This window comes from Peromyscus californicus, unplaced genomic scaffold (genome assembly GCF_007827085.1).
Source record: "Peromyscus californicus insignis strain IS unplaced genomic scaffold, ASM782708v3 Scaffold_10__1_contigs__length_136768540, whole genome shotgun sequence".
Lineage (NCBI taxonomy): Eukaryota > Metazoa > Chordata > Mammalia > Rodentia > Cricetidae > Peromyscus > Peromyscus californicus.
In genome coordinates, this window is record NW_026294391.1 from 81,098,168 (window position 1) to 81,170,256 (window position 72,089).

The following is a 72,089-nucleotide window of genomic DNA, read 5'->3' on the forward strand; positions in this document are numbered from 1 at the left end:
TTGGTGAGACTTTATAGATGTGGCTTCTGACATTACTAGGAGACACAATCTCTCCTTTAATAACTTGAATATTAACAATTATTTTCTATGTTTGAGAAATAGATAAAATATTCTTAAATGACTGCTTCATTCCTTTCAATAGATATAAAAGTACTATTGTTAAAGATGTGAAATTACATAATTCACATTTGACAAGCTTGCTACAAGTTAGCATCATTCATCTCATCCTCTTGTGGGTATAATTAGTTGTCTATTGCTGCTGCCACAAATTACAACAAACTTAGAATGTTCTATAAATCAGACATATAAAATAGGTTTCACTGAGCTAAAATCAAGAAGGCACAGTTAAATTTCTTTTCAAAGAGCTGAAAGAGAATCTATTTTTTCTTCACTATTTGCAGCTTGTCTATATTGTCTATATTCCTTAGCTCATGATTTCTCCCCACTCCATTGCTTCTTTCAACTTCTTTTCCCTCAAAGACAGGGTCTCACTACATAGTCCTTGATGGCCTCAAACTCTCAGAGATCTGCCTGCCTCTCCCTCCCAAGTGCTGGCATCAAAGGTGTACACCACCATGCCCAGCTTTGCTTCTTTGTCTTCTAAAAACATTTGCAGAAGCTGAACTTAAGGCCCTGGGTTTGTTCTTTGAGCTTAGTATATATGAAGCATGGTAGGGCAAGCCTGTAATCTTAGCCCTTGGAGGCTGGATGCATGACAATCAGACGTTCAAGTTATCCCTCCCTACATTGTAAGCTCAAGTTCAAGGTCAGCCTTGCCTACATGAGACCCTATTTCAAAAATCTAACAAATATGTAGGTTGCTCATGCTCCAGTGGGTGCTCCATACCCATGAATATATTTGAAGAATTAAGTGGACTCAGTGACTTTATAAAAAGAGCACATTGAAGTTGGATTTGGAAGCAAAATGGTAGTGGTAGGTATGGCAGAAGTTAAAGGAGAGGGAGTGAGAGGTGGATTTGAACAAAACACATTGTATAATCTAGGAAATTTTTAAACAAGAAAGAAAAAAATATTTTAAATTTTTTACCAATCAACAAATAAAACCTTTGTGATTGCATTAGAGCCACATTCATCTCACATAACTTCCTTTGCAAAATCTTAACGTTAATCACACTTCCAAAGCCACCTTTGCCATGGAAGCTAGTGCAAGTGCAGGTTCAGATACTTAAGATGTCCACATATTTGAAGATCATATTTCTACAAATGGTAACACGTAGGGATATCTGGACCCATGCTCACTACTCATAATTCTTTTTTAGTTCTTCAAGACAGTGTTTCTCTGTGTATCGCTAGCTGTACTGGAATTTACTCTGTAGACCAGGCTGATACCTCTGCCTCCTAAGCACTGGGACTAAAGACATGCATTAGCATGCCTAGCTACTAGTCAGAATCATAATGTTTGCAACAGTATCACATATTTAAGATAGAAGCTCCCACATTACTTTCCAGGTCTTCACTCTCTAGTAAACCTGAGTGAAAAACAATCTTACATTTGATGCCGTAGTTGAGGACTGTAGTCAACATGAGGTTTATACTACAGTATACTATTTTGACCCTTTCTTAGGGTTAATGAAAAGAACTTAAGGATGTTAGGGAGGGTGTATGTTTTAGCTGCCAGAAGGATTAGCTAGATCCATTCTACTTATTCAAGTACAAAAGGTCATAGGCTAGGGAAGAAGTGGTTATAACATAAAACTTTAAGCTTTTATAGGGTCGTTAGAATATGCAAATCTAGTAATTGAATAAATGGGGTTATCAAACTTAGAAGGTTAAGGAAATAGACTCAAATGAGCTATAATGTCAACAAATTCATAACTCCTGCATTTAGAAGAGTACCACTTGTCCTTTGAAATGCTTATTTTTCTGAGAAATTGAGCTGACTATTTCTGTTTTGATGTAATTGCAAGAAGATTCTGTGAATTCAAATAAACTACAAATCATGGTCCCCATTCTTGTGGAGATTGCAGCAGGGCCATTAACACCAAAACAAAACAAATGAATCAGTAGAGGGAAAGTAAATGAAATTCCTGTGTGGTAATATCAACATGAGTAATTGGTTCAGAGAAGAGATAGAAGATCTTGTTGTGGAGTGTCTCCAAAAGGCACCATGGAGGAAGGACTGAATCTGACTTTGGAGTCAGTCATACAAGCTTCAAAAACATTAGCAGCCTTAGACTCAGTAAATCAACTAATAAAAATATACCCAAAGCAATTTGAAAAGTAGGAAGTTATATTATGGTGCACTTTATAACAATGACAAACAAACAGTGAATGTTTCCCAAATAGCAAAAGGTTAAGGAAATTATGATAGTAGGCCATAGTGTATGAATAGTATAAAGTTATTGGAATTCTGTTTTGGAAGAATTCCTCATGGTTGAAAAATGCTTATGTTATATTGTTAAGCCAATAAAAAATGCTGCAGAATTATTTATGCTGCATCATAAAGATTTGATATTTCAATTGTGAATCTTCTTTATATGTCAATAAAATGCATTATTTTTCTAGTAGAGAAAGTGTGAAAACAGACACTTACATCAGACACTAGCAAGTCACAAGGAGTTTGTCTTGTGCCCCTCCTCCTCTCCAAGGAATCAAGTTTAGCAGTAGCTGGCTATCCCAGCTCCTTCATAGTTTCCCTAGGAATCATTGTATTTACGAAGGAAAGTACTGTAGGGGGGAGTCTTGTAACTTCATACTGCAGGGGATGCCAGACTCCATTTCTCTGGGATAAAATGTGCTAACGTAGGTAACATCAAAGGAAAGAAAATACAGCTGACTCTGAAATGAGTGTAACACATGAGATTCTAGAGCCGTGATGACTCTTGTTGCTACTAGAGTGAATGTCTAGAGCTAGTGACCTCCCAACTCTAACAAGCTTGGTCATTCATTTTCTTTTCTTTTATAAATAGTATTTTTATTTATTCCTTAAGAGTGAAGGGGTATTGGAGAGGCGGGAAAGACAGAGGAGCAAAGTGGGTTTTTGTTGTTGTTGTTGTTTGTTTATTTTGTTTTGTTTTTAATTTTCAAATAATTTTCTTGGTAGGGATGCTGCAAAGGTGAAGGGCAGATATGGAGGGACTGGGAAATGAGCAGAATTGGGGCACACCATGTGAAATTCCCAAAGAGCCAATAAAGAAATTATGTTAAAAAAAGAATTTCACACAATATATTTTGATCGTGTTCTTTCCCTCCAGTAACTTCTCCCATATCCTCTCTTTGACTTCCCTACCCATCCAGCTTCATGTTCTTTCTCTCTTAAAAGAAAAACAAACAAACAAGAGGCCAACTACTCTAGAGCATAGGGCTTGCCCTGGATCATGATTGATAAACCCCTTTAAAGAAACCTGATCTTCTTTCTCCTAGCAGGTATCAATTGCAAATAGCTTCTGGGCTAGGGGTGGGCCTTTATGCCCACTTTCTGTCCTGCTTGCTGGAAATGTGTCTGGCTTTAGTTTGGGCAGGCCTTGTGCGTGTTGTCATAGTGTCTGAGTTTGTATGTACATCTGCTCTGTTGTGTCTGGGAAACACTGTTTGCTTGATAACATCCACCACTACTGGCTCTTACAATTGTTCTGCTTCCTCTTCTGTATACATCTCTGAGCTTTAAGAGAAGGGGTGTGAGATAGAAATCCCATTTAAGGTAGAGTACACTGAAGTTTCTTCTCTGCACAATTACTAGTTATGGGTTGGGCTTCTATATTAATTAACACTTACTGTAAGAATTTTTTGATAAGAACAATATATCATTATGAGTCATTTTTTTTAGCTATGTTCTGAATAATAGTAATAGATTTTCCTCTAGGACCAGTGATCTATCTAGCGTCAGTTTTTTTGTCTTATTGATAATATCAAGGAAAGGTTCTATCTCAGGGATGGGTCTTAAATCCAACCAAAAGGTGGTTGTTAGGCACCTGTTTGCAGTAAGCCAATTAATGGAGCCAAGTTAATACAGACAACAAGACAAAGAGATTTAATCAACATAGGCACATTGGGAAGAAGGACAAACAAGTCCATCTTCCTGGTCCTACCTTGAGTGTAAGGTTTAAATAGAAAGTAAGAGATATGCATAACTAAGCAATCTGACCAAAATATAGTTCCATCCCCCAACCCATCCCACATGTGCACCATTGTCTCAGATCCATTCTCTTGAAAAACAAACAAACAAACCTGTAAATCTTTCTGGAGAAGTCAAGTTCTTCTGGATACTCTCAGGCTTCTCAGCCTTATTCTTTTCCCAGCATGAGGTTCCTGGGGGTTTCTGGGATCTGTTGTTTTAAAAATATAATAGCCAAAGGGATAGCCACAGTACCTCTGAGAATATCTGCCAGGGTGGTTCTATTGCTTGTATAGAGGAAGGTTGTTGAGAGGAAACAGACAGGTGGAAGGGGCCTAGATGCTTGATCTTGACACAAGAAAATAAGGTTTCCCTGAGAGTGACAGAGCTTTCCTAGCCCCAAATATACTTGAACTCAGGAATTAGGTGAGAGATGCTCATAGTCATACAGCCTGTGGCTTCTGGAATCTTGTTTTGTGGATTCAATGAGTGAAATTTGGGGCTGGAGAGTTGGCTCAGCAGTTACAAAGGACCAGTATTTAATTCCCAGCTGCACGTGGCAGCTCACAACCATCTATAAGTCCAGTCCCAGGGAACCTGATGCCCTCTTCTGACCTCTGAAGGCACGAAAAACACAGAGGGTGCACAAACATACATGTAAGCAAAACTGTAGAAGGCTTTTTCTTGGACTGCCAGCCCCCAAATCATGACACTGAGACTTATTATTAATTATGAAAGATCAGCCTTAGCTTAGGCTTTTTCCTAACTAGTTCTTATAACTTAAATTAACCCATATTTTTAAATCTCTGTTCATGTACATGGCTCAGTTACCTTTATTCTGTACTGCCCATCTTGCTTCCTGTGTCTGGCTGGAAACTCTCCTTTCTTCTTCCCAGAGCTCTCTGTGTCCAGAAGTCTCACCTATACTTCCTGCCTAGCTATTGGCAATTTAGCTTTTTATTAAACTAATCATAGTGACACATCTTCACACAGTATAAAGAAATATTCCACAATACAAAACATTCATATACATAAACCAATAAAATAAATAAAACTAAAAAAGAATTCATATACAATGGGAGGACAAGTTTAAAAAGGAGTATTATTATAGAGTCATAGATGGCCACTTACAAGAGAGAAGGAAGAGGTATTGTAATGAAGCTGTGGATTCCAAGAAGTGAGATATTGTTGTGAGTCCTCACCCTGGAGTTAATAAGGCTTTACTAGTTGGAGGCATGGAGAGGGAGTGATGAACTGCTTAGTGGATTTTGTCCACTCACATGGTGGTATTTCCAGGTAACTCTCTGTTCCATGGAAATCCTCAGGGAAGGGTGCTCATTTAGGGGAAGAAAGATAATGAGAAACCAGACTGCCCCTGTGGTATCCCTGGTCTCTGGCCAGGAAACAACCAAAGACATTTTGGCTTAAACACTTTGGGCATCAAAATTTTTGCGCATCAATTGCCATTATTCATACTAACCAGAAAGTAGGAAAAATGTTCATAAAATTTTGAATGGATAAACACAATGCTATATATTCATAAAATGGAATATTATTCAGCAATAAAAAGAAATGATGGCATATGGCATTGTATGAATAAATCTTTAAAATATGATAAATGAAAGAAGGCAGAAACAAAAGGCTTCATGAAATTCCACCCATAAGAAATGTATATAAATCCACTGATCTCTCGAGGCAGAAAATTCTTGCTTAAGGCTAGGGATGCAGCAGTGGTGATAAACTGGTATCAGGAATAGGGAATGATTGTTTATAAGAATATAGGCACTTGAGGTGTTAAAATATATGAATATGAGACAGGGGATGTTTATATAACTCTACTTTTATAAAATCTTTGAATTACATGCTTAAAATTAGTGAATATTTGGTACATAAATTATAACTTCACAACTTATAAAAAGGAAACACAATTTATTAGAACTTCTCTTTGGGTCTGCATGATAAGACATGACTGTATGCCTTCCTGGTTGTCAACAACAGCAACAGAATTTCAGTCCTGATACTTGTTTTTTTTTTTTTAATGTGAAGTTGAATATACAATCCTCTTAATTCCAGATAGCCTTAGAGCACAAGAGTACCCTTGATGTGTACACCTCCATTTATTTCAGTTACTTTTCTAGTGATAATGATAAAATATCTGTCAGAAGCAAGAAAGAAAGAAAGAAAGAAAGAAAGAAAGAAAGAAAGAAAGAAAGAAAGAAAGAAAGAAAGAAAGAAAGAAAGAAAAAGAAAGAAAGAGGGTGGGAGGGAGGGAGGAAGAAATAAATGTTCTTTTTGGCTCCCAGTTTCAGAGTTTTGTTTTGTTTTTTGGGTTTTTTTTTTGTTTTTTGTTTTTTGTTTTTTTGCCAGAACAGAAACGGTGTGGTGAAACAGTTCCACAGGATTAAAAATATATTGTGGAGATTTCTCATGTCTTGGTGGGCTAAGAAGCAAAGAAATTAGTCTATTACCACTAAGACAGTTATAACTTAAGTAGAACTACCCTTAGTTACCTACTTCCACCAGCTGTTTCCTATTTCCTAAAGGCTCTACAGCCTTCAAAATTGGACCACAAACTTTGAAACAGGTTTTCAAAATACAAACCTGTAGCTAAAGTTTTCCTGTCTGGCCCATGGTTAGGGCAAATCTCTCACCTGCCAGTCCCACAGCCACTCAGACCCAACCAAGCAAACACAGAAACTTATATTGCTTACAAACTGTATGGCGTGGCAGGCTTCTTGCTAACTGTTCTTACAGCTTAAATTAATCCATTTCCATTAATCTATACCTTGCCACATGGCTCGTGGCTTACCGGCATCTTCACATGCTGTTTGTCATCGTGGTGGCTGGCAGTGTCTCTCTGACTCAGCCTTCCACTTCCCTGCTTTATTCTCCTCCTTGTCCCGCCTATACTTCCTGCCTGGCCACTGGCCAATCAGTGATTTATTTATTGACCAATCAGAGCAACACATTTGCCATACAGAACATCTCACAGCACAAACCTTTGGGTTATGTTTCATATTCTAACTGTAACAACCATCTAATCTGTGTATGCAATGAAGCAGAAGTGTGCTATGTTTTATGAGTGATATAGATTAGCCCTGGCCTGCTTCTGGCATCACATATTTAAGTCAGAATATCTATAGAAGGCAACCTCATCCCAAGTCAAATGTCATAGTGAAAGACTAGGACTATATAAGTTGGCAATAGGTGTCCTAGTTTGCTTTCAATTGCTGTGATAGACAACATGACCAAGAACAGTTTGGAGAGGAAAAGGTTTATTTTAGCTTATAATTGTAATCTATCATGAAGGGAAGCCAGAACAGGCACTAAAGGAAGAAACTAAAGTAGAGGACATGGAGCAAAACTGCTGACTGGTTTTCTCCCTATGGCTTCCTCAGCTTACTTTCTTATAGCATCCAGGACTACCTTCCCAGGAGTGGTACTACTCACAGTGGCCTGGGAACTCCCACTTCAATCATTAATGGAGAAAATGGCCCATAGACTTGCTTATAGTCCAATATGATAGAGGTGTTTTCTTTTTCTTTCCCCTTTAATATATATTAAAATTTCAACATATATATGTATATTTATTTAGATATATTTTTTGAGATAGTTTTTTTTCTGTGTAGCTATGGCTGTCCTGGAACTCACTCTGCAGACCAAGCTGGCCTTGAACTCAGAGATCTGCCTGCCTCTGCCTCCCAAGTGCTGTGACTAAAGGCATGACCACCATGCCTGGCTTAATTTATATGTTTTTATTGTTTTTTTTTATATAATATGTTCTGGTACTGGTTTCCTCTCCCCAAACTCCTCCCGGGTCTTTCCTTCCTACCAATCTACCCAACTCCATTCTGTCTTTCTCTCTAGAAAACAAACAGACATACCAAAATGAGACAAAAGTCTTTAAAAATACCATTGAATTTGCTTTGAGTTGGCCGTGTACTGCTGGGCATAGAGCCTACACTTGAGCATGGTTAAAATAGTAAGACTCCATCGGAGAAAACTAATTTTTCCTTTGTAAGTGCATGTCAGTTGGAGATAGCCTCCCTGTTAGGGATGGAAGCTAATGACCACTTCGCTCTCTCAGCACTGGGACCTCAACTGGCATTTTCTTAATTGAGGTTCCCTCTTCCCAGATGACCCTAGTTTGTATCAAGTTGACAAAGAAACCACCACCATGATAGGATATTTATCTATTATGTGAGAATTGTTTGATTCAGTTTCTGGTATAAACAGTTATAAAGAAATAAGTAACACAAGCAAGGAAAGGAGATGTAATGACTTCGTGCTTTGAAGTTACAAATAGTTTATTACTTGGACAGATTGTCCCAAGAAAGTTACTATTAGTATGGCTCTTTCTAAAGTTAGCTCTGGCTGAGTTTTATGTACTTGCTTGCATTTTAAGAATGATATCAGGAAGTAATGTGGTGCTAAGGCTGGTTCGTTCTATCTTCCAATAATTTATCAAGACCAATTCTCCTTAACTCTTGTTTGGGGGAGCTATAAACTCAGATACAGTTGATAGCCAGTTAAAAGTCTTTATTCTAGTGAGCTAGGACTACACTCAGGTATTTGGGACTCAAGTATGGTGCTGAGTGTTTAAAGTTAGAGGTTTTTGAATGAAAAAACTATGTCCTGGCATCTCACTTGGCAGCTACAGTGGGTGGGGGTGGGGCAGTGGAGGACTTCATACAGGCAAGCAGTTTAACAGAAGCTAAAATAAGCTGTTTACTGTTAACTGGAGGGGGAGTTCTGCACTAGCAGGGCATTTAACAGAAGGTAAGGTACATGGTTATCTAGGGGAGAGAGAGGTTCTGCACAAGCAGGAAGTTTAACAGAAGCTAAGATAAGCTAGTTGGGGGATCTTGGCCTCAGGTTCCTAGAACAGAGTTGGGTAATTTTCCATGGGGTTTCCCATCAAGGACAAAAATTCTAGTCAAACATAAAATGACCTCAGCAAGAATGCAGGACAGAGGAAACTCTACACCTTCTTGCCTTGATACACTCTGTGTTAAGTGGCATCCCAAGTAGTTTAAAATCAACTACAGTAAGAGTATTTACACCATGGAAATTGGTAAGTGCAAGACTTTTGATTTTAGACAGTCACTTGTTACTGAAGAACTAAAGAAAACTATGCATGTTTCATGAATGTTCATGTTTTAATGGTCTTCCATTTTATCCTGGCTTTGAGGGTTATGATGTCTCTGGTTTTAAAACTGTTCATTTATCCATTAAATGTATTGAAAATGTAGGTAAAGAAAGGCCATTCACCCATACCATCTTTAAAGTTCTCACTCTGAAGTTAAAGAGCATGATATTAGCTAGCAGGTTGGATGAAGTATAAGACTAGGAAGCTAATCCTGCATTTTTCTACTGTTCACAAGCCAGAGCCAGTGGAAGAAAGTTATTTCAGTGCTCTAATTTCCCTGAATGGCTTTTCTGGAGACACTCTATATCAGTTTGATGAAGAGGCATATTGGAATTCCATTGATTAGTGGCTATAGATAAAACAAGGAGTGTTGTTTGTTAGGATGGGGCATGGAATGCAGAAAGAATGATATCAGTTAAAAGAAGAAGATACCATATTGGAAGTAGCTGAGTTTCTGAAATGAAGGTCCAAAGCAAGGGAAAAATCTTCACTAAGTAGCCATTGACAAAACAGGAGTTGATAACCAAGGAGCAATAGGTAGAAAAATGCTGTGGGATAATCCTCTTTTACACTGTGAAGGTTTGTCACTCAAATTGGTTTAATCAAATGCTGATTGACCAGTAACCAGGCAGAAAGTATGGATGGGGTGACCTAACTCAGGATGATGGTAAGGAGAAGGGCGGAGTCAGGAGTCGACAGCCAGATGCAGAGGATGCAAGATGAGAATGCCATACTAAGAAAAGCTACCAAGCCATGTGGTTAAACATAGATAAGAGTTATGGGTTAATTTAAGTGTAAGAGTTAATTATAATAGTTAGTAATAAGCATGAGTTACCTGCCAAGTATTTATAAGTAATATTAAGCCTCTGAGTCAATTATTTGGGAAGTGCCTGGTGGGTATTTGAGAGTTGCTGGTGGGACAGAAACTTCTGCTTATAGAAAATACCCCCAAATTTCATTAACCACTAACATTGTTAAAAGAGTTTCTAGAAATTTAGCTAAATTATATAATTGACTTTTATTTGCAGTTTATGAATTGAGAAGTATCACTTCTGAAACTACACAAGTACCATGCCAGGCACAGCAGAACAGCTAGTTTTGATGTAGTAGCTTGAATGAAAATAAGGAAACAACATAATGAAAAATCATGTTTGCAAACAGGTTATTTCCACTACTTTCCTTGTTAAGATTTTAAGTGGGAGCCTTTCCTTACTAGCAAATATGGCTGTTTTGGCATTTGGCAATATTGTTTCTGATTTCTCAGGAGGTCATGCTTGGTCAAGTTCAGCAGGAGCTGACTCCACTTCAGCTTGGTCTGTTGAGGTCCTGTTGATGTGCAGGAGTTCGGTGCACATCAATGACTTCCCATGAATTTCTCCCCCTCCATACACGCACCCTTTCTCTCTGTGTGTGCGCGCGCGCGTGTGTTTGTACAGTTGTTTTGTTTTGTTTGTTTGTTTGTTTCCGATTACTGGGGATGAAACCTATGGCTTCCCGTATGCTCTGCAAGCAATCTTTCTATCATTGAGCTACAAGCCCAGCCCCTCCCATGTATTTTAACAACTAATTCAGTGATTTTCTTCCTCTAATTATAGTAGTGTTACTGGTTGTTTTTAGATTGCTTTCTATTGTTATGATGAACACTAAGACCAATAGCAAAATTGGAGGAAAGAAGGATTTATTTGCTTAGACTTCTACTTCACAGTCTGATGAAGGAACATCAGAGCTGGAATTCAAGGTAGGAATCTGGAGGCAGGAACTAATGCAGAGGCTATGGAGAAACCAATTATTGTATTGCCTCCATGGCTTGCTCACAATGTCTTAGCTAGGGTTTCTGTTGCTATGAAGAGACACCATGACAACAGCAACTCTTATAAGGAAACATTTATTTGGATCTGGCTTACAGTTCAGAGGTTTCATCCGTTATCAACATGGTGAGAAGCATGGCAGCATACAGTCAGAAACTGTGCTGTAGAAGTAGCTAAGATTTCTACATCCAGATTGCCAGACAGCAGGAAGTGAGTGAGGCACTGGGCCTGGCTTGAGCATCTGAGAACTCAAAGCCACTCCCAGTAACACACTTCCTCCAACAAGGCCACCCTACCTAATAGTGCCACTCCCTGTGGGCCTAGGGAGGCTGTGGTAGTTTGAAGTAATTGGTCACCATGAGCTCATAGAGAATGGCACTATTAGGAAATGTGGCCTTGTTGAAGTAGGTGTAGCCTTGTTGAAGGAAGTGTGTCACTTTAGGGGTGGGATTTGAGGTCTCTTTTGTTCAAGCTTCCCCCAGTGTGACTTTCAGACCATTACCTGTTACCTGCAAAATATAGGACTCTCAGCTCCTTCTTCAATACCATGTTTGCCTGCACATTGCTATCCTCCCATGATCAGAATAGATTGAACCTCCGAATTGTAAGTGAGCCACCCCAATTAAATGTTTTCCTTTATAAGAATTACCATGGTCATGGTGTCTCTACACAACAATAGAAACCCTAACTAAGATAGGGGCCATTTTCATTCAAACCATCACACTTATCCTGGTTTTTTATACGACTCAGGACCATCTGCTCCAGGGGTGGCACCACTCCCTCCACCCCATGGGCGGGCCTGCCTGCATCCATCATTAATCAAAAAAAAAAAAAATGCCTTACCAGCAATCTGATAGAGGCATTTTCTCAATTGAGGTTCCTTCTTCCCAGATGGCAGTAGTGGACCAAGTTGAAAATAAAACTAACCAGTACACTGATGATTTTCATTCTATTCTATATATTTTTCTGTATTTCAAAAAATTCTCAAATGAAATCTTCCAAATTATTTAATTTATAATCAAATTAGGTTAATCTAAAATAAGATTTAAAAAAAAAGAAAAACAATTTATGTATTCGAGTCTGGTGCCTCAGTGTGGGTGTATAATGAATGAGTGTGTGTGTGTGTACTTACACACATTGTTTGCATCTGTTTGTGGCACCTTAGAGGCCTGTGTCAGGATTCTTCTCTATGATTATTTGCCTGCTACTCTGAGGCTCAGTCTCTCACTGAACTTGGAGCTGGTGTTTTCCTGTTTTCTGTGCCAGCTGGAAGCCAGTCAGCCCCTAGAATCCTCCTGTCCTCTCTCTTCCTGGGGCAGGGTTACAGGCGGGTGTAGAGTACCCAGATTCTTTTGTGCATGTTGGAGCTTGAAAAGCCGATCCTGCTAATGGCTTAGAAAGTGCTCTTAGCTGCTGAGCCATCTCTCCAGTCCCTAAAATGACACATTTTGCTTAAATTGGAAAATAAGAAAGAAGCCATGATAAAGCCAGTGAAGAATAGGAGGTAAATGACATTCAGAAGAAGCATGTATTTGGACTTATGGCAGTAAATATGTATTAGACAATTATATTCTTCAGCAGTGAGGAAAACATACTTCAGTGGATTTCTATGCATTGTTTAGAGATCTCAGTTCCAGGTTATCTATTGTCAATCTTTTGATGCCTTTCAGCCATTCTACATCTTTGTATATTATAAGAAACTGATAGCATAATGTAAATGATTATTATCTATGGACATGGAAGTGAGTCCTGTGTAGAGGAGGAAGGACTCCAGCCCAAATGAAGGCAGGTTGCTTCCACTTGCAAGTTCATTTCAATACTCTGAGTGTCACCTGAAAGCAAGCTTCACTAGTGTGTGCTGTGGGATGACAGAAAAGAAGGCACACTGAACACTTAAAGAGAATATAGGCAAAAGATAAAATGATGTAAGTGATTCCAGGGGGTGGGGTAATCTAAATTCAATGAAGAACAATAGCAAGCTGCTTTCATTTGCTATGTGGCTGCTGTGACCTTTCTGTTACTTTAGTGAATGTTGGTTTTTTTCTATTATGTTTTTCTAAATTACTAAACTAAGATAGAAACAAATCTGTTAGACAGGAATTCAATCTTCCTTTCTTGCTCAGGGCATTTTGTGTTTGAATGTGATAGGATCCAAATATTAATGAATGTTCTTTCAATTATCTATGTTGATGTAGGGGCGTGTCAGTGCAAGAAAGGCCACACCTACTCCAACAAGGCCACACCTCCTAATAGTGCCACTCCCTGTGAGCTTATGGGGGCAATTGCATTAAAACTACCACAGGAATATGTTAACTTAACAAAACCTTATTCTCTACCAAAGGGCCAGTAGTGCTAAGAAGCCCAGGGCTTTCTCTCCCAGGACCACATTATGGATATGGATCTAGGAGGCCTAAACCAAGATGTCCCAAATGTCTGTTCATGGACCATGCCTGATATGCCTGGAAGAAAATCAGATGCTCAGAGCACCACTCTACAAATTCTGACTACAGTGTGAAAGAAAATTCCTAGAAAGAAGCTGTGTGTTCTCCACCAAAGGGCCAGTAGTGCTATCAGCTAGCATCAGAGGCATATCTGCCTGGCTCTAATCTGCTTTGTGAACATGGAGCCTGGGATGGATCTAGCTCTATATTCCTGGCCTTTGGTCATTCGGATTTGGCTCCTGAGTAAACTCTATCTTATTCCATTTGACAGCTTGTGTGTGTGTGTGTGTGTGTGTGTGTGTGTGTGTGTGTGTGTGTGTGTGTATCTTAGTGTTCCCAACCTATTATTAAAAAGCTACCACAAGGCCGGGCGGTGGTGGCGCACGCCTTTAATCCCAGCACTCGGGAGGCAGAGCCAGGCGGATCTCTGTGAGTTCGAGGCCAGCCTGGACTACCAAGTGAGTCCCAGGAAAGGCGCAAAGCTACACAGAGAAACCCTGTCTCAAAAAACCAAAAAAAAAAAAAAAAAAAAAAAAAAGCTACCACAAAAGTCTCATGCCAAACCTAGATTTGAAATAGTGTGGGTAATGGTCATTTCAAAGAGACCTTTCCTTGATGGCTATCTCTTAGGAACCTTTTAAAAATGCTTTCTATTATTTTCCACAGAGACAAGATCTTGCTAGAAAGGGAAACACATGCCTGTTAATAGAGAATGAAGGAAAGCAAGGATTTCCAACCAGGCTATTACTAGTAAAGGTTAGTCTAGGAGTTTGAGGAAGGCTTACAGAGGGAAAAAACAACCTCCGTGTCTTCTCTTTCACACTTCCCCAGCGTACTTGCTTCCTTAGTAATTGGTTGGGACAAAGGCTGCATTAAACAGTTAGCAGAAAAAGCAATGAACTTTTGTGTCTTTGTGTAGGGACAGAAAGAAAGGCATACAAAGCAGTAGACAGTCCATGTAGCCGATGAAGGGGCTGGAAAGAGAACCATGAGATCTGCTAGATGTTGAGTGGGAGGTGACCCCTAGGGAGCATGCAAAATCAGAATCTTTAGTTAGGACTCCATAGGAGATGAGAAATACTGAAAATAAAACAGTCCTTTATATATTTCATAAAACCATTTCTTGGAGGGCTATTCAGAACATACTAATTTGGGTTACCTGATCTTTAAATGTATGTTGAGTATAAGGATTAGATTTCTTTCTTTTTCTTTTTTTTTTTCCTTTTCATTAAAGACTAAATTACAATCCACTTTATAATATGATTCTGGTCCTTTGGTCCTTTTGATCTATTTTACTGTAAACCCGGTGGACTGTGAGCCAGACTGGGCTCAAAGCATTTGACTCTTCACAGAGACTTACCTGTCAAAATCATAACAACACATGATACTTCTCTCCAGTCAGATATGAGGCTGGATAAATTTATATACCAAGAGTGAAAAATACACATCCTGTCAGAATCAGTGACCTCACTGAGGAAGGATGACCACAGCATGCAAGTGCAGGGCCAAATACTAGCTGGAGGCTTGGAAAACAAGTCAAAGAATAACCATACTGAAAATGTGATTCTTGTCAGAAGCACTAAAATTCCTGGCAAACACTTGAACCAAGAAAGTGACATTTTGTCTATAGTTCTACCCATTAGGGGTCATCAACAGACTGCATTAAGAAAGGAAAACGGTAAGAGTTTTGTCATTTTGTATCTAGATATTTACTGTAAATAGCAATCCTTTTAGAGTATTTTTTCCCCAAAACAAGGGGAATAGACATTGAAATGCTGTTTTGAACACTGGTAAACTTCTGCAGGATCTCAACACTTCAACTCTGTTCCTGGTTATCCAAGTGTCTCAGGCTGTCTGATTTAGGATGATTGATCTAGAGAACAAAACTCACAGGACAAAAATGGATTTTTCCAAACAGCCCCTTCTTTGCCAGAGGCAGCTGGGATCATTCTAACTGAGTCTATTAGCATTGTGGCAATGGTAGGCTGCAATTTGAAGCAACACAATGCAGACGAAAGACATAGGTGTTAGCAAGAGCAGCTCTGTTCTCAGGTGTGTGAATCACTGTGATGTCATTCATGAGACTAACAACAACAAATGGCTGAAATTTAAGGAATCCTTGCTTGATAGATGGAGGTAGTACTGTTCTGGTTGTTTTTATGTACTATCTTAATTAACCCAAAAAATATACAAGTGAAGTGGGAACTATCATTGTCCTTATCTTGTGGATAGATAAACTGAGGCAACTGGCACCTTGCTGAAAGGCTTTTATGTTTGATTTACTTGTTTGTATCAGAAAGTAGGGGGAGATTCTAGGTCTGTATCTGTGTACTAAAGTTTCCCTAGCTGTAAATGCTGAGCATTTTCTGAGATTTTATAATATTTTTAATACAACCTATGAATCCAATAAAACATTTCCTGCCTTCTACTAAATTTACCCTAGGAAAATATCACCAGCTGGAATTTATTACTTGACTTGGAATTTATCAATTCTATTCACACCCTCTACAGAAAATATATATAGTTGCTTATGCAGCTTTCAAGATGTGTCTCTAAAGTAATGAAACTGATTTTCATTTGTGATCAGTGAAACTCCCTCTTTCAACAGTCATACCTATAAGGATAAAGCATGAAGTGATTCTGCATATGATAAAAGTTATTGATGAGAAAGAGACAAAACCCTCTTTAATTTTCAGCACAATGGCTCTTGATGGCGACTGTATGAACAAATAAATTAACATCATACAATTACTCTTCTGCTGGGGCCTAAAAGCCTTCCAGCTTCGGGGCACTCTCTGGCAAGAATCTTCATGTAATTGGATTGATGTTTCCCAATACTGCCTGCTATTAGAATCTCCACAGGGCTTTTGAATAGAGCATGCCAAGATGGCGGAAGCATTTTATGACCTGTGTATACAGTTTGGTACTCACTAGCTACACATAGCTGTGGAGCACTTGAAATGTAATTTGTGCTATAGAGAACAGAATACATTGACATTGAGACAACTACAGGGAGCATAAATGACCATTGTATGGGACAGAGCAGGATGATCAGGAGAAGCACATTAGGGGCCTGGGTGGCAGTTTGACTGAGGTCTATGGAGTCACTAATACAGTGTCATTTGAATCTGTTTTCTTAACTTAATATTAGTCAAAATTGACTGAACACCCAATTTATTTAGACTCAAATTGTTTCTATTTTTCAAGTCCATAATTCTAGGCAACTTGTGTTTCCAAACATAACACTGCATATAGGATATATTCAGCTATCTATACATAGCATTTTCTTTAATTATAGAAAATGAGTTGTATTGTTACCAAGAGCCACAAGTATGTTGTGCATCCTACACAGGCCGCAAATTGTACATAGCTTTAAGAAAGTGCCACACAAGAAAATTTGCATTTTCAAAAAATGATAAATTAGGGAGCAATTATTCATTTTACAAAAGAATTCACCAAAGGGCTACTTTAAATAGCTAGCTCTCCAAAAATGAATTCTAAATAAGATTCAATTAACAAAAATTCAATTTGCGCACAACTCTTCAAGAACACATCTGTTTCCTCAAACCAGCTACACCTGTGGATCATTTGCAAAGCCTCTGGAGGCCGAAAGAGATTCTTCATAAAAGCTATGATGCTAGAATTGAAATCACTCTAGTCTACACAGTGTGTGTGTGTGTGTGTGTGTGTGTGTGTGTGTGTGTGTGTGTATCTGTGTATAGAGCTCAGAGGTTGGCATTGGTTTTCTTTTAATACTCTCCACATTTTCTTTCTTTTTTTTTTGAGACAGAATTTCTCATTGAACCCATACTTTATTAATTAAGGAAGACTAGCTGGCCATCAGGCCCCAGAATTCTCCTGTCTCTGCCTCCCATATACTGGCCTTACAGCCTTGTACTGCCATGCCCAATGTTTTATGTGGTTGCTGAGAATCTGAACTTGGGTTCTCAGGCTTGTGCCTCAAACACTCTAATGACTCAGTTGTTTCTATAGCCCTTCTAGTCTACAGTTTTGGAACTAACCTTTTCTGTATGAAAAGAATCTATGCCTTTTATAACTTCCCTTTCCAGATCTGTTATCAAAAGCCTATAATATTTAGCTGAATTTGGAGTATGGAAGAATGCATTCAACCAAAGAGTCCCCTCATAAAAGCTTTGAAAATGGAAACAAATAATACTCAGACTTCTTATTTCTGGTAAGGGGCTTAGAAGCCAGCATGCCATCATAACAAGTCAAAAGCTGAAGTGACCGGTAAATCAATAACTCTTAGCTCATCAGAGGTTAGGTCATAGGGCAACTTCTGTCCCCCAATTTGGAGAGAGAGACAAACAGATAAAAGAAGCCAGTGCCCAGGTAGGGAAAACTGAAATTAAACTGAAGAAATGCTGGGAGGCTTAGTGTAGACGTGGTGAAGGGTAACAAAGTTCCCAAAGGATCTGGTCACACAATGTTTACGAAAGGTTTTTGCACACTGATAAGCCTCTCTGCCGATGCAGCAATCCAAATCAAACCAAATCAGACTGAATTAGAAAAAGCCCCAGTTGAATGGGTAAAATGTTCCTGGGTGATTCTCCAGCCCCCCAGAGAGGAGACGGGGAATGAGAGACAGGAAAACCATGTGTCTGTTTTCTGGGATGCAGTTTAAATACCTTATGGCAGGAGCCATTTTTGGCAGGCTTTGAGGGGGCGGGTTTGGGGAAAGAGATGGAGGAGGAGAGTTGAGGTGGACCTTCCACCAGAACATTCCAGACCCTTTGGGTATATGGATGCCAGAGTGCCAGGGACTAAGGTGGAGCTTCCATCAGAACAATTTAATCAATGACAAAAAGCCAGATGGAAAATCCAGAAAAAAATTACAGCACACTCGTAAAGAATATAGAAAATTCTCGAGAGAAATGTAAAAAGTATGTCCCTAGGTGCTGGAGAAATGGCTTAGTGATTAAGTTCACTGGCTATTCTTATAGAGGATCCAGGTTTAGTTCCTAACACCTACATAAAGACTCACAATCATCTGTAACTCCATTTCCAGGGAACAGAATTCCCTCTTCTGGCCTTCATATACACCAGTCATGCAAGTGCTAATAGATATACATACAGACGAAATACCCATGCACATAAAAAAATACACTTCAACATCTATCCAAGGAAACTAAAAAATTCCTGCTGTATGAAGGACAATATCAAGAGTGTGAGCAGACAAGCCCCACAGCAAAAGGAAATATTTGAGTAAAGAAAACTTATCTGATAAAGGATTGTTATTTATTTTGGAAAGCCTTAAAACTGAGCAATAAAGCTGGGCAATGGTAGCACATGTCTTTAATCCCAGCACTTGGGAGGCAGAGGCAGGTAGATCTCTGAGTTCAAGGTCAGCCTGGTTTACAAACTGAATTCCAGGACAGCCAGAGCTATGTAGAAAGACATTATCTTAAAAACAAATAACAAACAAACAAGCAAAAAAACAAAAAAACAAACAACCCAACAAACAAACAAACAAACAAACAAACAAACAAACAAAAACCTTCCTTTAAAAATGGACATACTATTAGAATGCCCGTTGTTTAGGCACTGACAATACTATACCCTGCTGGAGAATGTGGGCCAACAGGAATTCACGCTGCTGGTAGAAATGCAAATACATTTTCAAAGCACAGTCACTTTGGCAGTTATTTCCAAAACTTAAAATATTCTTAGAACACAACCCCACCATCCTACTCCTTGTTATTTACCCAAATGCATTGAAATCTTATATCTGCATAAAAATATGCCTGTGATTATTTATAGCTGCTTCATTCATAATAAGTTTGACACAACTAAGATGTTCTCCAGTAGGTTTAAAGTATATATATTGCATGGCATATCTAGATAATGGTGTATTACTCAGTTCCAAAAAGAAATTGTGCTATTAAGCTATGTCAAAATGTGGTAGAAAAATAAATGTGTGTTTCCAAGAGAAAGGAGTCAATCTGAAAGGCAACATACTCTCACTATATGACATTCAGAAAAAGGCAAAACTACATATAGTAAAACGATTAGTTTCAACTTATCTCAACAGATACAAAACAATTGGAATAACCCCTGTGTTCTATCAGACCACCATGGTCTAAAGTTAGATTTCAACAACAACAAAAGCTACAGAAAACCTACAATCTCATGGAAACTGAACAATACTCAACTGAATCACCAATGGGTTAAGGAAGAAATAAAGAAAGAAATTAAAGACTTCCTAGAGATCAACGAAAATGAAGACACCACATACCCAAACCTATGGGACACTATGAAAGCAGTGCTAAGAGGGAAATTCATAGCACTAAATGCCCACATAAATAAGTTGGAGAAATCTCACATTAATGACTTGACAGCATACCTGAAAGCTCTAGAACAAGAAGAAGCAAAGTCTCCCAGGAAAAATAGACGCCAGGAAATCATCAAAGTGAGAGCTGAAATCAATGAAATAGAAACAAAGAGAACATTACAAAAAATTAATGAAACAAAGAGTTGGTTCTTTGAGAAAATCAACAAGATAGACAAGCCCTTATCCAAACTAACCAAAAGACAGAGACAGAACATCCAAATCAACAAAATCAGAAATGAAAAGGGGGACATAACAACAGACATTGAGGAAATCCAGAGAATCATCAGGTCATACTTCAAAAACCTCTACTCCACAAAACTGGAAAACCTAAAAGAAATGGATAACTTTCTGGATAGGTACCACATACCTAAGTTAAATCAAGACCAGATAAACTATTTAAATAGTCCAATAACCCCTAAGGAAATAGAAACAGTCATTAAAAGTCTCCCAAGCAAAAAAAGCCCAGGACCAGATGGTTTCAGCACAGAATTCTACCAGGTCTTCAAAGAAGACTTAATACCAATACTCTCTAAATTGCTCCACACAATAGAAACAGAAGGAACATTACCAAATTCCTTCTATGAGGCTACAATTACCCTGATTCCTAAACCAAACAAGGATACAACAAAGAAAGAGAACTACAGACTGATCTCCCTCATGAACATTGATGCAAAAATACTCAATAAAATACTGACAAACAGACTCCAAGAACACATCAAAACAATTATCCACCATGATCAAGTAGGCTTCATTCCAGGGATGCAAGGGTGGTTCAACATACGAAAGTGCATCAATGTAATACACCATATAAACAAACTGAAAGAAAAAAACCACATGATCATCTCACTAGATGCAGAAAAGGCATTTGACAAAATCCAACACCCCTTTATGATAAAGGTCTTGGAGCGATCAGGAATACAGGGAACATCCCTAAACATAACAAAGGCAATTTACAGCAAGCCAACAGCCAACATCAAATTAAATGGAGAGAAACTCAAAGCAATTCCACTAAAATCAGGAACGAGGCAAGGCTGTCCACTCTCCCCATATTTATTCAATATAGTACTTGAAGTTCTAGCCAGAGCAATAAGACAACATAAGGAGATTAAGGGGATACAAATTGGAAAGGAAGAAGTCAAGCTTTCCCTATTTGCAGATGACATGATAGTATACTTGAGCGACCCCAAAGATTCAACCAAGGAACTGATACAGTTTATAAACACCTTCAGCAACATAGCAGGATACAAAATCAACTCAAAAAATTCAGTAGCCCTCCTATATACAATGGACAAAGAAGCGGAGAAGGAAATCAGAGATACATTACCCTTTACTATAGCCACAAATGACATAAAATACCTTGGGGTAACACTAACCAAGCAAGTGAAGGACCTATATGACAAGAACTTTAAGTCCCTGAAAAAAGAAATTGAAGAAGATGTCAGAAAATGGAAAGATCTCCCATGCTCATGGATAGGCAGGACTAACATAATAAAAATGGCAATCTTACCAAAAACAATCTACAGATTCAATGCAATCCCCATCAAAATACCAACACAATTCTTCACAGACCTGGAAAGAATAATACTCAACTTCATATGGAAAGACTTCATTATTTTTAAACTACTTTCTTTCTATGACTGTCAACCTTTTTTTCTTTCTTAAGCCTACACACATTTTTAAACACACTGTAATCAGTTTAGAGAGTTTTTTCCATCTGGATCGACTTTACTGCAAATCTAGTCTTTTTTTGTCTGCATGAGCAAAAAACTGCAAAGTGACACAGGTAGGATGTCCACTAGGGCTTTGGTGGCTGGCTCCTCCCACTTCTCCTGTCCAAGATAGCCAAGCTTAAAGCTCTCAGGCCCAGTTGAAGGTAGGTGACCAAGAATTGTATTCAACCCCCCAGATATCGACTGCTAGTGTGCTGTACTGTGGCAGACATACTTTTCTTATTTTTTTTTTTTGTTTCTATTTATGGTGAAAAGGGTGAAAATGGCTCTTTAAGTGCTCTGCTGTATGACAGAACTTCTTAAAGAAGCCCTTTTATTTTCAGCTTTCTTAGGCCCTTCATGGAAATATGGGCCCACGTTGGAAGACAAGAATGATTTTTTTCTTTTTTCTTTTTTTCCTCTTAGGGAGTCTTCCATCCCGATCTCAAATAAATACATGGGGACTTAGTCTTACTTATGAATGCCTGGCCTTTGCTTGGCTTGTTTCTAGCCAGCTTTGTCTAACATAAATTATCCCATTTCTCTTTAACTACATTTTGCCTTTGGGTTTTTACATTTCTTTGTTCTATATATCCCTCTTTCTTTCTTACTCTGTGGCTGGCTGCATGGCAGAGTCACTAGACCCTGTTATCCTCCTCACCTCCTTTTCTCACTCCTCCTCCTCTCTTTTTTTAGAGCCTAGATTCCTCCTATTTATTCTCTCTGCCTCACAGCCCCATCTATCCCTCTCCTGCCTAGATATTGGCCATTCAGATTTTTATTAGAAAGATTAAGTGTCTTAGACAGGCAAAGTAAGACAGCTTTACAGAGTAAAACAACTGCAACATAAAAGAATAGAACACGTCTTTGTATCATTAAACAAATATTCCACAGCATAAATGAATGTAACACATCTTAAATATTCCACAAGAAGAGTATACTTGGCAATCTCAAAGTCTTCTTGGTTAGCTAATATTCTTTCCTCAAATGTCTCAACTAAAATGATATGTCTTCCAGGAACCCCACATTATGCTTCTGTGTCTTTCTATGATTTTCGTGTCATCTTTAAATTCTCTAGTATAGTATATGCCACTTCATATTTAATTACTTTGTACATTTCCTTTGCAATTCTGTGTTGTCTCCACTATAAAAACAATACCTGCCATGTATTAAATATAAGCTATGAGCAAGGCACTATTCTAAGCACTTTGCATACTTTGTAATATTTATAACTCATAGCAATGGTAACTCATGAATCCATTTCACAGATGAGTCAATTGAAGCCAACTGATGTTGAAATATCTTTCCTAAAACTATATAGTCAGTGATAAATATAAACAAATATTGAATATGACTCAGGAGTGCAGGCTCTTTGCCATTACTTTATGCTGCCTCTTTTATGTCATGATTGTGTGTGGTTGCCTCACTTGTGTATCTAGCGACTTAAATAGTGTTAGTAAATAGAAAGTACACAATAATTCATTTGTGGAATGAATTGATGGACTTATTTTTATTAAGAAAATAACCAAATAGCATGAATGTGTTATGACTCTATTGTGAAGTAAAAGGAATAAAATTGGCATCTGATTGAAATTTTCCTGAAATAGAAATTCATTCATCTAATTATTAGAGTCTAACACTAGCAGATGTACCTGCTCAATTGAATCTACAGAAGAATACCATCTACTAGAAATACTTTTGTGTTTTTTTTTTCCCATTTAATCAACAAATTCTGGCAATGGAGATGAACACACATACAGCATGATGTTTAGATAGAGCAAGTCTAGATCAGATGTCTTAGCATTAGTAAGAGACATACAGGCCTAGAAGACCAACTGAGAGGGTCCCAGGTGATATTTTTCTTTGAGAATGATGAGGTGAATTCCTATGAAATTGCATTATCAAAAGACACAAAAGCAAATGATTATACAAATTCTAAACTACATTTTTCTAACAGATTACAATTTCATCTGACAAAAGTCTATTTTTTTGGGTGAACTTAGTTAATGGCTACTCACATATACATATATTTGGACATATGCACACACACGTAAATTTGTGTAAAATGAATTTCCTATGCTTGTGAAGATAAATTCTCGGAATACACCAAAGTTAAATATTGAGCTTGACATTTCTGATAGGTTTGAAAAAACTGGTTGGTTCATGAATACTGGTTATACTAGTTCTGCATGAGTAATTTTTGATTCTAATAATAGGCTGTAGTGCACAGAATCTTGTGGAGTCTGATGGTGCCCCAGAGAGACAAGATTATCTAGTAGAATATGTCAGTGGATGGCATCTAAAGGAAAGATCAGAATATCCCTGGAGTTTTCTTCACTCAGAAATTGCCTTTAAAAAAAGCTATCAGTAATGTTGATATGTTAACATGATTTAATTTATGATCTCACAAGTTATTGCTCTGAAATCATTATGCATTCTAACAAAAAAAATAGAAATGATCAGACAGTGTAGTCTACAAGGTCTGTGACAGTTTATTTGATCTTATGTAAACAAATTATGATTAAAAAAAAACAAATGTTATCCAAGAGTGTTTATAAAAGAGGGTGCTCAATTATTCCTAAATTTCAGACAGAGGTGGCTAGTCATAGAAAGAAGTAAATTCTTCCATAAAGAATTATTGCTTAAAGGTTTGTGGCTATGTTTTCCTGCTTTTCGTTAGATATTCTAACTCAACAACATTACCATATTTTGAAATAGCTCTTAGAAAAATCAATACAGGTTATTTATGACATTGAATAATAAACCAAGGCATAAAGACATTTGGTTTTCTTCTGGTTCCTATTTATATAAATGCATGTAGGTATTCAATTATCAAAAATGTAACAGTACAATCACTATCAAGCTAACTTTTGTAAACTGCAGAATGCAGATGCATCAAAAGCAACATATATATGCATATGTGTGATCCGAGATTTACAAAGTTGTTTCCAAGATGTTCACAAAGCAGTTTGTTATTTTTGTATCCAAATCCATTCTTCAGTGATATCTGAAAACCTATCTCAGTCATTAAAATATGTCACTCAAGAGACTAAGGTATCACATTTGACCAATGCTATTTTTGCTCTTTTCCTTTCATTATTTTAATAAATGTGAGGAATTAAACAAACAGCTGTTTCCTTTCCATATATTAATAAAAACTATGTCATATTCTCAGTATGGACTTAGGTCCTTTAAAAATTGTTTAAAACAGATAAAACAATGAGTCTGAGTGATGTGCATAAGACAAGTTCTTTCTTGCTTAGCTCTATATATCTATCTTATGTACTATGGGAGTTTACATGTGAATAAAAACTGAAAATTAAATAATTTTCTTCTGCAGTGTTATGATGTTCTTGGCTATATTGTATGTGACTAAATCTTACTTTTAGTTTTTATATATTATTCAATATTCATGTATGTATCAGGTACATATGTTTAATTTGATACCGCTAATGATAAACATTAGTATCAACACTACCTACAATGGAGACTGTAGAGTAAATGTTGATTTTCCATTCAATCACAAATTGAAAGCTAAAAGGAGAACTACACTTAATCAATGAGCACTTTAACCCAGTCCCTTGCAGACTAGAATTTCACATCAGTGCTACAAATGATGTTAGATGCCAATCAGGTTAAGTACTAGCATGTCAGTGTACAGAATGTCAGAACAACCCATGTAATATTTCCAAGGGAAAAGAAGAAACTGCCACTTAAAAGCTTCTAAAATATTCTGCTGCATCCCTTTGTAACAATTCAATAGTATTTGATTGATAAGGTACTTTCAACTGTGCTACAAATTGACATAATATGTTTGTGAAAAGCAATGTGTTCTGATTCATAGAAGAAAAGAGTAACAGTTACCATATTTGAATATAGATAATCAGGAAACCACTAGGTAAAATACACCAAAGCAGCAGAGGATATTTAATTTTGTTCTACAAAATGACATTCTGGTGTCTTATTGATGGCTTGTAGATGTATAAATATGGAAAGAAGTTTTTAATTCAGTGTTAATGACTGAACAGATTTTTTAGATAACCAAAACTGGTATGTTAAATGAAAGACAGTCTCATTGGAAAACTTCAGAGTGTGCAATAGGTCTATGTTAATTAGTACAATTCTGAAAAATAAGATAAGTCAATAAATTCATTTGACATTGCTGCCTTATAAACCACCTACAAGATAGAGAAATTTACCTGACTTTTTAAGGCAAAAATGTACATTAGTTAATTTTTAGAAAAACAAAGATGTAACAAAATTATTATGTCTAGACAATCCTGCATTGATACTTAAAACACAAAAATTAGATGAAGGAGGTTCTCATAAGCCAATGTTTGACACAGGCTCTTCCATAATTTATTATATAGTTATTAGATCTGAAGAGTGAAAATTGTCTTAATTTGGTCTTATAAGCTGTCATAAACATCAATTCTCAGATGATAATAATTCTAATGTGGTGTTTACTTGGTAATGTCCAATTTGAATGTGTTGGAATTAATTTCTCATGGTAAATAGCAAGTAGATATAAAAAATAGACTCAGTAAATCAAAAGAAACAATAGAAACCATTCCAGTAAAAGCAGCACTTAAATCCCTGGATTAAAGGAATATATCACACAACTAAACTGAGGTAAAACTCCACTATGACTACCAGATTAACTTTTCTTTATCCCTGAGATGTCGATTTTGGTCATATTCCAAATATATATAAGAACCATTGTTGACACTGATTTGCTCTTTTTAATAGTACATACAGTGGCTAGCTAATTTTAAGTATACTAAGTGTGAATTGATTTTGGAAAGTACATGGTCTTAAAATGGAGTTGAGTTGTGAAAACTATTGTACGTAGCACATTGTCTTTCTAGGACCTAGGTATTGGTGAATGGAATCCTATGACTACTTCTTTCTTTAAACAAATGAAATTAATGGTTTATAGAGAAAATGAAATAGAAAGTATGTAAGGGAATAGGAATAGCAATCCCTCAGTTATAGTGGTAACTGTCTTCTCCAAGAGGATTTCGTTGTCATATAATCCCAGATGGACATCTGGTCCGAACTGGAAGTATCCCCAGTAATAAAACCAGGCTCACTCTTCCTCTAAGATTCTACAGTTTAGGATCACCAGGTTCACTGTAATCATAATGCAGAACTAGCTCTCCTGGTAGAGATACACCCTAATTGTTTGTTCTTTTGTTTTTTTTTCAAGTTTCAACGTCTGTGCAAGTGTCAAAGCAATTAGGCTGTGCTACTGAACTGAAATTTGACTGTATTTATATTAAACTATAGCTCATAGTTTTACCTGCATGTAAATGATAGATATCCTTGCTCAGGAAAAAAAATGAAGTGAAACCCATTTTTTATTCCACATAGTAAATATGCAGTACTCTTGTTAATACACCCTTAACACCTATTATACAGCATGTGCCCATTTGCATTATTTTTGCATTTTACTGTATGTGCACATCTTTATTTTTACATAGTCTTATTGATCAGTTTATTGCCTTTATTATAATCTCTAATTATCAGACTCCTATAATCATAATATAGCAATGGCTTTGGTTATTTTTACATCAGGCCCTGATTCTTACACATACACATTTTACATCATTGAAATTGTTGTTACTCATTTCCTTGTACTACACAGCCTAAGAATGATCAATTTCAGTAGCTGCTTTATAAAAGGCCTTCATCTTTGTTGAGGAACGAGATCTACACTCATCCGTGAGTATAAAGATGCATATTGAGAAATTGGTTAGGAGTTATGCAGGTTTAGGAAAGAGGCAGTGGCAGGTTTTCCTCTATTATCCGTGGCTTCACTAGACAGATGTAGTTGCCTAGATTTATAGTAACACGCATAAAGAAGGCCTAGATGGCTGCTTGATTAGCATTACCAAGATATAAGTGAAATACATGCATCTTTAGAGATATCGTGCCATGCTGGTCATTGTTGTGATTCAGAAGCATTATGGCTAGGTAGGACTGTTGATTGCTTTCCGTTTTTAGCAGCCTGTGAGATACCTTCCAGTACTCTAAAAGCTAATCCTCAGGTAAGAGAATTATCTTTACAACAGAAGGGAGACCATTACAGAAAGTCATAACTAATTAAAATGCAGAAAACAATTGACTATGATATGCCCAGCCCCAACTGATACATCTGCAACAGGACTTCTGCAAGCAATGCTAAGGGAACATTGTGGAAGACTGGGAAGTCTTCAGTGAGATTGTACCTTCTAGCCATTAAAGGGAAAGCTCCATCTATGAAATCTCATCAATATGGCTGTGTAAACAGGATAGGATCAATTCCAATACCAGTTGACAAATCAGTGTACATAGGGAAAATATCACTAGGTCTCACCCCTAGATGAAGGGGTACATGCATTTAACTATTTCTGAGAGAGGAAAAATGAGTCTTCTCTGGGAATGAACCCCATTGTCAGTTATGCACTTCAGAGTGGTCAGCCCTAGAAACAAATACAAGTAGCCAAAACTGAAGGGATTCACCAGTTTTTATTTGTATATACTGACTTGTTTATGTATTTAGATAGATAGATAGATTGATTGATTGATGATAGACTGATTGTGTGTGTGTGTGCATGCGTGTGCACACGTGTGTAATAACAGTAATTAAAGAAGAGAAGGCTGATAAGGCATGGGAGGGGAAAAAGAGAGAAGACAGAGGAGAAATAGTGTCATTTTTTTAATTTTATAAAAGTCATTAAAAATATTGATATGTTAAAAATATCATCTAAAGCTTTGAGTTACATTCACTACTATAATAGTTATCATTCATTTTCAAGCTTTAAAACTGTGTTGGGTAGTTTTATGTCAACTTAACATAAGGTAGAGTCATCTGAAAGGAGAAAGTCACATTTGAGAAAATGCCTCCATAACTCCATAAGATCAGGCTGTAGGGCATTTTCTAAATGAGTGATTGATAGATGAGGACCTAGCCCATTGTGGGTGGTGCCATTCTTGGGTTGGTGGTCCTTGGTTCTATAAGAAAGCAGGCTGAGCAAGCTATGGGGGCAAGCTAGTAAGCAACTCCTGCCTTCATGTTCCAGCAGAGTTTGAGTTCTTGTCCTGACTTCTTCTATGATGAAACGTGATACAGAAGTGCAAGCCAAATAAACTCTTTCACCCTCAATGTGCTTTTGGTTTTGGTGTTTTATCACAGCAATAGTAACCCTAAGACAGAAAATAGTGTTTGTTCAATACTTTGTTATAATTCAGTGATGTATTTTAATAAGAATAGTAATCAATTCTTTTGTGTTATAGTCTTGCGTTACACAGTTTAAGCAAAATGAAACGAAACCCAAATCTTACGTCTAAAGTTGTTTTGAAGCAATGTTGAAACTTCATAGGCAAAAATAACCTTGTGCCCTTATAATTAACTCAGAAACAAGTCAACCACCAATTATTTAACAGAATTAGAAAATTCAAGTTGACTGGAAATGATTTTCAATTCTTCTAGAGAAATCCCAGGGTAGCATTCTCTTTTCTCTCTTGTCTTAGTCCTCTTCAGTTCTTTCTCCACTCTGGAACTAGGATGACTTTTCTAAAATATCCACCTGATCAAGTAGGTGAAACATTCCCTGGCCATAGTGGACACGTTTGAATTCTCCAGAAAGTTCCTATCTCTAGCCTCAGAGCCTTCCAAAAAATATTCTTTTTATCTGAATCCCTCCATGCCTGATATTAGCACATTTTAAATGCATACTTAACAATCACATTGCTGCCACACACTAATAATTATTCAGCATGCACACCTTTATGTTACTTCTCCATTTAATAATTTATTATGCACCTTTCTCAGGCTTCAAAATCATTATTTCTAATGAATGCCTGGTATTTCCCTGAATAGATGGCATCATAGATTACCGAACAATTTTTTTCTGTCAGTATTTTTCAGTTTTTCAGTGTTATAAACTTGATAATATTCGTCTTTGTAAATAAAATATATTGTGTTTAGGTTGCTATCTAAAGCATCATATCCCAGAGCAGAACTTCCATAATCATAGCAATATAATGTTTTAAGACTTATAGTACTTATTTTAAAATTACTTTTCCAAAGTATTTGACAAAACTTGTTTCCACTGACATTGTAAAAGGAAGCCTGTTTCCACACAACTTTGCTGACGTTTTTTTTCTGGATATGGAAGACGGTTGTTTGGCTCAAACTGTTGGGGGACACCCAGGCAGGGGGATCGGGATCCATCCCTGGTGCGTGGTCAGGCTTTTGGGAATCTGCTGCCTGTGGTGTGACACCTTGTGCAGCCTTGGTGCAGTGGGAAGGGGCTTGGACCTGCCTAGGCTCAGTGTGCCGGGCTCTGCTGACTCCCCATGGGAGACCTTGATTTGGGGGATGTGGGGATGTGGGGTAGCTTGGGAGAGAGGGCTGGGGTGGGAGGAGGGAGGAGGTGGGATTGGTGGGTGGTATTTAGAGTGAGTAGAAAATTTCTTAATAAAGAAAAATGAAAAAAAGCATTTTCATATATTTTTCATATATTCATATATTATATATACTCATAAGCATTTTAAATAATTGCAAACTTGGTAAAAGAATAATCATATTTCAGGATTTCTGTCACTTTATGCCACAAGCAAGCTCAAACCTTTCCCATAGATTGGTTTACAAACCCTTGTAAACTGCTGTCGTGTTTACATTTTCTTTTAATCTGCAGAGTATTTCTCAAATGTACTCTTATTTATTGGTGGCTTTCCCTATTTGGTGACTAAATTGACTTAATGCACACACATAGTTACATAGACATACATATACATAGACAACAGTACTGTGTTTAGTAATGCTGATTTGCACTAATGTAAGCAGACACTAAAAAGGAAAATAGTTTTCTTTTTGTAAGCAACAGCACTGATACTAAACATGTGCTTCAAAAATCACTTGGGACATTTGAGCTGAAATTTTCAGTAGGGAGAGACCATCTAGGTAAGAAAGAGGCCCCTTGGAACAGTTTAATCTTGATGATTACATTCTCAAAAGGAATCTGGGGAATGAATGTTTGTGAGTGACTGAAAAGGGAAGGAGAAAAATAAAAAGAGAAGTAAATAATTGAATTATAGTCTTAACTGTTGCCAAAATCAAATCAGTGAGCTAGCTAGAGGCTGAGCTGTTCATTTTATTCAAATTATGTCACAGGTCTCTGGGCTCTTTTTGTATGTGTCATTGTCCTTTGCTATTAAAATTCATCACTTAGTATTTATTCAGCTTTTACAACTGACTGCTTAGTTTAGGCTCTCTCCTTGCCTGAGTTAGCTGGGTGTCAGTGGCACAACTATAAAAATAGAGAGATAGAAAACAGCGGGGTAAAGGACTTTTAAGACACTTAATTGAATGTTTGACATGTATTCTAAGCATGTGACAGGTAATAATTAAGACTTCTTAATTAGTTTTTGAATATTGGGATGAGGAATAGTAGCAAAATTGAATAGTACTAATGAAAGACTGAATTACTATAATCAAAACATTCTTTTCTTTACACCAGGTAAAAGACTTTCACATAATAAGTGTACTACCTTTCTTTAAATATAAGAGAAATAAGAGTTGAATTGCCACAGTGATTAAAATTAAAGTTCTGGTCTAATTCTTATAATTAAAAGTATTCTGTAATGTTACCAAGGAACTTAAGAAATTAGGGTGGAATTTCTCACATGCAAGAAAGATTGCATAGTATGGCAAATGCTATTTCAGATACATTGCTGTGGGAATTTAATAATTTGACAGATAGGGTTGACATTGTATATATGAGGTAAAATAATATTACTAAAAATAAATAAATCTGAAACCATACTATTATAGATCATTTCTCTTTTTTTTGAAACTACCAATTGTTCACATTAAGATAAAGACACCCCCAATTTATTTAATTGTCTCTTAAATACAACCTTATTAACTCAAGCTCTTTGGATTCCACTAAACTACATTATATAAACTTAATGTGCCTGCATCTGATAAATGCTGATCTGTGCATCTCACATTCTATTACCAATGTACTATGTTGAGGTTGTGTCTGTTCAATGGAATTTAACAGCAATCAGAATGAACCAGCAACTCCAATAAATTTCCCATTGTTTTGTTTCTTTCCCCATTGCTCAGTTGTGTGTGTAGTTTCCCTCTCCAAAGCCAAACAGCTGGGGCTTCCTTCACTATTAAGGAGTAGTAACCGTCAAACTTCAGTTTTGAAAATTGCAAAATAGACAGAATTCTCAAGGGGGGCTTTGTCCCAGAGCATGTGGAATTTGAAAGGAAAAGCAGATGGAGTCCAGGAGAAAGACAGCTTGGTGATGATGATTGTAATTATTAACTGAAAATCAAGTGAGGCACAGTGAAGGGAGGAAAGATTTAGGAAGCTATTAGAGGGTCACCAGGAGAGGAAAGTTCTGTGCACTAGCCTAGTCTTCCTTAAGCATAAGCCATAGGCAAGAACCATAATGCTCTAAGTATCCAGAAGCCCAAGGACAATAGATGCGTGGACCATTCTGATTAGTGATGGCAGGAGACACAGATGGCTGGTTAACCCGTTAGGTGATCAGAAAGGACAGCCACCAGGGAATATGTGGCCTCTTCATGCAGCAGGACCCAGACAGGTGGCAGACAGCTTGAGCTGGGTTCTTTGTGTTTGATTTCTGACCTTATTTAAAATGACAGTTTTAAAATGCCTGTTAGGCCCTTAGTTAAGCTTTTGTTGTTATTGCTGTTTTGTGCTTCTTTTAGCCCAATATTGGTAAATGGGAATACTATATCAGGAAGCAAATTTTCAGTTTTTGCCTTGGTATTTTACTTATTTTTGATTTTTAAATTCATTTATCTTCATTTAAAAATTTTCATACAATATATTTTGATCATATTTTCCCCCACCTCCTCCCTGATACTACCCTCCTCTGTACCTACCCAACTTCATGTTCCCTCATCTCTGTCTCTGTCTCTATCTCTCTCTCAAAGCTGAAAGACTGGATAAATTAAAATGAACTTTAAAAAAGACCAAAGTACAAAACCAAAAGTGCGCACGCACACACACACACACACACACACACCACAAAACACCCCCCAAAACCAAGGAGTCTATTTTGTGTTGACCAACTACTTCTGTGCATGCATTCTTTCCCTGAGTGTGACTGATATGCCCAATGACACTCTATTGAAGAAAACTGATTTTCCCTTTCCCAGCAGGTATTAATTGAAAACAGCTTCTTGGTTAGAGGTGAGACTTTGTGTCTACTTCCCCTTCTCAGTGTCAATTTTGTCTGCTTTGAACCTGTGCAGGTCTTATGCATCCTGTCACAGTCTCTATGCATTCGTATTTATCAGTAACGTTGTATCTGAAAGATGTTGTTTCCTTGGACTCCTACACCATCTTTGGCTCTTACAATCTTTCTGCCACCTCCTCTTCATATATCCCTGAGCCTTGATGGGAAGGGTTTGATAAAAAGCATCCTATTTAGGACTGAATGCTCTGAAGTCTTTCACCCTTGCACATTATCCAGCTGTAGATCTTCATGTTAATTCCCATCTACTGCAAAAAAAAGCTTCTTTGATGAGGGCTGAGTGGTGCTCTACTCTATGGATATAGCAATGTGCCATTAGGAGGCATTTTATTGTTATGTTCTTTTAGCAGAATAATTGTAGTACGTTTTCCTCCAGGGCCTATGACCTATCTAGTTTCAGGTTCTTGGTCAGGTTAGCAGTATCAGATATCAGATCCATTCATGGACTGGGTATTAAATCCAACCAAAAAGTGGCTGGCAACTCCCTTAACATTTGTGCATCTACTGCACCAATATATCTTGGAGGCAAGTCTTAAGTTTTAAGTCATAGAACTTACATGTGTGGCACTGATGATTACTTTTCTCCTCCAGTAGCATGCAACGTACCTTCCAACACCAAGAACACTGCTAAGTAAAGGTGAAGCTTCTAGTTCAGTACCAGTTTGAGTTATCCATGTCCGATGACATACATAAGTGTTTTTTTTCAGCAATACAGTCTTACCATCAGGATAGGGAAAGTAAACCTGTAGCCTTGGCAATGGCCTGTATTGTTTAAGGGGCTCTATGGAAACCCTTTTGCCAAGAACTCAACAAACAGTAGCCCATTCCTTGCATTGAAGGTTCCATTTGGTGGCATAAGCTGTCTAATTGTGTCATTGTCTCCCCAGTTATATGGTGGTTCCGTTTAAATTCCTCTCATGTATGTACATAGTTTAGGAAGTACCTAAAGTAGTGGGTTCTACATGGCTTTTCAAAAGGCCTTTTGTGTTAGCTGGCCCTCCCAATATTCTCTCCTTTACCCTGCTTTTAAGGCCCCTCTCCATTAAATCCTTTTATTCTTGTTTCCCTCTTTATAACACTATACACTATTTTGCCCTCCTTGTAAAATCCTCTCATCTTCATACCCACCCCAACCCTCAGTCCTGTACTAGCCACCTAATTACTATGGCTATTCATATTAAAATAATATATATTGGTAAAGAGTAATAATATATATAAAAGCATAGTCTCAATTTTTCTTTGATATTTTAGTCATTCTCATTTCTTGAGTCCCTCAAAACTATTGTCTTTCCATAAAACAATGGGAAGGAAATTTTCTGATGATTATTCCCCCCACCCCACTGTAGACGAATTGCTAAATGGTCTTATTAATAAAAATGCCGAGCCAGATATAGGGGTGAAAACCTGAGAGATCAGGGAAATAGGGAAAGCCACAGCTAACCTCACCTCACCAACTCTGCAGGTTCCAAAGGCGAGTTACTTCCTGTCTGCCCATGCCTATATGCCTTGCTGTTCTGTCAGCTGATTTGCTCTCTCTGTCCAGCTACATCACTTCCTCTTCCTACCCAGCGCTGTCACTTCCTGTCTGTCTGTACAGACCTCCAGACATCCATGGTTAGCTAGTGTTAGAATTTAAAGCATGTTCCCAATGTGGCCTTGAACTCACAAAATTCCAGACAGATCCCTGCCTGCCAAGTGATAGGATTAAAGGTGTGTGCTACCATTGTCTGACTTCTATATAGTAGCTGGCTTTGTCCTCTGATCTCCAGGCAAATTTTATTGGGAAACACAGTATATTGGGGGATACAATACCTCACCACACCCCACCACACCCCAATCTTCCTTTAGGTACACTGGCTGCTCCTCCAGAATTCCCATCTAAATCACTTTCATATGGGGCAGCACATGAGCTTGTTTCTGTAAATGTGTGAAAGCGAAGGGCAGCTGTGTCAACAGCAGATGTAAAGGTGGGTGGATTTAGTAGGTGAAAACCCCTGTTGTAGCGTGCTTTATGTATTCTTTGAAATGCATTACAAAGCTATAGGGAATAGTATCCATTAAAGGCCAGCACTGAAAAGGTGATGTGTAAGATAAGTTGATAACCTATGTATTGCTCCAGGCATTTTTGGATTTGTGGTTAATCCAATTGCTCTGGCTGCTCAGTTTTGCATTTAAACAAAAACAATTTTAAATTCTGTAAAATAAAACAGGGTTTGTTTTTGTTCTGCAACTGCAAGAAACAAGATTTCCAATCTGAACTTGCCGTTCGTATCAGATGCTTTTGACACAATATTTAACTAGTTCAGAAGAATGTGTTGTAACCTTTGCTCTTTTTATAATAGAGGAAAAGGTAAAAGGTGTTTGAGAGAGATGTCTTAGATAATAACTAAACAGGGTCAATTTCAGGCCAGGAATTCTGTGAGGCTATTCTAAAATGCTGTTCTTCTCAGATCAGAAAAATGTTAAGAAGTACAAGGAAAAACAGAAAAAGCAGGGGAGCAAAGTTGAACATGTGATACCCAGGTTCCCACTCCGCTGCTGTATGTGGGTAAAATAGATTTCAGCTTAGTTCCTAACACACAAATATCTTGAAAAATGCTGGGTCAAACAGAGTAGAAGCAGAGTCTTTGCTACAAATCTTCCCAGAGACTTTTAACTGCTTCCATATATTCTGAAATGAAAATTTCAAGTGCAGTTCTTGCTAAAAGTCTTATATTATATTGAAGCCTCCTGTCCTTTTTATTACAGAGCATTTCAGGTGTTACTTGAGATAAAGGGCAGAGTTTCACAAGTGTTTGACTGAAGCAAGTACTCTCATAGGGAAACTATAAAGGCATCAGTTCAAAGTAAGTAAGGCACAATTATATAAAGAAAGGATACTGTCATAGATTTGATTTAGTTTCTTTTCTTTTTTGATGTTTATTTATTTTTGTATTATGTATATGAGTTTTGGTCAGAATATGTACATGTATACAACATGCTTGCTTAGGACCATTAGAAATCAAAAGAGGGCATCAGAGTCTTTGGGACTGGAGCTACAGATGGTTGTTATCCATCATGTCAATGTTGGGAACTGAACCCCAAGTCTTCTACAAGAGCAGAATTTTCTCTTAACTTCTAAGCCATCTTTCTTACCCCTTAACTTCTAACCCAATATGTTTTAATGTGTTTTTGTGTGCTCTGATTGCATTGATGGTATTTTCACGTGTTGGGTAAGAATACACTCTGGTTCAACAAAAATTAAGTAGCATTATTTTTAAAAGAAATCCCTGGAGTGATTTTAAAAGAGGACACTTCTTGGGGTGAGTCCTTCACAAATTATATGCCTGTACATGAATTCACCCATATTATCATCTCATATAGCTGCTATAAAAATACTACTGATTGAGTAATCCATTAAAAGAAATGTATCACTCACAACTTTGGAGGTTGGGAAGTCTATGCCAGCAGATAGATTCAGTATCAGATGAAATCCCATTCCTCATAGGTTGTACTTTCTCCATGACTCTATATAGGTTGAAAGGGCTATCAAGGCTATTTCAGTCTTTTTTCATGAAGGCATTAATCACAGACATGAAGATTAATTAGTACTTCCCACAAACTCCACTTTTGTATCAGAACATTGAGAACTTGGTTTCAAAATGTGAAGTTGGGGGAACTCAAACATTCAAACCCTACGGTCTATCTCCTCATTATTCAGGTCTTTGATCTGAGCAGTCAAGTATCTTCTTATTCCCTGACTGCAACTGACTCATTGTGACTGCAGCTGAGCTCATTCTATTGCTATGATAATGACTGACCAAAAGCAATGAGAATGAAAAATGGTTGATTTTAGCTTATATATCTGGATCACAGATCATCATGAAGGTAAGTCAAGGCAGAAGTTCAAGGCAGAAGTTCAAGGCAGGAACTGATGCAGACGCCATGGAAGGACACTGCTTCCTGGTTTGCTCCATATGGTTTGCTCAGCCTGACTTCTTATAGCATCCAGCATTACCTGCCCAGAGGTTGTACCACACACAGTGAGCTGGACCTTTCCACATCAAATATTAACCAAGAGAATGCCCCCAAAGTCTTGCCTACAGGTCAATCTGATGGAGGTATGTTCTCAAATGAGGTTTCCTCTTCTCAGATGGCAGCAGCTTGTGTCAAGTTGAAAACAAGAACAATAACAAATAATTTACCAGAACACTCAGCAAAGAGTAAAACATTGCTCTCTCAAGACTGAATAAGTCTGGTTGTGCTCATGGAATTTTGAGCTGGGTTCCTGTTTCTCTTGATAGTGATGATTAAGTAGTGGTTCTAAAATATGTTCCACTTTACTCTCACAAAATATTGGTTCCTGTGCCCCAAATATGGTCTGTACCTCAGAATGTCTTCTACTTGACCTATGTGAAGTATTTTTAGATGAAAATTATAGAAGACTCACTGTACAGTACGTGTCAGGCACTGTACTTTTAATTAGAATTCCAGGAGAAACTTAGATATCCTCACCAGCAATGACCTTAAGATGTGTGTTTGAATACATATCTTTTGGCTGTTGAGATCTTCCTATTTCTACTCTTACAGAGGTTGGGTTCTTTAACTGTTTTGTGTTTCTATTTATGTGGATAAATGTCATTTCCTTTCAATAGAGTCATGTACTTAAAGTATATATAGTAAGTTCTTTTTACCTGCAAAGAGAAAAACTGTAGTTGGTTGTTTTACTCTTTTGGCTCTTTGTTCTCTGAGGGGCCTGCCACCTAGCTCCCAAATAAATCACACACAGAGGCTTATTATTACTTATGAATGCCTGACCTTAGCTTGGCTTGTTTCTAGCCAGCTTTTCTAACTTCAATTATCCTGTCTATCTTTTGCCTCTGGGCTTTCACCTTTCTCTATTCTATTCTTACTACATGACCTGCTGTGCAGCTGGGTGGCTGGCCCTTGATGTCCTCCTCTTCTTTTCTTGCTCCTCTATCTTTTCTTAGATTTCTCCTTCTATTTATTCTCTCTGCCTGCCAGCCCCGCCTCTCCTTTCTCCTGCCTTGCTCCTGGCCATTCAGCTCTTTATTAGACCATCAGGTGTCTTAGACAGGCACAGTAACACAGTTTCACAGAGTTAAACAAAAGCAACAGAAAAGAATGCAACACATCTTCACAGCATTAAAAAATTTTTCCATAGCATAAACAAATGTAACACTTCTTAAGCTAATATTCTACAACAAAAAAACCTTAACTGATACATTAGTTTGAATTCCCTAGAAGGGAGTTATAGCACAAAGTACTCACAAACTTACTTGATTACTGAATGCTTTTCTTTCAAAAAACCTCCTCTTTAAAGCAGTGTTCTGCCCCATATGATCTGGGAAAGTACTTATTTAAGGTAATTAATTTAACAGTGGTGTGGATTTCCTACAGGCTACATACTGAATATTGGATTTAAAGCTCAATTTCTAAGGGTTATACTAATTGCTTTCTTATATGCTCATAGAATTAGGGATACTGAGTAATGTTACACACAATTAATGTGAATAAATGAAGCCTTGGTTCCCCATTTTAGGATCAGTCTAGGGAAAAAAACCAGGGCTCCCCTTAAAAGACACAGTGTGATTTTTACTCAGGGAAAGAAGACAGGGATATCATTATGCAAACATAAGCAAAAAATAAAACCTTGAGTATTATTAGTTGAATTGACAAAAAATATAACATTATCTTCCAAAAATCTGGAATATTATTGAAATGTAGGGAAGTGATGAGATAAAATGTAATAGAGTAACATCAGAGATTGGTAAAAGCTAAACTCAGTCACTTGTTAGTTCTGTCACTTTGAATGAGATCCTTTACCTTAAACCTAATTGTAATTCCATCCAATGGGGAAATTACTTTTTCTCTTATTTGGAGGTTAGAACTAATTGAAATGTTAAGCATTATATGAAATATCACTCCTAAAGGTATTTCTGCATGCCAGACACTATGGTAAGCCCTCTAAGTGCATATAATTTTTTAAACAGTTCTTTTTTGAGGTGGTTGCTACACTTATTGTTTTCCATTTTATAATATGGAAATCTGGGTTCAAACTATTGTGCAGAAGAAAAAAATCAGGATACAAACCTTGACTGCTGTGGATGTTTGATTGATAAATAAAACACTGATTGGCCAGTAACCAGGCAGGAAGTATAGGTGAGACTAACAGAGAGGAGAATTGAGAGAACAGGAAGGCAGAGGGAGACACTGCCAGCCGCCAACAGGACAAGGAAGGTGTAAGGTACCAGTAAGCCACGAGCCATGTGGCAAAGTATAGATTAATAGAAATGGGTTATTTTAAGATAGAAGAAGTAGATAACAAGAAGCCTGCCATGGCCATACCGTTTGTAAGCAATATAAGTCTCTGTGAGTTTACTTGGTTGGGTCTGAGCTGCTGTGGGACTGGCAGGTTAGAGAGATTTGTCCTGACTGTGGGCCAGGCAGGACCAGAAAGACTCCAGCTACACTTGACTGTCTGACTGTCTGCATATTTTAAGCACCAAGTATTTACCAATTTTCTTCATAATGATATTTTCATCTTCTTCACTAGCTATAGATAGAAAAAAACATTGCTGATTCCACTTACAATGGAAAGGAAAAAATTAATGTGTGTAGTTTTCATTGGTGAATATAGCTTCTGTTCTTGTTCAAGCTAGCCATCTTTGAAAGGATGACTTCAGTGGGAAGAAAGAGGGTTGAAATACCAAAAGAATGATGTAAAAAGAATTAACAATAACCTCACCACACACATCATAATAAGAAGAGAGATGAAGTAGTAGAAATTAGGGAAGATTAGTGAAAGAATGTCATTTGAAGAGATGATTTTAACAGTAGGGGTATAGATTAGTAGGAAACTGTCAGTTAATATAATCAGAGATACCATGTTCAAAGTGTGTGTGGAAAAGATGTGCAAACTTATTTGTTTGGATAGAGTACAGAGTTTGCTTAAAGTGTGTAAGAATAATAAGTATGGCTAGGTAGAGAATGAGAGAGAGAGAGAGAGAGAGAGAGAGAGAGAGAGAGAGAGAGAGAGAGAGAGAGAGCAGAGATAAAGTCTTCTCCTTCACTCTCAATACTGGAGCTAAGATCTAATAGTTATTGAATGGTACTCTTTAGGTAATACTAACCTAATCATTTTACTTTCATAAATCATTTAATACTGAAACCAACCATATGAAGTTGACACAATTACTATTTTACCATTGAGAAAAGCAAGACACATTGGGGGTTTAATAATTTCCTAGTTAAATAAGAAATAGAGGAACCACACTAATTAAGCTTCAGATACTGTGACCTGTAGTACTAGTATGTAGTATTACCACATTGTATTTCTTTATTTGTTACTCCCTTTCACAGAAAGTTAAACTCATTTCTTTTTTTTTTTTTTTTTTTGGTTTTTCGAGACAGGGTTTCTCTGTGTAGATTTGCGCCTTTCCTGGAACTCGCTTTGGAGACCAGGCTGGCCTCGAACTCACAGAGATCCGCCTGGCTCTGCCTCCCTAGTGCTGGGATTAAAGGCGTGTGCCACCACCGCCCGGCTAAACTCATTTCTTATTCCTTTGTTATTAAATCAATGTGCCTCTGCCTGACCTTTAAGCACCTTTATCATCTTGTAGTGTTTGGTCATTTGTCCACTCTTCAAAATGGGCACCTTCCTGTACCAGATAAAATGGAATGTTCCCTTACTTAGAATGCCCTTCCTCTGCCAGTTCATGACTCTAGATTAAAATTAAAATTAAATTTAAAATGTACCTGTTGTTTCCAGTAAGGCACCTCTGAAATTTTCAATTTACTATCAATTCTAAATTATTACTTTTCCTCACAAAATTGTGTTTTCCAATGAACTTTCTCCTTTGTAAACTTACTCAATAAAGGATATTGAGTCTATGTGCTACAATACATGTGTACTAAATGAATTGTCGACATAGAATGATGATATCTCCATAAATGATCTATTTATTTAATGTTGGCCACCATATAGAATTGATAGTAAAATGAAAACAACACAAAAACAATAGAACAGGTTTCTATTGTCATCCATGTTTTTAAGAAACAGATTCACTTTGAAAATTTCATATTTTCTAACATAAAAATGTAACCTCAGACTATTAATATTCTTCCTAACAGAAAGTATCACTAATGTTGGAGAGATTGAGACTCATTTTCTTTTTCTTTTTTTTTTTATTTTTATTTTGCAATACAATTCAGTTCTACATATCAGCCATGGATTCCCTTGTTCTCCCCCCTCCCGCCCCCCTCACTTTCCTCCCAGCCCACCCCCTATTCCCACCTCCTCCAGGGCAAAGCCTTCCCCACGGACTGAGAACAACCTGGTAGACTCAGTCCAGGTAGGTCCAGTCCCCTCCTCCCAGGCCGAGCCAAGCGATCCTGCATAGACCCCAGGTTTCAAACAGCCCACTCATTCAATGAGCACAGGACCCAGTCCCACTGCCTGGATGCCTCCCAAACAGATCAAGCCAATCAACTGTCTCACCCATTCAGAGGGCCCGATCCAGTTGGTGACCCCTCAGCCATTGGTTCATAGTTCATGTGTTTCCATTCATTTGGCTATTTGTCCCTGTGCTTTATCCAACCTTGGTCTCAACAATTCTGGCTCATACAAACCCTCTTCATTCTCACCAATTGGACTCCCAGAGCTCCACCCAGGGCCTAGCCATGGATCTCTGCATCCAGATCCCTCAGTAGTTGGATGAGGTTTCTAGCAAGACAATCAGGGTGTTTGGCCATCCCATCACCAGAGTAGGTCAGTTCGGGCTGTATCTCGACCATTGCCAGCAGAGACTCATTTTCTTGCTTGTGAAAATCAGATCGTCAGTTCAAGAAACAACAGAACTTAGCTTAGAAATAAGTGTATTAATCATGCCTTTTTTAGGCAATTATTTTAATTATACAGAGCCCTGCAGCGATTGTTTATTTCATAATTACTGAAAAATGGCAACTCTCCCACATAATACCCTTTCCTTTTGAATATGGAAATGCCCTTCCACAAGTACAGATATCTGCTTGGCAACTAGACAATGGGAAAGATTTCCATTGGTACTTACTGGAATGAAGTCAGTCGGTCCTCACTAATTCAGCCAAGGTTCACTCTGCTAATGGCAAAACATGTTTGTCCCTGTAGCTAAACAAACACTGGATTATTCATTTTTTCTTTTGGCAAAGGCCATTGTGAAATTGCCCGCAGTTCTTGTTTATCATGAATTACTATTGGGGGATATCCTCTAATTAAAGGAAAATTATTCACAATAATACAGATACATTTAAACACTTTAGAATGTGTCCTTACATATATATATATATATATATATCCAAGAATTCAGATGAGTTTTCGGTTTCTTAAAATATTGTTTTGGGTATAATCTTACTTTTGTGAGGTCTGATTAAAGGAACTAAAGTAAGTGACCTCGTGTTTATGCAGGGATTGAATCGATAACACATGACTCTTTATTGAAACCTTAAAGTGACACTGTAAAGACTGCTCCTAGTTTCTGCACTCACAAATACCATTCTGAAGTTGGCAGGCATTTCAGTGCTCGCTGTAACTGTGGTAGATATGAAGCATCTGATTATGTACACTATATAGAAAAGGGACAAGAAAGATGCTTGAGCTTCATCTGGAATTGTAGACTTGGTAAAGTAAAGTGCACAGCACTTTTTTTCTGTTCAATGACCTTAGCTGATTAAACAAGGTACTGCTGAGAACGATGTACAAGGGAGTTAGGAATGAAACAATAATCTGAATGCTTGGGTTCTCATTTCAATTATGAGCTATTTGACATTACTCTTCTCCTTCATAGCCTGGTGTAAATGTTGGTTGGAAGTGCAGACATAACATACTTAGTAATATACTTAGCAAACTAGCCAAATAATATGGAAATGTGATTTTTGGGCAAAGAAAATCACTAAGACAGAGAGTATGGATGACTCAATTATCTCTTTACTTCTATTGGACAGCATAAAAGTTCAGAAAAAATGTTCTCTAAGTGGGGGGACAGTTTCATCATTTGCATTCAAAAATTTTATAGAGGACAGCCCATTACTATGAGGAAAGTGAGTTAATTCCCCTAAAGCAAGTTATTCAAGATAAAAACAGGAGTGGCCTCAATAAAGCTATATCTATAAAGCTTTTAAGGCACTGTTCAGTGCATAGCAAACAAACAAACCAACCAACAAACAAATAAACTGCAGAGGCTCGAGTGTTAAGAATAAGGTTGCTAGGGTCAGACCATCATTAAGCTTCAAATCCCGGATGGCTCCTTAATTGCTGTGTTAACTTCCATAATTCATTTAGCCTTGCTAATATTAAAATGTGTAGTCTGAAAAACAGATGAAAGTACCTAATCACAGAGTGATTGTAAATATATATAAAAGAAGGCTTGGAACAAAAAAAAAATGTAACAAATATGTTTCATTCACTGACAAATGCTTGAATAACATTTACCATGTATCTGGTACTGTCCTTTTTGTCAGGATACAGTGGTAAACCAAGACATAGAGCAGTTCTTGCCTTCACAGATCAAGTAGTCTAGTAAGGAAGACAGATAAACAACACAAGAACAGACAAGAACTATCAGCTGTAAGTGTTATGCAGAAACTAAAGCCAAAAAAAAAAGGATTAATAGGAGATGGTTGGGAAAACACATGCTATTTGGCTTAAGGTTCTCTAGGAAAGCACTTTCTAAGAAATTGGGAAGGTGAAAAAAGGTGAAACTACTTCTGGAAGACAGAGCAAGATGACAAATATTCCAAGTGAAGGAAGTGTGCTCTAATAAAGAATTTTGAGGGGCCCAAGAAAAAGGAGATGAAAAAAGAGAGGTAACCAAGGCCAGATCATGTTGAGTTATGTGAAATAGCAACTATTACTGTTGTCATTATTGTTAAGCTCCAGGGGTTTTGATTATTGAAGTAATACTTTATCCCATTTAGTAAATCCTTTTAAGATCCCACAAAGCAGGAATTCAGGATAATAATAACAGCAATAATGGTTGACTTTATAATTTGACCTCCCAGGAATTATTTTCACATAGATGATCTCATTTCCTTCTTCCAATGCTCTGTAAGTTAGATAATGACAAGTATCTTTCTTTTTGAGGAGACAGGTGCACAGAAGATTAAGCCCCTGTGAACAGTCACATGGCAAGGTGTGTGGGAAATATACAGAGTGACATCAGACCCTAACTTTATTTCTGATATGGCTCTCTGTCTTGTTGTCTGGGTAACAAAAGTGGTCAACTAAAGAGGATGTGATTTAATAAAGAAATAGAGGTCAGTTGCACAGTTACAGATAGAATTCAGGATCTTGATTTCATCTCCTTAATATAATCAACACCTGAATTCACAGAGCTTAGTTGCTATTGAAGAAAAAATTATTTGTTCTTAGTATGTGTGAATATCATGAATAAAATTTAAGTTCAAAACTATATCTTTGAAAAGTCAGTACAAATTCATATTTGATGTTGCTTTTCATATGATAAGATTCTGTAAGATGTGAGTATTGCTTACTCTCACCCTTTGGTGTTTTCCATTAGTTCAAGGATAAAGTAGACTTAGGAAAGACAACATCTGAATTTGATTGAACAAAAAGACAATCTTATTTAGGAAGAATGATACATTTCAAACAGAGAGATGCTGGAGCTTGGCGCCAAGCCATTCTATATATAACATTTATTAAGACGTATCAGATGCTGACCAAGTCTATTGTGAAACAGAAGACACAGCACCAGACTGTTACTTTGCCTTTCACTTTAGATATTTAAGAGGTTGTTTGTTGAGACAAAAATTGTCCAATGATATATGTGTGTATCAAAATATCAAAATATCACATTGCATTCTTCAATTTTGTATAATTATTATGTCAATTCAGAGTAAAACATTTAAAAACTCAATAATACACTGAATTCTAAATATAGCATAAATTAAAGCAAAAGATAGCCATGCGCATCAATCAAGATTTTGTTGTTTTATTTACCTCTTGTTGCTGATTGTTCCTGTCATTTCAAAAATAGCAAGTTTTGATGTGACTACTTTTGTTTGAGCCCTCAGATAAGACAATCGAGTTTTCAGTCCTAATCACATTAATATTCCATTGATAGATTCCAAAGATGCCCAATTTTCTATTGTGAATTACATTCCACTAAGGTTCATATATCAGTTGTTTAATCTGGGCAATAATGTTGTATGTATGGTAAGTATTATAGATTACAGTGCTGTGGGATGGTCTGTATGTGCTCTGATTTGTCAATAAATAAAACACTGATTGGTCAGTGTCCAGGCAGGAAGTATAGGCGGGACTAACAGAGAGGAGAATTGAGAGAACAGGAAGGAGAAGGGAGACACTGCCAGCCGCCGCCATGACAAGCAGCATGTGAAGATGCTGTGGGCTGTCAGACTGCTGGGGCTTGGCAGACCTGGAGAGAAAACTCCAGCTACAAATGGCGCCCAACGTGTTGGCAAGAGTTTCCACCTAAAACCTGAGAAAAAAAAGATTCTAAAACGGAGCTAAAAACAGTTCCTAGTTGTTTCTTTCAAGCTAGCGGCAGCCTGCATTTTGAGCTACTATGGCAGGTTCCTGGCATGAGCACTCTACCTGCAGTATGGCGGGAATGAGGCCTCTGCAAGTGGCACATTAAGCTGCTAGTACAAAACAAAAAAAGAGGTTTCTGGGCTACACGCTGCTTTGATAGAATCATAGACCCACTATTTCTGAGAGTTGATGGCTCCCAGAGCTGGCGGAAAAAGTACCACCACCATGTTGGGAAGCTGAAGTGGGCAGAGCCAGCAGCCACAGCACTGTTTCAGTCTTAAAATGCTGCAGTTTAAAGCAGTAGGTTCAAGGTAATATAAAAAATAAGCCACGTAAAGATGGTTACCACACAGAGAATCTGTATTATGTTCACTTTGATATTTGTAACTGAAGAAAAACATTTGATTGCAAAAGCCGTTGAGTTATGCCAAAATGTATATTTTAAAGGTAGCTTGACTTCAAAATTTGGATGTAAGGATATGTTGCTTTGGAAAAGAGGCTCTGCTTTTGTTTCTACAGAAAGCCAGAGGCTATGGATTTGTTCCAGATTAAGATACATCAGGTTTGACCAGCCAAGACCACCTGAAAGGTCTCTGATGACATCATGGTCCAGATGATCCAACATCCAGTACCATTTTAAGGCAACTGGCTCAGACGATACACCCTCATGGACTACTCCATAATCCTAAATTTTTCTTTGTGTCCCCTCCAGCAGGAAGTAGTAAGAGAAACTATGCCCAAATTCCCAAATATACCAAGCTGACTTTGGAGATGTGTAAAAGTTAAAACCTTCCTTTTTAAAAAAAAAAAAAAAGAAAGAAAGAAAGAAAGAAAAGAAAAGGGGAAGTGTTGTGGGATTGTCTGTATGTGCTCTGATTGGTCAATAAATAAAACACTGATTGGCCAGTAGCCAGGCAGGAAGTATAGGCGGGACTAACAGAGAGGAGAATTGAGAAAACAGGAAGGAGGAGGGAGACACTGCCAGCCGTTGCCATGGCAAGCAGCATGTGAAGATGCTGTGGACTGTTGGACTGCTGGGGCTTGGAGGACCTGAAGAGAAAACTCCAGCTACATTACAGTATTATAAAATGCAGTTTTAGTCCTCAAGACATTTGCAATCGAAATAGGGAAACCAAACATGTACAAATAAAATTTGAATAACATAAAAGAGATTTATAATGTATATCTAGCCATTTTGATCAAATTGATAGTCTTGCATACTAAATATATGTTGGCTTTATAGAATTTCCTATTTCAAAATGTCTCCATCTTGAAAATCTGTAGAAATAATAATAAAATAAGAATAATTACTACAGAGTCAGGTGATGGTGGTGCACATCTTTAATCCTGGCACTCAGGAGGCAGAGCCAGGAGGATCTCTGTGCGTTCGAGGCCAGCCTAGTTTACAGAGCGAGATCCAGGACAGGCACCAAAACTACACAGAGAAATCCTGTCTTGAAAAACCAAAAAAAAAAAAAAAAGAATAATTACTACAACATAGCACAAGTAAATTCTGAAGGTTCTTTAGCATTCAAAACCAAATGTGTTGTTTCTCTGCTAAATCTTACCTGTAATACTGCAACAGAGGTGTAGGCAGGTAACTTTTTGTACATGTGAAAAATTTACAAAGCTGATAAATTATTGTTGTCCATTCAATACTGTAGAAAATGTTTCACATACAATTATAAATGGTAGTTAAGCATCACTCACATTTTACTATGTCCTTGTATATATGGGGGAAGGGTATTTTTAATTACTTTTCTTATCTGTAATTATATTGTAAATGAAATTATTCTCATCACTCACTGTTTACCTTGTTTCCTCAGTCTATAAAACACAGCTGTTAATTGCATATTGGTTTTATTCCCTGCAACTTTTGCTTCAGCAATAGGGTTTTATTGTTAAGTTATGGAATATCATCAAAATCTATGGCAAAAGCCTGTAATAGTTATAGGTATATAGAGCCTCACAAGCCAGCAAGAATACCAGTACATTTATTGTGAAGGGACTTTGGATTTTGCCAAAAGCCTTTTCTGCATTTAATGAGATTATGATGTGGTTTCTGTTCTTGAGTCTATTATGTGGTATATTACTGTGGTGATTTCAATGAGGAGTTCTCAATAATCTTGGGCAATTAAATGCTTGGTCCCCAGTTGGGGGCACTGTTTTGGAGAATAAGGAGGTGTGGCCTTCTTAAAGTAAATGTGCCCCTGGAGGCAAAATAAGTTTTCAAAGTATTGTAACATGCCCAGTGAGTTCTCTCTGTTTCATGCCTGTAGATCAAGATGTGAGCACACAGCTGTTGTTCTAGCCACCATGTCTACTGATGACTGTCTCCTCTACACCATCATGGAATTTAACCCTCTAGAACCATAAACACAAATAAACTCTTCCTTCTATAAGTTAGTTTCCTTTTCCCATGGTATTTTTTATAGCAATAGAAAAGTTTCTAATACAATTATGTTTATTGTTTTATATATTTCAACAATCCCTATATCTTTGGGATGAAATAACTTGATCGTGTTTAATATTCCTTTTTATGTATTCTTTAATTTGCTTTACAAGTATTTTATTGAAAAACTTTCTATCTATATTCATCAGAGAGATTGGCCTATAACCAATCTTTGTCTGATTTTGGAATCAGGGAAGTACTGTTTTTATAAAAAAGAATTGGAAGTTTTCTTTTCTTTTTTATTTTACAGAATAATTTGAGGATGATTTGTGTTAATTTTTTGAAGATTTGGCAGAGTTCTGCAATGAATACATCTGGCCCTGAGATTCTTTTAGTTGGAAGATTTTTAATCACTGATTCTAACTTATTGTTATAAATCTATTTAAATTATTTGTTTTTATTTAACTTTTGTGAATTATGTGTATTTATATATATGTACTTACATACATTTTAGAGTTTCCAATTCAATGTACTACAAATTTTAAGGTTTGTACTTATGGTTCTTGAAAGATCTTCAGTATCTATTGTAATGTCTCCCTTTTCATCTCTAAGTTTATTAGTTTTGGTCTCTTAATGATTAAATGGTATACCTGAACAACAGCACAACACAGTAGCTGTGTCTAGCACTCTATCTGGCCACAAGGGAATAAAGAGGGATATCAACATCAATAACAACTACAGAAAGAATTCACAATCATGGAAACTAAGCAACACACTACTAAATAAAAATTGGGTCAAGGAAGAAATCAATAAAGAAAACTAAATCTTCTAGAGTTGAATGAAGATGAAAACAAAAGATACTAAAATTTGTTGATACAGTGAAGGTGGTCCTAAGAGGAAAGTTTATACATCAAAACTTCTATAGTGAGAGTTTTCATTAATCTTTCTGTTTAACTGACTGAAATTTCATTTCAAGTTTTATTTCATTTTTTCTTTTCTTCAGAATTTCTGTCTTTCAATAATTCTATTTTCATACCTTGAATTGTTTCATTTACTCTATTCTACTTTTTTTCCACAATCATTATTCTGGCATTTACTTATATAGTCTTTAAGTTCCTTGCTCAAAATATAATTGCTGTTTTGAAATAATTGCCTTGTGTTTCATCTAAGTTGCTTTTCTAATTGACATTACTATGAGGACGTATTATCTTAGTTATTCTTGTTGTTTGTGATTTTTCAATAAGACTTAGACAACTAGTGTTGGGTCTTTGGTATGGATATCTGTACTTACCTTTGTTGAGTGAGTGTTTCAATCTCTGTTTGCTGTTATCACAACTTTTCAGGTTATAAATCACCTAAACAGTATTTAGGGTTCAGTGTAGATATTCATTGAATGGGGTGTCAAATGTGGACCCAGCTGGGTATTGGTGCAGCTTTTTAGAGCAGGTGCAAACCTTCAGTAGAATTAAAGTATTAATACTGGTGATCCTCAAAATCTGTGGAAGGTTAATGTGTTCTACAGTTAGTCCTTTCATGGCAGGGGCTGGGGTCATGATGAGAATGGGTGGTGTTACCTGGGAAAGATGCCTAGGACACATAGTCCTCAGTTTGTGGTGGTAGAGTGCCAGCAGGAGAGGGTGGTGCATACTTAGATGCAGGGCATGGAATTCACACAGTCCTCAGGTGACAGGAAATGGATGGCAACAGTAGTGAGTGTTCATATATGAAAGCAAAGTTCAGGGAACTAATTGGATTACTTCTTAAGGTCAGAGACAGCAGTGCATGCTATTCTAGTACTTGGAACCTATCAGAATGCCTTGTCTCTACTCAGAATCAGAGGGTAAGTCAGATTCCATTCTTTAACCAAAAGAAGGTAGTTTTTCCCTTAGTAGGTCTCAAGAGAGTCCTAATTATCCATGCCTCCAAGGCAACTGTAATGTTCTTTCCTGGAGGACTGATACCCTAAATTTATTTAGGAGATGAGCTAAAATTGGGGAATAGATATAACCTAGTCTCACAATGAAAATACAGAAATATAATTCAAAGCTATTCACCAGAAGGATTTGTATGACTGGAGTTTGGGTCACACCCTCATTTATAGCCTCCAGGTACAGGTGTTCATTTAAGAGCAAAGATGATAAGACATAAGATTTCCCTCTGGCATTCCTGGTCTCTTGCCAAGACAGAAGCAAGACCTTTTCAACTTTTTCAACATTTCCAGCCAAGGACAAGAATTAGAACTGTGTTCTTTTGGGGTCTCTGAACCTAAATCTTCCTGACCTGTTTCTGTTTCCTGTCCTCATCATCAACAATGTGCATGATAATATTATATTACATTAATATATGACATTGTCATAATGAAACCAATTCTTTGGTAAAATTAATATAAACTAATGAAATAATCCTTAAAAATACATTTTCTAACTGAAAACATTTTGTTTTTTTTTTCTTTGACTTGATGGTTATTTAAGAGTATATTGTTTAACTTGATTATATTTGAGAAATTCCTAGGTATTTTTTCCTGTGTTGATTTCTAATTTTTATCCTGCTATCCTTGGGTAAGGTATTCTAATTGATGTGTCAGTCTTTCAAACTTGATTAAGACTCATTTTGTAGACAAACTAATCTGAAGAATACATTGTGTGCACTTGAGGGAAATGTATAGTCTTATGTTGTTAGATGGAATATTCTGTTAGGTCAAATTGGCTTATGATATTTTTGAAGTTCTCTATTTCTTTATTGATTTTCTGCCCAAGTGTACTATTCATTATATTAAGGGAGGTATCATAGTTTGAATATTTTCTTGTCCTCCAAAATCATGTTAAAATTACTCCTCAATTCAACAGTAATAAAAAATCCCTCAGATATTGATTAGAGCATGATGGCATCCTCATGTGTATATGAATGCTTTTGAAAGGGTTCAAGAAGGCTAACTTCACTCGTTCTTCTCCATTTCTTCCTCCATGTGAAAATTAAGCATCCATTTCCCTCTAGAGAATACAAGAAGTAAGGTACAATCTTTTAATAGACACAAAGAGCAATTCCATGCAAAGAATAGCTTCTACAGCATTATAGGCCAATAAATTAACTATGGAAAACAAGAGTTAATTCAAATATTTAAAACTTGTTAATAGATATTTTGCATGTCCCCCAAAACCAACAAAAATAAGTACATGAGATGGAAAATATGTCATTTTTGAGGTCAGTGAAGTGACTCAGCAGGTAACAACATGAGTTTAATCTCTGGAAGCCACATAATGAAAGGAGGGACTTGACTCCTGCAAGTTATCCTCTGGCCTCCACACTTGCCCCAATAAACAAAAGTATATTAGATACTCTGGTCTGATTACTATAGACGTTACTGAAATATCACAGTATATCCTTTACAAATATTCACTAATAAAAGCACCTTCTTGGAAGCATACAGTGAATATGTGGATGTATCTTGAGTGATCTTGACTTTACCCACACACCAAATTATAAGAAATAAATTTTAAAATATTTTTGTTTACAGACTTTATATATATGAATGCTTTGTCTGCATGTACACCAGAAGAGGACATCAGATACCATTAGAGATGGTTGTAAACCACCATGGCTTCTTGGAATTAAACTCAAGTCCTCTAGAAAAGCAGAGTGGCCAGTCCTCTTAACTGCTGACCCATCTCTCCAACCCATAAATAAATATTTATTGTTTAAAAAAATACCAAGTATGGTTTAAATATGACACAAAGTAGATAGATGTGGGTGAGAAAGACCCATAATCCCAGATACATGAGAGGATGAGTTAAAAAGGTCTCAAATTTGAGTCTTGCGTGAGCTACATGGTGAGTCTATATGTCAAAATAAAGTTAAAAAATACTTAGGAATTTAGCTTAATGATTCATGTGCTTAGCAGGTGCAAGGTCCTGGATTTAATACCCAGTACATTTAAAAACACATGGGGTATTAAAGTATCAAGCTATTCTACAACACTATATTTTATATTAGTCAAATTTTTGCATATCCAGGCTTAATTTACAAGTATATAGGCATATATTTATTTATATTTAATATGTTCCTTGATGTATCTAAACCTTTATCAATATATGTCATTCTTCTCTGTGAGTTAAAAATGTTCTCACTTAAAATGAATGTATTTTCTAATAATCATATATCCATCTAGTATTCTTTTGGGTAATATTTTAATGGATTTCTTTCTAGATTTTTACTTTTAATTTGTTTCTCAAGTACATTTTTCATAGAGAGTACATAGATAAAACATATTTTGTGAAGGAAATAATTGTTTTGGTTTTCCTTGCTTTGTTTACTTGAGAAAGTGTCCTGATAAGATCCCCAGCTGACATAGAACTCATACAGACAAGGTTAGCTACAAACTCTGCTTCAGCCTCCCCAAGAGTTGGGGACAGATGAGCATCACCATGCCTAGCCTAAGTCCATTCTCTTAATCTCATTTTTTTCCAATTGGATCATTCAATCTATTTGTAAGAAATAATAATTACTTTTAAAATCTGTGTGTTGTCTTTGTCTTTAATGAAATTATATATAGTGCATCACCTTTTTCTGCATTCCTGTGTAGTGCAGGAGGAGCAATACTAATCCCCAAATTTGAAATCTGTAATGTTTCTAATGCTGAAAATCATGTCTGTGTTGTGGAAAATTCTATATCTGACTTCATTTGAAGAATTACAGTAAAAAAACATTTTTACTGAACAGCCAATAGAAAATTACCTTCAGATCATGAATGTAAGGTGTTTATAATGTCTAAGTGAATTTGTGTTTAAATCTGGCATTATTAGACCATGTTTCCATCCTTTTGCCCAAGATGTATCATGATGTACATGCAAATTTTTCAAAATCCAAACAGAAATTCAACAACTAAAACATTTATGGGCCCAAAGCATTTTAGTTAAGGTTTTTTGAACCAGTATACCTATGTTAGAACAGACTTCCACAATAATTAGTCAATGAAATCTCCCCTGCTCCCTCCAGAACCTGAGCCTAAAGATACATCCTTGGATGTAGCTGGAGTTTTCTCCAATCCCACCTGGGCCTGCAGCTGCTCAGACCCAAGTAAACACACAGAGACTTATATTACTTATAAACTGGCCATGGCAGGCTCCTTGTTAACCATTTTTTATATCTTAAATTAACCCATTTCTAACAATCTATAAGTTGCCACGTGGCTTGTGGTTTACCAATACTTTCACATCATGCTTCCTCTGTCTCTGGCTTGTGACTCCTGACTCAGCCTTTCTGTTCCCAGAATTCTCCTCTCTGCTTATCCCACCAATACTATACTTCCTACCTGGCTACTGGCTAATCAGCATTTTATTTATCAATCAATCAGAGCAACACGTTCACAGCATACAAAAAGACATCCCCAGCACTTGAAACACAGGATAATGCTTTCAGAGTTTCCAGCAAGCTGGGAAAAATGTGTTCCTGTTTTCCAAATCCATCTGTTCTAACAGATTCTGCTAGAGACTCAGAAACATAGAGCTGCCTGTTTTTGTACTATTTGCCAATGCCTTTCTTATTGCCTCCAAGAAAGTAAATTTCATCCATAATTTATATATTATCACATGTGTGAAGACTAATGCTTCCTAGTGATAAATGAATTGGATAGAATGACCCATTAAGTAGAATATTGAGTTAAGAAGTAAGTTCAAATATACACAAGAGATTAATTTATAATGAAGTTATTTAAAAATCAATTCTACCACTCTAATCCCAGCACTTGAGAGGCAGAGGCAGGCAGATCTCTGTGAATTTGACACCAATCTGGTCTACAAAGTGAGTTCCAGGACAACCAGAGAGGTTATGCAGAGAAACACTCTCTTGAAAAACCAAATTCAAAAAAAGAAAAAGAAAAGAAAAATTAACATATACTCCTCAATAAAAAAAGTTAATTTTAATATTCTTTATAAGAAACAAAGCTGGATACATACTCATAACATATCTCATTATGATAGCCGAAGTAGATTTATCAGATACTGGGTAAAGCTAAACTAAGAGAATAGTAGACAAAAATAGGTATGCCAGATGGTGAGGAAATCTAAACTAAAATAGATACTAGTAGAGATGGTTTAGAAAATAGTGTCTACTTCTAGAGATGGAATCACTCACAGGACACACAATGATAAAAATACAAGTACATTTAATGTAAGAAGACAGAGTGGCAAAGATCAGCTGCGGTAGACTCATGTCTCTTACCTACATTTTCTTAGGTGAAGTACAGATGAATTGAGAAGACTTTATAATGGAATTCAGCCATTTCACTTGCCCTAGTCTTCAGGAGAATCTATGTGTTTTTATTTACTTATATGTAAGTAGGAAGAGTAAATTCATATTTAGGGCTTGTGCTGGCTTGTTTTTATGTCAACTGGACATATTCTGGAGTCATCTGAGAGAAGGAGACCCCCATAAATAGAAAAATAATCCCATAAAATGAGGCTGCAAGCAGGTAAGCCTGTAGGTAATTTACTTAATAAGCGATTGATGGGAGAGGGTTGGACTCATTGTGAGTGGGAATAATCCTACATTGATGGTCCTGAGTTCCATAAGAAAATAGGATGAGCAAGCCATAGGGAGCTAAAGCCAACAAACATCACTCCTCCATGGTCTCTCCATCAGCTCCTGCCTCTAGGTTTCTACCCAGTTTGAGTTCCCACCATGGTTTTCCCTAGTGGACAGTGATTTACGATATGTAAGCCAAATAACTCCCCTCAAGTTGCTTTTGGTTCAGGATTTTCATCACAGCAGTAATAACCCTAATTGGGCTTACTTGGATAAAGAAAAATCACTATTCTGACCAATGATGAGATGTAATCAGTTTGCCATTAATTGAATGCCTTGTAGCTGGGGTTATCCTGGTCTTGCCTGGTCCATGGTCAGGACAAGTCTCTCTCACCCACCAGTCATTCAGACCCAAGCAAACACACAGAGATTTATATTACCTATAAACTGTATGGCCATTGCAGGCTTCTTGCTATCTAGTTTTTATAACTTAAATTAACCCATTTCTATAAATCTATACCTTGCCTTGTGACTTGTGGCTTACCAGTATCTTACATAATGCTTCTCATCACCGTGGCTGGCAGCGTCTCTCTGCCTCAGCCAATCATGACAGGACACTAGTAGAATTTAGGTGTTTCTGGTAAATGGACTACTCTCACCGAATGTGAGGTCGAACTGTAGGCCTTGTTTATATCCTACTTCACAAATGAGTCTGTCAGATACGCCAAGCCTATTGGCTGAAGATGATGCCCCAACATTGTGGAGAAACCTCAGGTGACTGTCCAGGAAGCTAGCTGTTTCCAGTCAACTCACATTTTTTTGGAAGTCGCTTGTTTGCACTTCCTGTTTTATTAGGTAATATTGTTTCCTTCTTGGGTTTCTGAGGGAGTTGAAGATTAGATAGTCCCAGTTCAATTAAAAATTAAAGCTGGCTTTAGAGTTGGAGAATGACTCTCTCCTTCTTTAAACCCAAGCATGCTGTTAAAATAAAAATACAAACTCCCATTTCTCAGGTAGTATTATATCCTGAGGTCTTTGATGTAGCTGAAGACTAGATAGTTATAATTTCCTTAGTCATGATAAAAGATAAGTTAGATATGAAACCTTAGACTCACAAATATAGGATAGATAGGATATCTTCTTTAATTTTGCCAAATACAAATAGACTAGTTATTATAAATAGACTAGATATTATAACTGTAATTCTTGCTTGATAACTGTTTTGTTTTATGTAATTTTACTATGTGAAAGTTAAAACCTTCCTTTTTGAAAAAAAGAAAAGGGGACGTACTGTGGGATGTTCTCTGTGCTGTGAATGTTTTGCTATGATTGGGTAAAAAATAAAGTGCTGATTGGCCAGTAGCCAGACAGGAAGTATAGGCAAGACAAAGAGAGAGGAGAATGCTGAGAACAGGAAGGCTGAGGAGGAGACGCTGCCAGCTGCCATGATGAGAAGCAGATGTTAAGATACCAGTAAGCCATGAACCACGTGGCAACTTATAGATTAATAGAAATGGGTTAATTTAAGATATAAGAACTAGATAGCAAGAAGCCTGAACCATTAGGCCATACAGCTTAAATAATACAAACGTCTGTGTGTTTATTTGAGTCTGAGTGGCTGCTGGCCCAGGCATGACTGGAGATAACGCCAGCTACAAATAACTCCAGCTACAATGCCTAGTCTCTGTAAGAGACTTTTACCAATTTATAAGTTAAATATTAATATCTGCTAGCTTTCAGTGAGAATAGACCTTGAACAGAGAGTGAGAAGTATTGTTGTTGTAATAATGCACAACCATGATCCCTGTCATCATAATTATTCTGTTCATGTGTCTGAGAGTCTGCCACTGAAGTGGTCACATATTAATACTACATCTTTCCTAGATGACCAGCCCATCTACCCCATCATTCAGTGTCTATCTTTTGTGCACACTTTCTAATGAACACAAAAATGCACAGCCATATTTAAAGGCCCATTAGAAAATACCTAGAACACCCTTTTTTTCTGTTTTAAATTTGCATTATTCACTACTATAACCAATAGAATCTATAACTTGTTAATCATCATTCTATGCCCAAGTCTTCCTCCATTGACAGTAGAAGTGGAAAAGTTAGGAAATATGACCATTAGAGAGATTTCATTCACTACGATCCTACATGGCTGTAGCACATCAACAATTTTTACTTGGCCCAACAGACCTAAACTGAGCCATCTATGAACAAGACAAAGAAAGTTTGGGATTCACAATCTATCATTTGAACTATATGAAATCAAAAGTGAACATTAGGATTATGGAGTTGACTGGTTTTCCCTTATAGAAATTTCCAATTTGTGTTTGATTATACTTTTAGGTTAATACAGAAAATCATGACTTTCATTGTGGAGTTTCCATAGATGCGTGTCATTCTATTTTGTTGTAATTCCTTCACCTTATCCCTGCCCTCCTTCTGTCTGGTTCTTTTCTCCCTGTACATGATCCTTCTCCTTCCTTTTATGTTACAAGCTTATATTTTTACTGCCTTGACAAAAAGAGAATGACAGGCTTAGGTCAGCCGTTTAACAACTCAGAACATACATGGAATGCAGACAAGTACTATAAGAGTTCCTAAGAATGCCATAAAAATTACTACAATATGAGAATATAAATCTATTCTCTCAACTTCTTGGGGTCAGATGCCTGGAGTCAAGGTACTGGTGGGGTTGAATCCTTTAGCAGGCTCCAGTGGATGGACCATTCTGTACTTTTTTCTTAGCTTCTGGTGGCTGACAGCTATTCTGCATTATTTGAGATATATATATATATATATATATATATATATATATATATATATATATATATATATATATATTTTACAGAGATACAAAGAAGAGTGAATATGAAGATTGACAGGACTCTTATGTTCAAATAAGGCACCCGATAAAGATGCACCCTAAATATATATCAGGCCATACCATAAAGGTTTGTATAACTGATTCTATGATGACCATGTAATGACAGAATCATGGTTCTATGGATTTCTTAGAAAGGATTCTCACTGATTCTGAAATGCATGACTGCATTTTAAGTCCTTATCATTGGTTGAGGAGAATCTATCTATTGTTTTTTCTTTGAAGTTTTACTTGACTGTGTCTTGACCATTTAGCCATGCAAAAAATTTTCAAGTAGGTGCTGGAAAGATATATCGCTCAGTGGTTAAGAGAAGACTTGATTCCTGACATCCATACAGCAGATCATAACTGTCTGTAACCCCAGTTCCAGGTGATTCTATGCTCTCTCCTAGCCTCCACAAGCACTCAAAAAGTCACAAAAATACCTGGAGGATTTTTTCAAGAATTTTATTGTGTTTATTTGGAGCTCCAGGAGTCCAATCGACAAGAAAGAGGAGGGATTGTATGACTGAGAATTATTGAGACCATGATTGGAAAAAGTACAGGGACAAATAGCCAAACTAGTGGAAACACATGAGCTATGAACCAATAGCTGAGGAGTCCCCAACTGGATCAGGCCCTCTGGATAAGTGAGACAGTTGATTAGCTTGAACTGTTTGGGAGTCACCCAGGCAGTGGGACCAGGACCTGTCCTTAGTGCATGAGCTGGCTTTTTGGAGCCTGGGGTCTATTCAGGGACACTTTGCTCAGCCTGGGAGGAGGGGACTGGACCTGCCTGGAGTGAATCTACCAGTTGAGCTGAATCCTCAGGGGAGTCCTTGCCCTGGAGGAGATGGGAATGGGGGATAGGCTGGGGAAAGGGGGGGCAGGAGGAGGAAGGACAGGGGAATCCGTGGCTGATATGTAAAATTAAATTAAATTATAAAATAAAAAATACAATAAAAAATAAATACATCAAAAAAGAAAAGGAGTATCTTCTAATATCACTTATGAACTGAATCTTTTTAAGTCTTATTTTATGTGCATTTTGTATTTCACCCTTTTCTGTATTGATCTAATATCTTGTTAATAGTCTTTATTTCCTTAGTAGCTCCAATACATTTTAGCTTCTCTGGAGTTATTAAAAATGCTCTAAAAGCACATGAGCGACAAAGAGTTGCAGTGTTTTCTTCCTTTCAGAATACTAGGAATAATATTTATATGGGTTTATTTTTGGCTAGTATCAATGTACGCACTGTCAAACTTCTATGTTATAATAGTCCTATGGAGAAGCACACCAATTTGTTGTCTAATACCAATGCTTAACTCTGAAAACATATATACAGGAAGCATTATGTTGACTGAACAAATTATATTTAGGAATGAATATATATATCATGAAAGCATGTCAAAATTAATTAAATGTTTTTTAATCCTAGTGAGATTTTGCTGCATTGTTTTTCTTTACTTTTTCATGATGGCAAGTTCTCAAATATTAAGCTATTCTTATCATTCCCCATGTGAGCCAAATTTGATCAATTTTTAACACTTTACTGCGTTTGTTTTGAGACATTTTATTATTTACAATTTTTCAGTCTTTATGAGATTATTATTTCACATTACCATGTATAGAACTGTAATATTCAGTTTTGAGGTCATTGCAATAAAAAATCAGTTGAGGAATTCTTTATTATTTGTACTTCAAAGGTTTTTGTTTAAATGCAGGCTAATCTGTTGTTTTAATATTTTATAGATTTTTTCTATATAACCCTGTTCTGGTGGTTATATTCTCAGTTACTTTTAAAGATAGTTTTTCTTACATTATTGCTGTGTGACAACAAAAGGCTTATTTAAATTTTCTGCTCTGTTAAGTTGTGCTTGGTAGAAATAGCTTCTATATTTATTGGTACACATTTATTTATAATTGTCCTCTACAAGTTGGTCATATCTATAACACAGTGGTGTTTTATTTCCATTCCTATAATTTTCTAATTGTTACTTCACACTTTTATGTGACCCTCATGACTACAGCTCTTTGCAAAGATTCAGTCTTTGGCAATGTTGATCTTCTCTTTTTTTTATATTACACTAGTATGTTGTATCATTTATTTTTTAAGTTGTTCTTAAATTTTGATTACATTTTCATCAGAAACATAAAAATTTAAGTCTTAACTTTTCTTCTTTTTAAATAATTACATTTAGAGCTATGCATCTATTGCTTTAACTAACACCACACATTTTTCTCTGTATGTTTTATATTTTCATTTTAATTTGCTTCTTGACTAATGGATGGGTTACATAAAATCTAAATTTGTGAGGGTTTGCCATAATTCTGTTATTGGTTTACTTTTTGATGTATTGGTTAGAGAAAACATAAAAGTGGTTTGCATCTTAATTCTTTAGTATTTGTTACAAAATTTCATTACAGTCTAGCAGGTGTTCAATTTTTATAAATGTTTAACTTTAATTAAAGTTGGTAAAAACTTGTTCAATGGTGTTATAGACCTACCAATTAAAGCAAGCTTGTTTAGGTTAATGCTCGGAATGGTATGTCCTTATTGACAATTCCCACAAATCTATCAAGTTTTAGGAAACTGTTTTTAAAATCTTCTCTAAGTTTGTAGCAGAGACACTTTGAACTAAGTTTTTGATAGACAATTATTCAAAATTATCTATAAGTGATATTTGGTACTGAAATAATACCCAGAGAACATTGGTGTAGCAATATTAGCATCACTTCATTTTCTACAGTTTAATACTCATCATTTCTGTACTATATATATGACAAATGAGTAAAATGACTTTTATTTCAGCCAGAAGATTTCTTTACCAAGTAAGTTAAACATTTTAAATTTTCCTGTTAGTATATTTAGATATGTTAATGATTTAAAATATGTTTTTTTTTCTTTTCCAAAGTATTTTCTACATGTGCTCATATTCTTTGAATTGTATTTGTCATTTTGTGACTCCTTTTGTATTGTACTGTTGTTCAGGTTACAAGCTCCTCAAGTGGATTACCTGTATGTTTCATATGTATATTTATTTCTACTACTAGTCAGCATTATTAAATTCATGTGCTTTCAAATGTTTTTATTTTTCTACTACTAGTCTCCCCACATCTTTCTTGCCTTGTATTTTATTTCCAACTTATTTTAAGCCCCAGACTATGAATTTTGTTGTTTTATTCAATAAATGATTATTATCTATTCTATTTCACTATGCATTATTGGATGACTTTTGCCTTGCATTTCTTCCTGAGTTCAGTTTTTTCCCATGAATTCTTCTAATGAGAGCCTCATTCTGATTAAATAGGAAAGCCAGTATCTAAATCCAGCTTTAATTTGCTATTCTGTAGTGAGTAATTGTATTTTAGAAACTTTGACGATTGGTAACACTTGTGTTTGTTGCATCTTTTGGTTCTCCTCATGATGGGTCACAACACCTTCAAGTATTTAATTTCTTATACTGATTTCAACTTTCTTGGTGTTTATTTTGCTGAAGATCACAATTGCAAGTGGTTTTATGCTACTATAAAGTGATTTTTACATTGATTTTTGCAAAAGCTTGGGTTTTGACAGTCTTCTTGTTCTATGTCACACAGGTGGTATTAGTGTAACTTCAGTATCCATATCTCATAGTGTCAGTGGCTCTAGCTTTAATGTTAGTACCAGAATCGATTGGTTGCTATTGTAACTGTAGTGAAGTGCCAAAGAATGGGTACTTTATATAGGAAAAACTTGTTGTCTCAGAATTTTATCATGACTAGAAGTACAAAATCAGGATGTCATCTTTTTTTTCTGTCTGTTTGTTTGGCTAATCTAGTGATGGCTGTAATGGAAAAATCTTTGTTTAGATTACATATGGTCTGCCTATTGCTTAACATATCTTCATCTTGTCCTTGCTCAATGTGTGTATCTTGCTCAGATTACTCTTTAATGAGAACACTACTCATGCTGGATTAGGGTTCATGCTAATGACCTCATTTTAACTTGATTATCTCTTTAATGGCCACATCTCTAAATAGGGTCCCCTTCTGAGATGCTAGAGGAATTGTTAAAATGTAAACTGGATGGGCTGTAATTCAGTTCATAACACAGATTTTTTTCATCACTCAGAGTCCTAAGAAGAGACCCGACCTCCTTATTACTGTATTAGTTAATTTTGGGAATATTAACAGCCCGTTTTTTTATTCTGCTGTAATCCAAGGAACAAGTAATATGCAGCTCACATGTGAACATCCCTGCCCTAGTCCAGTCAGCAACCACATAACATGTGCTAAAACAAAATCACAAACATATTTGATTTCCTTTAAGGTCCTGGGTGTATGCACCTATTTTTTTATTATATTTCTAGTTAATTTCCATTATGTCTTGACTGCGGGAAAGAATTCTTTATTAGTTCAGACCAGTAAACACTTGAAGGCACCATTTCATTGGTGCATTTTGGGAACACATATTAGAGTCTCATATATGTCAACTAATGCATGAGTTGTCATTGAGACAGTACTGTTTCAGTTGCTGTGTAGAGCCTGCTCTAGTCAAAGCAGTTACAAGCCTCTTGCTTCATTATTCTGACCCCATGTTCTTGTTTATTAAGACAGGCCTCCTGTTCTGTCATAGCCTGTGAATACCTTTTTCTGCACTCTAAAGATATTGACCAATTCTTAGACATAAAACCCAAGTACGTATTTTAGACCACAGATTTGAGATTGCATTCCTTGCCGCCACAGCATCTGGTGTCACCAGATTCTATTCCCTAGTTGGAGGTCTCCATCACCACCCATCTCTTGGCTGAGGGGATAATTTTATATTTTGCTGTAATGTAAAACATTCATTTAGTGCCCTCCTAGTGATTTGTATTCACGATGGTCTAACTACTGTTAATTCTGCCAATGCTTTAGGTCCAGCCATCTGCACAATGGGTCTAAGAGACATTTCAGCGAAGCACAGTGATAAGGCAAACTCAAAACTAAGGAAGTCAATTTGAATGTAAATTAGGATCTTGAGTCAACAGACATACTCTAGATTTTCTGGCTTAGTGTCTCAGTATCTATTTTAGTTGCAACAATTCTGATTAAATCAGATGTTCTCTTCCTTTGCAATTTTCATTATAGAGTTAAATGTCTTTTATAGTGAAGCAGAGTGTTTCAAAGTATTTTAGAGGGCACAGATTTCTCTTGTAGCTCTGCTTTTCCTACAAGTTTCTCCACTAAGTCTTAATTTCTCCTTGACCTAAAATATCAGCAAAATGTGTTGCCATAAGTACAGCATAAAATCATTCCAATTCATAGCAAAACAGCTACATGCAACATCTACCCTGGGAGTGTTACTCATTCTTAAATTCTTACAAAGAGAAGTTAAGAAAAGCAATTTAGAAAAAAAAGAACAGACTCTCTTATCACCAGATTAAACAGCTCTTGGGGGAAAAAAAGTCAAGTAAACTGCATCACAGAAGAAAAAATGATTAATGCTTATCTTTACATTATTTCCAGATACAGAGAAATACTATTCCTAGAACTGCATACTCGTTTTATCACTGCATATATTACGATTACAAGTTATAAATATATGTAGGTTCCTAGCCATGTACTGTTTTCAATGCCAAAACTTTCTCCCAGGACTTTAGAGGTGCATGCCACCAACAGACTTGTAATCAAATCATTATCTTAATTTGTCACCCAATCTACAGAGACAACTGAACCAAGCTAGTAGGAACTCATGAACTTTGGACCGATAGCTGTGGAGCCTGCATGGGACTAGACAGTTGTGTAGCTTGGTCTGTTTAAGGGGCCCCTGACAGTGGGATCAGTATCTATCCCTGGAGCATGAACTGGCTTTTTGGAGCCCATTACCTATAGTGGGACACCTTGCACAGCCTTGATGAAGGGGGAGGTCCTTGGACTTGCCTCAACTGAATGTACCAGGCTTTGTTGACTCCCCAAGGGAGGCCTTACCTTTTTGGAGGAGGGGTTGGATGTGGGATGGGGAAGAGGCTGGTGGGGAGCAGGAGGAGGGATGAGATGGGGATCTGTGGTTGGTATGTACAATGAATAAAAAATTTCTTAATTAAAAAAAAAGAAGAAGAAAAACAGTGCTCAGGAACATCTAGATCCTAGCCCTTAGGATTCTTTTACTCCTTGCATTTGATGTTCATTATCTACATCTTGTCATTTTCTGGTTTGGGTGTATGGAAATACAAACAAAATCTGTTCCCAAGGGCATCTTTCTCCTTGTTTGTTGAGGAGTTTCTGAGTAACTCATATAGTGATCTTTAATATTGTCCTTATGCCTCTCAAAAGTTTCTTAGTTTGGATGATGAATTGTATGCTCGCTGTAAGAATAAAAGAGATTTGAATAGCCTTGACTAACATGAAGTTATCTATGGTGTCTAATTTATCTTCCGTCTCTAGGCATTTTAAGGTCCTAGTAGTAATCGAAGTATCTGGTTGTCAGCTATTACCCTTCTTTTCTGTCTCGCTTGGTATTAATTAAAGTGAAATCAGATTAACATGCTTAAATATTTTTTCGAGGCTTTTATCTTGACATATGTGATGTTCACTGAAGAAGCATTATGACCAATATGAGAGTAGGCTCTAAGTGGTTGTCCATTTATTGACCATCTCAAGGAGAAACAAGCTACTTGGAAAGACTTCAATATAGTATTTACTGAAGGGAAACTTTTCCAGTTAGACATAAATTAATCCTAGCATTTGTGTCAATCATGTTACTTTGATAATGAAAAAAATACTGAAGAAAGTGTAAAAGAAATGTTAATAACATGTGAACAGCATAGATACTATGTAATCTAAGAAAAAGCTGTGCTTTATGTCTGTCATAATAATGCCCTGTCTAGCATCACATAGGGTTTGAGGCCTGGTAGAAACCAAAATTGTGTTGATTTAGTGTTAAGTATTTCTAGTAGGAAACTAGTTGAGAGACACATGCAGCTTCAATGTGACTAGCATATGGGCAGGAGACTGAGTAGCTCCTTAGGTGGTCCCTTAATATGAGAGAACAGGGCATCTGACACTGCAGATATTAAAAGGTTTGAGAAACAGGGTGTAAGGGCCAGGCCAGCTTAATCAATTCTGCAGAAGGTTTTGTAAACTGTTTTATTCTGGTCCTCCAGTGTGACCATGGCAGGCTTACCTCAAGGCTACTTAATGAAACATAACCATCACCACCCCCCAAATCTACCACAGACTCATATCAGGTAGTATCAGACTGTCTTTTTTCCTGATGTGCTTAAAAACATTAAAAGCCCAGGCTGGTTCCCCAGCTGTCAGTCGAGTGTCTTTGAGCTCCCACTAGCTTGGGTCAGCTGTCTCTGTGGTTTTCCCCAATCATAATCTTGAATCTTGACACCACCACCCCATCACCCCCTGACCCCCACTCATATGATTCCTCACCAACTGAACTCCAGGAACTCAGCTTGGCTGTGGATCTCTGCATCTGCTTCCATCAGTTACTGGATGTAGGTTCTATGATGACATTAGGGTAGTCATTAATCTAATTACAGAGGAAGGCCAGCTCAGGTACCCTCTCCTCCATTGCTAGGAGTCTTAGCTGGAGTGATCCTTGTGGATTCCTGGGGATTTCCTCACCAGGTTTCTCCCTAAGCCCACAATGGATCCCTCTGTCAAGATCTCTCTTTCGTTGCTCTCCCTCTCCAGCCCTCCCCCAACTCAGCCATCTTGATCCCTCATGTTCCCACCCCTCATCCCTTTCCTTCTACCCTCCTCACCCAGTTTATCCAGGAGATCTTAACTATTTCCTCTTCCTGGGGCCGTACATGCCTGTCCTCTTAGGGTCCTCCTTTTTACCTAGCTTCTCAGGGGTTGTGGATTGTAGCCTGGTTATCCTTTGTTTTATGTCTAATATCCACTTATACAAACTTGGTCCTGTAAATGTGGGTGACAGTGCTGTGGCTTAATCTGTGGAGCCCCTGGTAGTGGGACCAGTACTTATCCCAGGTGCATGAACCTGCTTTTTGGAGCCTATTAGCTATGGAGGGATGCATTGCTCAGCCTTGATTCAGGGGAGAGGTGTTAGTTTTACATGACGGTGCAGTATTATTCATTAAGTGGCACTGTTACTATGCAAGAAAAGCCAGGAGACACAACAAAATCCACTATGAGAGTTTATTAGGAGGAGGGGGCACAGGAGAGGGTGTGCTCAGGCCTGTTTGAGAGATGTGCAGAGAGAGAGGAAGAAGGCAAAGGGGGAAGAAGGGGGAGGAGTCTGTGATGCACTTTTTACAGATTCCCCTGCACACACACACATATGGGCTTACAGAGCTACGACACACATGTGCACGGATTGCATAATCACACTGTACACAAATTACGTGATCACGCAGCACATGGATTACATAGGATATAAGGCCCCTTGCTTGGCTACTGAACAGCACATGTGCAGTCATGTAGCAACAGCAGGGACTTGGTCCTGCCTCAACTTGTTATTCCAGACTTTGTTGACTCCCCAAGGGAGGCCTTACCCCCTTTGCGGGGTGGATGAGGGTGCGATGGGGGAAAGGATGGAGGGGGCGGGAGAAGGGGAGGGAGGGGAACTCGGGTTGGTATGTAAAATGAAAATAAATTTAAATAAAATAACCCAAAATCTCTGTAAAAAAAAAAAAGCACTTTAAAAGCTGCTAAAATCACTTTATAAGGCATGACACATGTTGTTCCCAGAAAGTTTTAAAAATTCCCTTTTGTTTGTGTGCTTGATTTTGGCAGACCAATTGCTTACACAACTTAGATAGCTGCATTGATGTAAGTGAATTATTTATGTCAGTTCACTTCCATGCAACAGAGGCTACTCTATATTGAAGATAGCCTCAAAAGCAGTTTACACATCAGTAAGATTTTTTTTTAAAAAAAGTGTCTCCACTTAACTTTTAAATAAAATACTTGATACATCTCTTACAGATTCTCTTTTCACATTCATATTTATATCCTATTTTAGTTAGGGTTTCTATTGCTCTGATGAAACACCATGACCAAAAGGCAAGTTGAGGAGGAAAGGGTTTAGTTTTCTTACACTTCAGCATTGCTGCTCACCATCAAAGGAAGTCAGAACAGGAACTCAAGCAGGGAAAGATCCCTGAGGCAGAAGCTGTTAACTGATTTGCTTCCCATGGCTTGCTCTGCCAACATTCTTATAGAACCCAGGACCAGTAGCCCTGGGATAGCACCACCCACCATGGGCTAAGCCCTCCCCCATTGATCACTAAATGAGAAAATTCCTTATAGGTGGGTCTCATGGTGACATTTTCTCAACTGAGGCTCCTTCCTCTGATGACTCTAGCTTATGTCCAGTTGACACACAAAACCAGCCAGTGCACATCCGTTTCTGAAATGTCTCAAATTATTAGGGTTATTCCCAAATCTCATCATAATCCTCTTCTTGTTTTATGTTTGTTTCTTGTTTCAGAAGGAATGTGTGAATGGGGCTTATGAATTTCAGTGACAGTATTTATAAGGAAAATGGGTGATCTAGCTGAAGCTAGAAGGCCATAATTCAAGACTCACGCGGAGCTTTTGTGGAAGTGAAGAACCAAGCACAGACACACAAAATGGTGGGTGCATGGCTAATTTTGTTCTATTATCCTTCAATGGGCTTATTTTTAGATGACAAACTCAAAGAATCATACAGAACTTCAGAGAAATGAAATAATCTGTTAACAATTTGTGAAACACTGGGAGTGACACATCTTGTCCAAAATACATAGACTTTTTTTTAAACAGACAGGTTAAGATGTCAAGTTCTAAACATCAGTGTTTCCATGGCCTTCTTCATATCCCAAGTCTATTTAAAATTACATTTTATCACTTAAGAAGTTAAACTGGCATGGTCAACAATCCATACCAAACAATTGCACCTTCTAGTTGACTGATGAGAGGGGTGGAGGTGGGGATTAACATTGCCTTAGAAAGAATGAAACATGACAGGGTTTTTTTTTACATTGGAAAAATGGTCCAAGCAAAGTATTATGAGTGTTAGAGCCTCCACAGTAATAGGACCAAGTGCGCAGTTTTTGTATCCATTAATTTTATCTACAAACAACATTTCTCTCCAGAAATGATTTTATTGTATATTAACTGGGAAAAATTCAAAGGTATAATCTTTCCTCAGTATCACTGGAGATTTCACTCTAAACCTTCTTTTAGATTTCAAAGTGTACACATGTATGAATACTTTATATAAAATGATATAGTGTCTGTTATACTTCAAATCATCACTAGACTACCTAGGATAACTAATCCAATGTAAATTAGAGCTGAACTGTTGTTATTCTGCTTTGTTTATGAAACAATGATGTGAAATAAAAGGTCAGTACATATTCAAAGCAGATACATTTTTCCTTAATATATTTGATGCATAATTGGCTCAAGGCTGTGGATGATCTGGAAGGGTGTGCTGGAAAATATTATTTTAATGTGTGTTACTTTTGATTATGTTGAGTTTTTTAACTGTGAAACTGTGATACTTTGCCTATCTAAGACACCAGATGGTCTAATAAAGAACTGAACAGTCAGTAGCAAGGTGGGAGAAAGGATAGGTAGGGCTGGCAGGCAGAGAGTATATAGAAGGAGAAATCTGGGGGGAAAAGGAGTAAGAGAGCAAGGAGAGGACACAAGGACCCAGCCACCCAGCCACACAGCCAGACACAGAGTAAGAATGAAAGTAAGATATAGAGAAGTAAGAAAAGGAAAAAGTCCAGAGGCAAAAGGTAGAGGGGATAATTTAAAGTTAAGAAAAGCTGGCTAGAAACTAGGCAAGTTAAGGCTGGGCATTTATAATTAAGAATGAGCCTCTGTGTGTGATTTATTTGGGAGCTTGGTAGTGGGCCCCTCAAAGAGGCGGGCCCTCCAAAGAATAATAAGAGTAAAAAACAACCAACAACAAGGGTGAATGCTTCACTATATAATAAAGATCATATCTCAGACGCTTCTTATGAATAGTTTCCTTTAGAATTCTATGTGGGAGTATGTGAAGGTCCATCAGTCAGTTTAGGACCATGAGAAAATAAAATGAGGTTTCATAAAGAAGAAGGCAATCTGCCTTGGGCATATAACATGAAATTCCTGCCTGAGTTTCCACCCTGTGATCTGTTCATGGGATCAAGACAATTCTTCTCCAAAGGTCATAGCCTGCTTACCCCAAACTAAGCCTAGAAGAGCTTGTTCTTATATAGAAGGAAAGAAACAAACATCCCAATATTATTTCTGTGGAAAAACCTGGGTGAGGAAAGTCTTGTTTGTTTCTTTGATCAGCAGAGTTCTAAAATAATTTTTCTTTAGAATGCTTTGGGGAAGAATGTGTAATTTTAATTCCCTGAGGTATCTACTATTCTTTGTTGTTATTTCCTCATGAAATGATCTGATTATGAGACTCATCCCCCGTAACCTCCCCAGCTGCAGGTGAGGAATCTAAAGCAAAGGATTGTTCTTCAGTGTTCATAGAGATGAGATTGAAGTTCAGCTGACTTCCAGCACACTGCTTCCCTCATGACACCCTGCTCTTTTCTTGTCCCTTCTTGTTTTTAAACATGCACAAAGAGCTTATTTTCAACATTGTTTCTAGAAACTATGTTTCTATTCAAAAGTGAAGAACTCAAAAATCAGAATGGTTTTAACATTTTTATACTTTTAACTCAAGCTTAACAGTGTTTGCCTCTGGCTTTCTTCATTATCTAATATCAGAATAGACTTTGATTTTGCCTTCAGAGCAATGGGGCATGAATCAGATTTGGAAGTGCAGAGACTCAGTATATTTGAAATACTATGGAACACAGTTCTTGAATGGAATCTAAGGAGGTTTAGCTAACTGTTTATTCTAAACATATTTCAAATAGGCGCATACTTATATTATCCCATTGCTATAGTACAGAGAATAACATTACTATGTGCTTTCATGTGTTTTTCTTACCTTGCCCGGAATAGAATCAGAGTGCTAAAATATCTCTAAAATGGTGTCTAACCTAATTCTCTTAGTTTTCAGAACTAAGACTTTGCATCAAGCACTAATGTGAGTAGCCTGTGCTATATAGAAAACTCACAGATAAATCACAGCTGCAATTCAAACATCTTCTTCCTAACCATTGCTCTTTCCATCACAATACAGGTTTAAATGCTCTGAGAGTCATTACTACATCATAAATGTAAGTAATTTATTTGTATATCCTTTGGGTAAATCTTGGGTAAGAACACACAGGGACAAGTTTATTTTTCATAAATGTCATTGATTTTGTATTGTTTTAAATACAGACTTTAATCAAACTGCTCAACTCCTCTTTCAGAGATGAAAAGTTTCTTGTCCAAGTGAATAGAAAAGAAAGCATGCACAGAAGAAAATCATTGTATTTTATGAAGTTGACTAGACCCTTTCCTTCTCAGATTAATGGCATTTGACATGACGCTGCAATTCACTCCATCATGCAGAAAATGTAAAAAGACAAGTTTTCTGAAAGGCGAACCATAATCTATAGTTTTTTTTTTTTTAAAAATACATCAAAATGAAATGCACCATGTAACTGGAACTTCTGGTTAGGCACATGGAAAATGTTTTGAATTTGGCAGCATTTAACCAGAGGCCAAAATGTTCAGAGCCAAAGACTATACTACTCTCATATGAGTCATTCTTTCTTTAATTCCTCCACACTGTATTATCTCTGTCTTGCATTGTGTTCATCTTTCCCAAGCCATCCATTTTGTAATTCTATTCCTTTCTAGTACTCAATAGTAAAATGGATAATGCTTCAGTTGAACCTCTCTTCTCATTCTTTCCATACTCCAATACCCTCAACACTTAATAAGTCATAAGGAATGCTAAAGGTAAAGTGTGCATATTTTCCAAAAGAACATATACAGTTTTAAAATTGTCTTTATAAATAAAATTAACACAAATATACCACTAATTTTAGGACAGTGAGGTTGATTTATAGCTAACTTAACAAGAATACTTAATGAGTGAAATGTCAACTTATAAAAATTTGGTAGAATACTGTTGTAATATATTTCCCTTTCTGTTTTGAATATGCATGGATGTCCTGAATAGCCTTTGAATGCAATAGTGTCAAATATTTTATATTCATAGCTTCAATACTTGGCATAAATTGAGTAGTCAATAAGTATTTATTTAAGAATCATTGTTCAAGATGAGCATATTTAACACTATGCTGATCAAATCTAGAGGATGAAGAACTAGAAAAATAAATAAATAAAAACAATCTGAATGCATTTTTGCTGGTATAGACAATGAAGCAGATCTAATGAGAAGCTGGCTCCAGATAAATCACATTTCTTTAAAAATAATAGAGTTAAAGTATTGTTTAACAAGAGACTGTGTTAAACACATGTTGAGGAAAGTTCTACTATAAAGACAACTTAAAATATTGTAAGAGTATAATATCACTGCCAATTAAAATAATGTAATCTTAGGTTATGCACCAAAAGAAGAATGGGATCTTGAGCTGGAGAACTGAACTCTGAGTTGAGTTTCTAGCAGAACATCCTTGTTGGCTAAAATCAGTTTTATTAATGATCCAATCATCCCATTTCAGTTCACTTAAGACAGAACTTCCATTTGCATGTTTGGCATCCATTTAGAAAACCCAAAAATAAAATTATAATTATATTGAAATTGAAGTGAGAGACTTTAGACAAATAAGTGAAACACTTCTGAAGTAAATAGAGAAGAAAGGTTATCCATTAGGAAATATATACTTTCCACATCCATGATACACAACATACTTGAAAGGTACTATTTAAAAATATATGGTTGTGTCAGAAATATACTTTTATGTAGTAGACATAAGATCTCTGAAGTTCTAAAAATAAGATAAAAGAAAATACAACATGCTTTGAATGCAAAAGCACTCCAGTGACAGTGCAGTTTAGACAAAATAACACACTATCTTAGTCTACATTGACAAGCTAACAGCTGGAACATTGTGCTCAATTATAAATGATCATTGAGGAAATCCAACATCTGACAGAGAAGACACAAGGATGATTGAATAACTTGAATTCATATTATTTTATGGGAGGTGAAGTAATTTCAAATGATTTGCATGGAGGATAAAGAAGAATCATGTTAAACATCGCATATGTGATAATGAATCTTCATTGACAACTTGATTTAGAATCACCATGGAAGCACACCTCTAAGTGTACTTATAAGGATATTTGCTTAAACTGAGGGATGAAGATGCACTCTGGATGTGGGAAGCATCCCATGGGCTGAGAGCCCAGAATAAATAAAAAGCAGAAGGTAAATTTCACACACATATTGATCTCTATGTTTCTTGATTGCAGAAACAATGTGAGTAGCTCCTGTCACTATGACTTCCCTGGTGTGATGGAGGGTGCCATGAAACTTTGTTCCAAAAGAAGCCTTTCATTCATTGCTTTCCTTTATCTGTTATTTTGTTACAGCAATGAGAAAATTAACTAATATCAAAACTTGGTGCTGAGGAGTGGTATCAACACAAGCATGTTGTCCACAGGCTTTTAGAATGAGTTTTCAAGAGAAGTGTGGAAGAAAAGTCACTGGATATAGAAGCCTCAGTGTGCTATATAATGGATAATTTTGGTGGAAATTGGAGTATGTTCTAGTTTGACTTTCTGTTGCTATGATAAAACACTGACAAAAACCAACTTGGGAAAGAAGGTGTTTATTTTGTCTTACAGCTTCCAGGTTACAAACCATTTCCAAGAGAATTCATGGAAGAAACTCTCAACAGGAATCTGGAAGCAGGAACTGAAGCAGAGGTCATTGGAGAACTCTGTTTACTGCCTGATTCCCCATGGCTTGCTCATCTTGTGTTCTTATACCACCCAGGACTGCCTGCCAAAGGGTGGCTCTGTCCATGGTGGGCTGGTACTTCCTACACTAATCCTTAAAGGAGTGAATACCCTAAAGACTAGCCTACAG